The sequence below is a fragment of the Lathyrus oleraceus genome, chromosome 6 (assembly GCF_024323335.1).
Source record: "Lathyrus oleraceus cultivar Zhongwan6 chromosome 6, CAAS_Psat_ZW6_1.0, whole genome shotgun sequence".
NCBI lineage: Eukaryota > Viridiplantae > Streptophyta > Magnoliopsida > Fabales > Fabaceae > Lathyrus > Lathyrus oleraceus.
This window is the reverse complement of record NC_066584.1, coordinates 74,478,899-74,550,987: the sequence shown is the minus strand read 5'-3', so window position 1 is coordinate 74,550,987 and position 72,089 is coordinate 74,478,899. Positions and strand designations below refer to the sequence as shown.

Here is a 72,089-nt window from a genome sequence, read left to right as displayed (position 1 = left end):
CACAGGGACTTATAACTGGTTCCTCAATGGGTAATCAAACAAATCACACAGGTATGAAATAATGGACATGCTACAAGGAGCAATGAATGATAGTAAATGCACTTAAGGTAAGCAAGCAATCATGTACAAATGAGTAATAAATCACAAATAATCAGATAGCACACTCTATAACCAAACAAGGAGGCTCAATCAAAGGGTTTGACTATGAAAGTCCACTGTAATAGGTAAGTGTCGCTCTTAACCTGGCCATTGAGGGGCTCAGGTGAAGCAAATGAAAGGATATGAGGGGTGTGCCTCATTGCTTCTATCTCAGGTCCGAGAGAGCATGTAAATATAAGAATGTGGGGGAGTTCAGAAAGATGGAACTCTTTCCCCAATTGGACTCGATAGATCTTGGGTTTGGATCTCAATGCTACAACCATGTAATGGGAGCAAGGAGAAGACACACGGAATAGTGGGAGATAGGCTATTTATCTCTACCTTCCACCAATTGCCTCAAATGAGGACTTTTCCTGCTTGGGACAAACATAAACATACACAATCAATGCCTCTTAAGGAGGACTTCAGACAATTTGCCCGGCCAAATAACGGGCCGGGTCTCCAGACTACATGAAGAAGAAGGTGCAATACCTCAATGCTAATTGCTATTTAAGCAAAGCAACACAAGTTCTTAAGAGAACTGAGCAACTAAAGGGTACCTGAAAACAATCCAATAAAATCAGCATCCCCTTCATAATCAGACAACAACATAAGAATCAATTAACAATATTCAATCATAATCAAACAATAATGTGCATAGCACAAAGCTCGACATGAACCAACATCCTACAAAACAGCCACATTAGTTTACAAGTCAAGTAAGATAAATCCCAAATGTGAAACAATTCCTTTAATCATTAACTCCTTAACCTGAAAAGCCAAAAACAACTTCAAATGTAAGTAATAAGACCACTAGGACTAGCCTAGGGTCCAAAAGAAGGAAAAATCCTAAAACAGCAACCAATTCATGATCAAAGTCAAGCTATTTCAACAACAAAGGGATCCCAATTGGTCCCATATCCAAAATATGTACACATTTCATTTTATGCAACATGTAAGGCAAAGGAAGCAAAGGTAAATCACATATGAGCAACCAGCAAGATCAAATTCAAATAAATGCCAAAATGGATCCAAAAATTCCACAAAAATTATATCCTACACAGAGGACATTCAACAAGCTACCTGTAAATTTTCATACAATTTGGATAAAAGGAGCTATAGGAATTAATTCAACATGTCTAAGCATGCAAAAACACGATCAAATGAAGTCAAAAAATATGCACCAACTTCAATTAAATGGTAAACAGTGATGGTAAATGGGAAATTAGTAGGACCAAAGCCAAATGATAGCTTAACATGTTAGGAACTACCCTATCAATTTTCATGGTCATTGGATAAGGTATGTGGATTTGGCAACATAGGGAACAATGTGACACAAGCTAGGTCCAAAAAAATATAGGCAGAAGGTAAAAATCCTAATCAATTAGGAAATGGATTGAAAAAATCCACAAAAATCACAGTGAATGCTAACATGTTAATGGTGTCTCATGCAAAAAATTAAGGCCATTGGCCAAGGGAAAGCATGGTAAAAAATTAGAGGAATTCAGCATATCAAACTATGTCACATTATTCCACACTCAAATTCAATAATCCATATCTAAAAACCCATAGGCCCAAAAATTATGAAACCTATGTCAAAAAATCCAGAAAAGAGTCAAGGATCAATATGTCAATTTTCAATTAATTTGGATTATGTATGATGATTTTAGAATTAAGATGGTGAATCATGTGAATTTAGCATACCTTAAGAACATCTCTATGGCAATTTACTTTTCTACCAAGCACTATTTTTAATTTTGATTTTATAAAATAGTAGAGAAAAAAAGAAGATTAACAAAAAAATCCTGAATTTATTTGGATTACTATTGGTCATGATATGATTTTTGGAAGATTTTAATATTTATTTCAATATTTATTTGGATTAATTGGATGATTTAATTAATTAATTTGCAAGAATGGCAAACATGTAATAAGCGAAACTGAAGCCAAAACGCGGAGCACCAACTAATTGACGTGGCAGGCTACGATTGGTTCTGGCAATTGAAAACAAGAAAATGCAAGGCAATCGTGAGAAGCAGGATCTAAGCGTGCATTTTTCCAGAAAAATGAAGTTCATCATCTTCGTCGTGTGTTCTTCGCTGGGAATCTAGGTTTTGAGCAAATGTCCATGGAAATGCATGAATAATATACCGGTCGAACCGGTTCTTCATCACGATCACAAATACGCAAACAATTTCGTCTATAGATTAACATTCAGGGCGAATTGATGGAAAAAGCAAATGACGACGAAACTTAAATCATGAATTTCTCAACCATCTCTTAATGGAATCACAAACTACAAGCTGATACGCACTCTACATTAGATGCTCTACACAATCCCTAACTCAATCGAGGCTAACGCGAGTATGAAATCCAACCTTTCTTGATTGTGCCGTGCGGAATTTGCGCGATTTTGAGCTCGATTTGCAGAAACAGATGAAGAATACTGTTGTAGAAGGTAAATGATGATGCCAATCCAGCTCCAGCACAATTGAATTGAGCGATTTCTCAAGCTGCCATGGGAATGCCTTCTTGCAACAGTTGAGGATTGGCTGCGATTTTGATTCCAATCTTGATCAACAGCAACTTGATTTCACCTGCAAGTCAAGAATCCACAGAAAATTTCCACAAAAGTTTTGTAGATCTTGATGAATTTTGAGCAAAAAAGTGTTAGAGCAAAAAATGAGAGGGAGAAGAAAATTCGTTTTTTCTGTTATGCTGTGGAAAGTGATTGCAGAAAGTGTGTTTGTGAAATTGTGATTAGCTTGAAATTCTGTTATAGATTAACATTATATATGGAATACTTAATCCAACTCTAATCCTAATTAATCAAAAATGAGATTAGTGTAAAATGGCTTATGTGTGAATTTGGCCCTTATGCCCTTCCTCCAAACCAGTCCATATCAGTCCAATTTTTTGATTCAAGCAAGTCCAAAATATCATATATGATGTGTAGAAACAAGTCCCCTCTCCATTGACCATGTACTTTGCAAATTCACCATGTCATGGTAATGCCATGCAATTTCAAGTCCATTTCAAAAGCTAGATATCAAACCATGAGGCCTAGCCATGTTGTGAATATTCCAACAATTTTCAAATACCATTTATGAAGTGTTGCAACAATCCCCACTCAAAAATCCCAATTATTTCACAAGTTGGACGATTTTGCCCCTGGTTCATTTAACAGTCCAGTTGAAATTTGACCTTTTGCATTGAGCACTTTTGGAAAAATCCAATTATGCACCATGAAAGTACATATTAAATGGAGTTTGTGCATATAAAGAACTTGCAATTTGGACAATCCATGTGGTAGTTATGCCCTCCTGATTACGGGTCTTTTTTGAAATTCACTGAGCCATATCTTGCAAACCATACATGAGAATTTCAAGTTCTTGGACTTTTTGGAATGGTGAGAACAAGATCTTCAACTTTCATGTTGGACACATTTTTATTTGAAGCTTGTATGATGAAGTTATTTTGAGGAGCAAAACTTTCCACTTTGGGCAGGTGAAATTACAAGTCATTTCCATTTTAGGAAACTCTTTGTCTGACTTCAAATCCTTCAACCTTGACCTTTGAAATATCAAATGAGGCTTGTATGGACATGAATGAGGTCTTTCTAACCATCTCACACCCTCCAATCCCCGATTAAATGCACAGTTGACCACAGTTGACTTTTGTTGACTTTGGATGACTGGGCCATGTTCTGATGAATTCCAAGCCCTTTTTACTTGAGATCTTGATTCCAAATGATACCATAAGTTATATGAACTCTTTATGAATGATCATGGTGTCCAAATTCTTCAAGAATGGTTACTACCTGTTGCTCAAGGCCTGATTTGACTGCTTTGACTTAGCTAGCTTCAGCTGCAAGCAACATGGTTAGATGACAATATTTTTGTACTTTTGGTTAGTAAACATATGAAAAGCAATGATATACAAATGCAATACATGCTTGGTGATCAAGAACCACACTCACAAGGTAACCCACCCACTAGGAGGGAAGCTAGGGTATGCAATGATCCTTGAGGCCATGATATGAGATGTTATGGGCCATGAGGGATCTTAGGGCCAAAATTGGGGTCTTACAGATGCCCCTATTTAAGGTCATTCTATCCGGAGAAATGAAGTTTAGAAATCTTCATCTCGACGCGGTAGAATGGGCTTAAATAATAGTAATGAGACAAATTTTGGTCCCTAAGAGACCTCATGATGCAGATGTATGCATGCAAAAGACAAATTCTGTGGAGAATATATGGTTCACACAGAAGAAAAGACGATCCGTCGGAGTAACACACTCACCAGGAACAGAGATTCTAGTAAGACTCGTATTGGGCTCAACTAGGGGATAGTAAGGAAAAAGAATGCGTGAGCAGGACACGACTTTGATTAGGGAAAACAAAACTGACACAGCGTGACTAAGACACGTCTCCGAGTGGGGATAACAGACATCGGACTGGAGAGCTTGCTGAGGAAGCAAAGGACTCACACCGGGGGAATAAAGAATTCCAGAGGAAAATAAATCCATTGGAAAGACAGAAGCTGACTCCAATTATCCATAAAGGATACTTCGGATAAAAATCCGGACTCGGACCAGGAAAAGATTCACATAGAACCTCCCTGCCGGGCAAATGCATATATTGGGGGAAACGCCCATATAGCAAAGGGTAAAACTCACCAAGGAAAACTCCGCGGGGGAATGTCTAACAAAGAGACTCTCCTGGGAAAGCAACAAGAAGGTGGTGTTACCGGTATAAGGGTAACAAATTCAGGAAGAATGAATATCTAAGACCGGTATAAGGGTGAGAGATATCAATCAACCAACATCTGAGAAAGACCTACAAAGGGTATAATACTCAGGAAAATCCGACTCCACAGGGGACCAAGGTCATAATAGGGAGTAGAAAGGAAGGAACACCAGGGATACCGAAGTATATAATAGGTGACCGACCAAAAACGTGAATTGGTATATGTGCCAAGACACTCATCATCCGAAAGGAGGGCTTGAAAAAGCAAAATCGACTTACAGGATGGACATTCGAATCCACAACGGGAAAACGAACCTTACTCAACTGGGGACACAAACCCAAAGAGTGCATGAGATACAATATCCATTACCGGCAGACCGTGGATAAGAATACTCGCATGAGATATATTATCTATTACCATCAGAACGTAGATAATAAACTCGCATGGTAAGAAACACCAGAGATACCGAAGTATATAATAGGTGATCTACCGAAAAAGTGAATTGGTATATATGCCAAAACACACATCCGAAACACAACTGGTTAAAGGATGAAATATTCGATTCTACAAAGAATCCAAATCTTGCTCAGTTGGGGAAAATCAACAAAGGATTCCAACTAGAGAGCGCATGAGACATATTATTCATTACCGGCAGACCGTGAATAATATACTCGAAAGGACAAGACACCAGAGATACCGAAGTATATAATAGGTGACTAACCAAAAAGAGAGACAATCGTTACCAAGCATCCGGGTAAACGAAAGACAACTCAAAGGGATAAATTGCAAGCATCCGGCAATCATCCAACAACAAAGAATATTCGATCCCGCAAAGGGAAATAACGAATCTTACTCGACCAGGGAGACACAAAAGGCTTCAACTGAAGAGTACATGAGATATATTATCCATTACCGTCAGAACGTGGATAGTATACTCGCATGGAAGATTATCCACAACCGGGTTGTAGGTTGTTTATAGGATAAAAATCCGAAAAGAAAGGCATCGGGATACCAAATTAGGTATATAATGATGACCAGTCAAAGGGAGCAACAGACATTACCAACAAGAGGGTAAATGAAAGACTCACTGGGGATAAATTGCAAGCATCCGACAATTATCCACACAAGCTGGGAATACATTGATAAACAATCAATGATCCGGGGAACAAATCACTAGCAAACGGTGAAAAGACCCACTGGCGACTTCAAAAAGGATAACATTGCAAGCATCCGGCAATGATCCAGAAGACTGCTGGGAATACAAGTGCTTACTCAAGAGCAACTACCCAAAACAGGGAGGAATATCAACATTGAATATTGAATGAAGATAACCACAAAGGAAAGATTAGGGTTTACATCTACCGAATACGGGGCAGAAGACCAAAATCTGGCTGAGAAGACAAGAGGTTTAACAATACCGACTACTGGGTAAGAAACCAAAGACTCAGCTGAGGATAAAATTGCTAGCAATCGGCAATTATCCACACGTATCATAAGATACCACTCCGCTGGGGAGAAAAAATCACAGCGACCTGGGATTTACAACTACCGAATACGGGGTAGCAGACCACAAACTCCACTGGGGATACAAATCACCACCGGGAACAGAACTCTGTTAGGGGTAAAACCACAACAACAGAAGATCCACCATCAGCCAGACCGAACCACAAAGGTTATCGCTGCTAGGGGAAAAGAGATAGGATTTACGACTACCGGTATGAGGGCAGTAGCCATACTCTGGTGGGAATAACCACAAATTAGGGTTTACATCTACCGAATACGGGGTAGAAAACCAAAACTCTGCGTGGGGATAGAATAAATCACGAATCCGCACGAGAAACCGAAAATGAGGTTTATAACAGACCGCAAACTCTGTTGGAGAGCAGGGAATTAGGATTTACGACTACCGACTATCAGGTAGAAAACCAACAACTCTGGCTGGGGACTAAAAGGTATATAACCACAAGTTCTGCCAAGAAGCCAGGAGAATAGGACTTACAACTACCGGTATAAGGGTAGAGGCCAAAATCGACTCTTGCGGAGGAACGAAAGGTATATAACCACAAATTCCGCCAAGAGGACAAGGAACAATAGGACTTACAACTACCGGTATAAGGGTAGAGGCCCGAAACTCCGCTGGGGAACAACCCACTGGGAAGCACAAGATATTTGACAAAACGCCAATTCGGGAATATTCCGAAAAGACAGACTGAATCAAGACACGTCCTAATGAGGATATAACTCAAATAGGAACCTCCATCCCAATATATGTGTTGGGAGGAAACGGAAGAAACCGTCATCCACGAGGGTATATCTCAGTGGGGAACTGCAGAAGGACAGACAGACATTTTCTGCTTATGGGGCTGACTCTATATGGAGAGATTTATAACACCCGACCTCTGCTTAGGGAGATCTATAAAGATCTATATCACCATAGCAGGGAACAACAAACAAAGGATATATGGCAAAAATGCAACATGAATATCTGAATGTTTTATGAATATGCATGAATATGCGTGATTTATGTTTGATGAATGCTGACAAAACAGACATTTCTAACACAACAGGTCCGGGAATCAAACGTCCGGTATTACACTTCCAGGGGAAAACCAAATGGAAAGCCAATTCTGCTGGAGATCTACATGCTATAAAGCAAAGATCTGCGGGTACTGCTGGGAAGCAGCGGATCGGAGATATCAGTGGGATACCAAATCTCTGAGCAATGGATCAGCGATCGCCCCAACTGGGGCACAAAAAGTCACAACAGGCAAAGAGCCACAAAGACAAATCTGTTGGGGAACAAGAAAAAATCTCAAAGTCCTGCAGGGGATCCTAGCAAACACTGCTATGGAAACGGATCCAACATAACTCCATTGGGGAGCAACCCACTGAGGGAGCAAAGGTCACCTGGATAGAGTTTGGCTGCACAAGCAACTCTACTGGGGATATCATCAACTACTCTCTTGGGGAACAACCCACTGAGGAAGGAAAGCACCAAACAAATAGATTCTGCAACAAACCACTCTACTCGGGGCGAACACACATCTGTCGGATCACATCAGTAAACTCTGCAATAAAAGCCGCTCTACTGAGGATCAAAAAGTAATCAGAAAATCAATACAATCTCTGGATAACGGAGTTATCAACCGACCACACCGGGGATTGAAGGAGGTTCAACAGGCAATACTGCCACAACAACCGCTCTGCAGACAAATGCTGGAGAAAGTGGATGAAAATACTGGGATATCAACCCAATCAACCACGGAGTAGGAAAATAAATCCTGCTCTGCTGAGAATAACAACCATTCTGATAGAGAGAAAGTAAACAACTCCACTGACGACTTTGCCGGGGAAAAGGTAAAGTACCGGGCATCAAACCACTGACTTACCGAGTCTTCCAAAAGGAAAGCAACCGTGCTGAGAAAACAGATAAATCCGCTGGCAACTGCGCTGGGGAGAGTGACAACAACTCTGCTCGCGACTTCGATGGGGATGTCAATAACAGCTCTACTGTGCCAAGGAGACAAATAAAGTCTAGGGATAGCGATCCACTGGAGAAAGTGACGAGGCACTAAGGTGGCAAACCATCAACTGCCGAATCTTCCACAAGGAAAGCATCCATGCCGGGGGAAAACTGCGGCTGGAGAAAACTGAGTCTTCAACAATACTCTGCTTAGGGAACAACCCCACCAACAACTCGACTTGCAATTATGCTGGCAACTCACTTGGGGAGAAATACGGGATACGGGGATATCAACCCACTAACCACAAACATTCTGAACGACTGAGCAACCAAGTTGGGGAAAGACCACTGCTGGAGAACAGACCGAGTCTTCAATACACCACTCTGCTTCGGGGAGTCAAAATCCACAGAAGCTCTGCTTAGGGAACAACCCTAACAATCAAATCTCTGCTTGGGGAACAACCCCAACGACCGAATCTGGAGAAGAAGGATACAAACCAACCCAGGAGTATGAACAAATGTCTTACCTGTTGGAAACCATGCCACCCTTGGGAGAGCACTGAGACATTCTTTAAGTATCCTTTTATCATCGTGAATGTTCACTTTGTTTAAAACAATAATCTTTGAAAAATTTTGTTTTTAAAACAATGATATTTTATCAGTTAAAACATGCAAAACATTTGTTGAATTGAAACAAATAAGAGTGCAAATAATTGGATAAAAGCTCAAATTGATTTGATGGAATGGTAGCCTGCAAATGGCAAGACTCCATGGATCTGTACAAATTTGAAATCAGTGATATATATTGGAAGAGGGCTACATTGAACATAATGATCCTTTCTCTGCCAATTTGCATCTCGATGTATTCGAAGCTTCAGTTGACGACGAATCGAGAATCCTCTGACGAAAATGACAGCTGGTGGAATAGAAAGTCTTGTCAGGATGCAGTTACTTTGCCAAATCCCTAATTTTTGCCTAGATTGCCCCAGGGTGAGGTACTCAATCTAGCGGGATGCAAATATGCTTTTTTATCAAGTCTCTAACTTTTGCCTGGATTACCCTTGCGGGTTTTCCACCGAGACGCTTATTTCTGCCTAAGTCGCCCTTTCGGGTTTTCAACTTAGCGAATCCTTCTGTTTTTCATTTGCATTTACTTTTTTTTTTCTAGGCAAAGTATCTCTTGACTGCATCTGAATTCACAGGACGAGTGAAATCCTCCCCATCCATCGTTGTAAGCATCAAAGCTCCGCCTGAAAAGGCTCTCTTAACAACATATGGACCCTCGTAGTTTGGAGTCCACTCGCCCCTGGAATCGGGCACGAAAGACAAGACTTTCTTGAGCACAAGGTCACCTTCTCGGAACACATGAGGCTTGACCTTCTTATCGAATGCTTTCTTCATTCTCTGCTGGTATAACTGACCATGGCACATGGCAGTTAATCGCTTCTCTTCAATCAAATTCAGCTGGTCATAACGACTCGGAATCCATTCAGCATCAGTCAACTAGGGACTTTGAGGGTATTAGGCTTCTTTTATTCTTTTTTCTATAAAAATTTTTTTTCCTAATTTTTGCTTTTACTTTGATTTTTCACCCTCTTCTCTTTTTTTTTTTTTACATTTGTAATGCCTCAGTTTGACTATTTTGCTGATTCTCATGATACAGCTGAATGAGCTTCTTTTCGTGCTCAAGAAAACGGGTAATCTCGTCAGGAATCCCCTTCAACATCATCTTCCTCTGCTTCGAATACAAGGAATTCAAGATTGGGAGATGGCGTTGGATCATTATGTTCAATGGGTTTAGAAATCCCTGCATAATGATTTTGGATAATGAAAAGCTTTTGAATTTAAACAAGCAAATCATTTATGCAGATGGAAAAGCTGTTTTATTGTTTTTCATGGTTTTTTGTGATCACTGATTTCATGCAAAAAGCAAAAAGTGAAAACAAATGGAAAAACAAATGTTTAACAATGCATTAATTGAATGAAAACATCATCGTATTAAATGCTGCCAATAATGTCATCACTTCTCCTTTTGGCATGGGAGAAGGGTTTTGAACAAAGCGAACAATTACTCTGATCTTTGGATAACTGTAGGAACATCTACAGCGACCCAATTGTGGCAGACACCACCAGAAATGACGAAATTGTTCAAGTCTCTGCATCCTCTTCCAAGATAGCAACAGCTTCCTCTTCAGGTTGATCGGCATTGATGAATCCTCCACTTGTGAACAAGACCTTGCTCATTATATGCCCCAGAACAGTAGCCAATGCCAGCCCGAGAATTGGTTAACCAGGAATAAATCCATCAACATCACTTAGTCTGGAAAATTCCTCCTTGAGTTCACAATTCTCTTGCTCAGGATGATCCATCAATCTCGAAGAATTGGCTCTGGTATAATACCGGCAAAGTGCGTCTTCAAAATAAATGAAGATCGCAGGGTCAGACCACAGGACGGGAGACCGGAACAAAACACCCGCTTATGCAAATGATGCATGAAGTGTTTATGCATATGCTTGTTTTTATTTCAAAGGAACTCGAAGGTTTTATTTGCAAACTTTGAAATTTTAACATTTTGATCATATATGAGAATATCTCATCAGATACATCAGGTGAAAAAATTTTCCCGGTTTTTTCATGTTTGAAAATTTTTGCAAATAAACTCCTTTGAGTTCCTTGAAAATTTTCTTTTTTTATCTGATGATATGAATGCGGATGAATGCGTGAATGCATGAATGCAACAATCACACTCAAGGATCAAGCAAAGCACACCAAACAAAGGTCATGGGAAAGCTCATTGTATCCCTAATATCAATCATCCATTTTGGTGGATTTAGGTTTTCACCTTATCGACACCCAAGTTCCATTGATATTAACGGTACATGAACCGGCTCAAACATCCTTAATATCAACCAGCCGCTTTGGTGGATTTAGGTTTTACACCTGATCCGGGATCCATTGATATTAACGATGTTTGAACGACTCAACCACGAATCACGGATTTGCTGAGAGTCACGAGCATGGAGTCTTGGTTAAGAACCACCCAAAGGGAGTGTACTAGGGTTTAAACCTGCCAGCCATGTTCTACCAGAGGTTCCCATAATCATCGTCCCATCTCTCGGATATTATTGGAGGAACGAATACTCGTATTCCAAAAATATTCTCAAGAGAGACTCTTATGAGTGTAGTATCGCGTGACAATCGCATCAGAACTTACATCTGAACGACCTCCGCACTACGTCCTAAAAATAGGCCAAGATGGGTTTGGTAAACTAAGGTCCTTGGCTTCTAAGGCACATGATTGAAAGAATAATGCCTAACCACAAATAACTTGTGTGACATTATTAATCCAACATGACCTCCACCAAGTGAATGGACTCGCAAGTCAACTGGCTAAGGACTACTCCACACCAGTCAACAAGCATCTGAAATCTTGAGAACATAGTGTCAACGGTTTCATCATCTTCCATTCTTAATGTTTGTTACTTCTGGATTAAGGTCAAAACCTTTGTCTCCTTTACTTGAGCCTTCCCCTCATGAGTCATTCTCAAGGAATCAAAAATAGACTTAGTAGAATCTCGGTTAGTTATATTATCATACTCAGTATAAAATAGTACTACCTCCGTTCCTATTTGTAAGAGACAAACATAAGAAATCACACAAACCAAGGAATATTTTTTTTAATTAATTTTTCTGAAAAATAAACTTGTACTTCCAAAAATACCCCTAAGTTAAACATTTAGTAGTATTAATGTTATAATTAAGCCAAATGTTGATATAATAAAAATTGGTCAGCATTTATTCTATCCAAAAATAATTACAACAAAAAAATTGGCTTTCCACATTCTCATCGTGAAAAATTAGATGCAAATTAAATTTCCCTCTATTTTTTTATACATCTTCCCACCAAATTTTAAAAACCAAAATAATCTTCCCACCAATTTTGGTAGTATATTTGTCTTTTTTATATAAAGATGTAGCGGTGTATTCGTTACTATATGATCTATTGATTAAATCATAAGCAATGTATACAATGAATATAGAGTCGCCACCGCACTTTTATTTATCCTAAGGACTGGTTAAAAAGCGAACAAAAACCTAAGAAGTTTTACACGTAGAAAACCAATAAAAAGATCAGAGATCGGGGTAAGGGGTAAATTACGCAAAGGGAAGGTGTTAGGCACCCAATGCGTCCTAGGTACTCCTAGGGAGCCCTTTTCACACTTTGTTGTTTGAAAATTATTATTTGTCATGACATAAGTATTGTGCAAACATGAGTGGGATGGTGAGAAAAGAATGTACATGTTAATTATTTTTGTGTTCGAACGGATGAACCCGTTGCCTACGTACCTTCCATCAAAGGTAAGGATCAAAACGCCGTAGTTCGGCTAAAAACTTCCAAAAGTTAGTGGATTCAATTTTAAAACACAAGCTCAAAGGTCTTACGTTACCCACGGGAGAAAACTCAACCTTAAGAAACAACAAGTCCACCATGTGAGAAAAGCTTCAACTTGCTAGAGAGGGGTTAACCCTATAATAAGCAAGGAAGACTTACAATTCATCTACTAAGGACAAAGAGGTGAGATTAATATCAACCAACTAGGGTAAATCAAACCTATAGCTAATGTATGAAAACTTAACAAACATGGACAAAGCCACAAAATCACTTGAATGGGTGAAGTTATTTGGATTATTTACAAAAAGGTCAAAGTATGATTAAAGTCAATTCAAAATGAAGTATTTACAAAAATGAAGTTTGGAAAATCATGGACTTAAGGTCCAAGTTTCTAATTTGGAAAGAAGGTGAGAATGTTTGCACAACACTTATTTCAAGTTTTTAAAACACGTGCGAAAAGGTAGGACACAATGAGGTGAATGGAATGGTGTGGATGTAAAACCTCTTAGGAGGGTCCGCCTCTTGAAATCATATAGAAGATGATTCAAGTGGGTCCTTAGGAATAGGCTACAGATGAGCAATAAGATGAACATGGTAACAGATGAAAGTAAATAAAAGCGGATACTGGATGCCACTCAATGGTCTTATACCTGTCTCCTAAAACAAGTAAGGATATCAGAAGCCACTCTATGGACTTATACTAATCTCCATCAGAATAAAACAAAAGCACAAAACAGGGAAGTCAACTGCCAATCTATCTGGACTTATGTTAACCTCCACAGTATGATCCTAGGAATACAAATGCCACGTCACAGGGACTTACAATGAATCCTCACATACAACAAATAAATGCACTAGGCAATGGGTATGAGTGACCAATGAGGTCTTACACTCTACCCCTTCCATGTCATGGGAACAGATGCCAACTCACAGGGACTTATAACTGGTTCCTCAATGGGTAATCAAACAAATCACACAGGTATGAAATAATGGACATGCTACAAGGAGCAATGAATGATAGTAAATGCACTTAAGGTAAGCAAGCAATCATGTACAAATGAGTAATAAATCACAAATAATCAGATAGCACACTCTATAACCAAACAAGGAGGCTCAATCAAAGGGTTTGACTATGAAAGTCCACTGTAATAGGTAAGTGTCGCTCTTAACCTGGCCATTGAGGGGCTCAGGTGAAGCAGATGAAAGGATATGAGGGGTGTGCCTCATTGCTTCTATCTCAGGTCCGAGAGAGCATGTAAATATAAGAATGTGGGGGAGTTCAGAAAGATGGAACTCTTTCCCCAATTGGACTCGATAGATCTTGGGTTTGGATCTCAATGCTACAACCATGTAATGGGAGCAAGGAGAAGACACACGGAATAGTGGGAGATAGGCTATTTATCTCTACCTTCCACCAATTGCCTCAAATGAGGACTTTTCCTGCTTGGGACAAACATAAACATACACAATCAATGCCTCTTAAGGAGGACTTCAGACAATTTGCCCGGCCAAATAACGGGCCGGGTCTCCAGACTACATGAAGAAGAAGGTGCAATACCTCAATGCTAATTGCTATTTAAGCAAAGCAACACAAGTTCTTAAGAGAACTGAGCAACTAAAGGGTACCTGAAAACAATCCAATAAAATCAGCATCCCCTTCATAATCAGACAACAACATAAGAATCAATTAACAATATTCAATCATAATCAAACAATAATGTGCATAGCACAAAGCTCGACATGAACCAACATCCTACAAAACAGCCACATTAGTTTACAAGTCAAGTAAGATAAATCCCAAATGTGAAACAATTCCTTTAATCATTAACTCCTTAACCTGAAAAGCCAAAAACAACTTCAAATGTAAGTAATAAGACCACTAGGACTAGCCTAGGGTCCAAAAGAAGGAAAAATCCTAAAACAGCAACCAATTCATGATCAAAGTCAAGCTATTTCAACAACAAAGGGATCCCAATTGGTCCCATATCCAAAATATGTACACATTTCATTTTATGCAACATGTAAGGCAAAGGAAGCAAAGGTAAATCACATATGAGCAACCAGCAAGATCAAATTCAAATAAATGCCAAAATGGATCCAAAAATTCCACAAAAATTATATCCTACATAGAGGACATTCAACAAGCTACCTGTAAATTTTCATACAATTTGGATAAAAGGAGCTATAGGAATTAATTCAACATGTCTAAGCATGCAAAAACACGATCAAATGAAGTCAAAAAATATGCACCAACTTCAATTAAATGGTAAACAGTGATGGTAAATGGGAAATTAGTAGGACCAAAGCCAAATGATAGCTTAACATGTTAGGAACTACCCTATCAATTTTCATGGTCATTGGATAAGGTATGTGGATTTGGCAACATAGGGAACAATGTGACACAAGCTAGGTCCAAAAAAATATAGGCAGAAGGTAAAAATCCTAATCAATTAGGAAATGGATTGAAAAAATCCACAAAAATCACAGTGAATGCTAACATGTTAATGGTGTCTCATGCAAAAAATTAAGGCCATTGGCCAAGGGAAAGCATGGTAAAAAATTAGAGGAATTCAGCATATCAAACTATGTCACATTATTCCACACTCAAATTCAATAATCCATATCTAAAAACCCATAGGCCCAAAAATTATGAAACCTATGTCAAAAAATCCAGAAAAGAGTCAAGGATCAATATGTCAATTTTCAATTAATTTGGATTATGTATGATGATTTTAGAATTAAGATGGTGAATCATGTGAATTTAGCATACCTTAAGAACATCTCTATGGCAATTTACTTTTCTACCAAGCACTATTTTTAATTTTGATTTTATAAAATAGTAGAGAAAAAAAGAAGATTAACAAAAAAATCCTGAATTTATTTGGATTACTATTGGTCATGATATGATTTTTGGAAGATTTTAATATTTATTTCAATATTTATTTGGATTAATTGGATGATTTAATTAATTAATTTGCAAGAATGGCAAACATGTAATAAGCGAAACTGAAGCCAAAACGCGGAGCACCAACTAATTGACGTGGCAGGCTACGATTGGTTCTGGCAATTGAAAACAAGAAAATGCAAGGCAATCGTGAGAAGCAGGATCTAAGCGTGCATTTTTCCAGAAAAATGAAGTTCATCATCTTCGTCGTGTGTTCTTCGCTGGGAATCTAGGTTTTGAGCAAATGTCCATGGAAATGCATGAATAATATACCGGTCGAACCGGTTCTTCATCACGATCACGAATACGCAAACAATTTCGTCTATAGATTAATATTCAGGGCGAATCGATGGAAAAAGCAAATGACGACGAAACTTAAATCATGAATTTCTCAACCATCTCTTAATGGAATCACAAACTACAAGCTGATACGCACTCTACATTAGATGCTCTACACAATCCCTAACTCAATCGAGGCTAACGCGAGTATGAAATCCAACCTTTCTTGATTGTGCCGTGCGGAATTTGCGCGATTTTGAGCTCGATTTGCAGAAACAGATGAAGAATACTGTTGTAGAAGGTAAATGATGATGCCAATCCAGCTCCAGCACAATTGAATTGAGCGATTTCTCAAGCTGCCATGGGAATGCCTTCTTGCAACAGTTGAGGATTGGCTGCGATTTTGATTCCAATCTTGATCAACAGCAACTTGATTTCACCTGCAAGTCAAGAATCCACAGAAAATTTCCACAAAAGTTTTGTAGATCTTGATGAATTTTGAGCAAAAAAGTGTTAGAGCAAAAAATGAGAGGGAGAAGAAAATTCGTTTTTTCTGTTATGCTGTGGAAAGTGATTGCAGAAAGTATGTTTGTGAAATTGTGATTAGCTTGAAATTCTGTTATAGATTAACATTATATATGGAATACTTAATCCAACTCTAATCCTAATTAATCAAAAATGAGATTAGTGTAAAATGGCTTATGTGTGAATTTGGCCCTTATGCCCTTCCTCCAAACCAGTCCATATCAGTCCAATTTTTTGATTCAAGCAAGTCCAAAATATCATATATGATGTGTAGAAACAAGTCCCCTCTCCATTGACCATGTACTTTGCAAATTCACCATGTCATGGTAATGCCATGCAATTTCAAGTCCATTTCAAAAGCTAGATATCAAACCATGAGGCCTAGCCATGTTGTGAATATTCCAACAATTTTCAAATACCATTTATGAAGTGTTGCAACAATCCCCACTCAAAAATTCCAATTATTTCACAAGTTGGACGATTTTGCCCCTGGTTCATTTAACAGTCCAGTTGAAATTTGACCTTTTGCATTGAGCACTTTTGGAAAAATCCAATTATGCACCATGAAAGTACATATTAAATGGAGTTTGTGCATATAAAGAACTTGCAATTTGGACAATCCATGTGGTAGTTATGCCCTCCTGATTACGGGTCTTTTTTGAAATTCACTGAGCCATATCTTGCAAACCATACATGAGAATTTCAAGTTCTTGGACTTTTTGGAATGGTGAGAACAAGATCTTCAACTTTCATGTTGGACTCATTTTTATTTGAAGCTTGTATGATGAAGTTATTTTGAGGAGCAAAACTTTCCACTTTGGGCAGGTGAAATTACAAGTCATTTCCATTTTAGGAAACTCTTTGTCTGACTTCAAATCCTTCAACCTTGACCTTTGAAATATCAAATGAGGCTTGTATGGACATGAATGAGGTCTTTCTAACCATCTCACACCCTCCAATCCCCGATTAAATGCACAGTTGACCACAGTTGACTTTTGTTGACTTTGGATGACTGGGCCATGTTCTGATGAATTCCAAGCCCTTTTTACTTGAGATCTTGATTCCAAATGATACCATAAGTTATATGAACTCTTTATGAATGATCATGGTGTCCAAATTCTTCAAGAATGGTTACTACCTGTTGCTCAAGGCCTGATTTGACTGCTTTGACTTAGCTAGCTTCAGCTGCAAGCAACATGGTTAGATGACAATATTTTTGTACTTTTGGTTAGTAAACATATGAAAAGCAATGATATACAAATGCAATACATGCTTGGTGATCAAGAACCACACTCACAAGGTAACCCACCCACTAGGAGGGAAGCTAGGGTATGCAATGATCCTTGAGGCCATGATATGAGATGTTATGGGCCATGAGGGATCTTAGGGCCAAAATTGGGGTCTTACAAAAGAGAGTTCATACTCATGGTTTTCTTTGAAATATGAGTAAGATACTCGTAGTAGTTCCCTCCTTTATAACCAGTGGGAATTTTTTTCCCTCCAAATCATTAATATCAATGGAAACTGAATAGGTTTGGCTTTAGATACCCATTATGTGTATGGGGAATATACATAGCATGTTCTTTTCAAAACATTAATGCCCAATGAATAATAAATATTGCATTTTGTTTACTAAGGGTATAAATGAGATTTCTCAATTAATAAAATTTAATTTTATAATGTGTCTCTTATAAAAAGGACCAAAAGAAAGTTACAATTTGTCTCTTACAAATAGGAACGGAGGTAGTATTAAGCAATATCGTTCTAGCCTTATGATGATTTTTGAAATACTTCCTTTGTTGATTTGTCATAGCATTTCTTGCAATATTATTTCCTTCAAAATTAACTGAGTGAACGTATCCATCGACTACAAGATCCTATAAATAAACATAATAGCCAAGAAAGAAAATTCCAATTCTATCTTTCCAGTAATCAAATTTATCACCTTCAAAGATTGGTGGTTTAGCACTGTAGTGATCTCTCTCATTGTTGTTAGCAGCGACCATTATTTCTCACACAAACTGGATCGGTAATGAACACGGTGAAGTGTTGATAAAAACTTTATCACAATCAGAACCAGAGCTCTGATGCCAATTAAAGGTGTGAAAAACGCAAGAAATGGGGGTATGAATTGGGTTTTAAAAACAAAAGTTTTTTACCAACTCAACACAAATACTAAAAACAAAGAGACAAAGACACAAGTATTTTTATCTTGGTTCGCTTGAAACTCAAAGCTACTCCAGTCCACCTGCCAAGTTGATTTTTCCTTATACACAAGGACTTAATCCACTATAATCAACTGATTACAATAATCACAAAGGATAATCTTCTTTGTCTTCTCAAGGATCTGACTATGCCCTAGTCTCCTTAAGGAATCACAAACAACAAGTTTGAATCAAATGTTTTGTGTTTACAAGTTACTTCTACACAAGCAAATTTTACACAAATGTAAAACAAAGACTTAAAGCTAAACTATGTACAAAAATGATAGTTTTTCACGAAGAAACAAACTTGTCAAATATTGTAGTGTGTCTCAACTTTTTCTTCAAGTCTCCAAGTCCCACTTATATAGCAATAGAAAAGAGATCGTTGGATGGAAAATGGGGATACCAATAGAGCGGTTGTCCACTGTTGGATTGGTGAAAGGAGTGATACATAGTACCGTCCTTCGCTCATAATATCAGTAATAGGTATGATTTATAGTACTGCCATTTGCCCACGATTTTAGGTAGTGGGAGGAATATTTGATTTGTACCATGTACTATTTGATCATGTATTCACTTTGAACTTATCTTCAAAGTCATTGGCTTCTGATGAATAGAGGATGAAGCATGAAATGAAGAAACATACATATGGACTCAAAAACTTCATAATCTTTAGTCAGAACCTTGACAACATCAGTAGACTGTCTTGCGATCTTCAGTATCTTCAGAATCTTTAGACTCTTCAGTCAGAACCTTGATAGTCCTCAACGGCTGGCTTGAGATCTTCAAAATCTTCATCTAAGTAACAAAACTTTAGAAGCTTGCCATTCTTCAGAAGCTTGATGATTAGAGTCAAATCCAGAAGCAAAAATGGAGAGAACGTTGCAGCAGCAACATAGCGTCTCTTCAGAAACTTCTCAGGAGTGAATCAGCACAGAAGCAGAAAGATCATTGCAGTAGCAAATTGACATCCTTTAGAACTTCTCATGATTAGCGTAGAAGCGTAATTTGGAACACAATGTTTAGAAACTGATGATGTATCACGTCATAAACTCAGAACCATAACTGGTTGTTAAAGCTACACAATAACAAATCATTAGGGTACCAAAATTGTCTCACACAAATACAATATTGTTATCATCAAAACTCAAGGTATAGATGTAGAACCAAATCTTGTTCTAACAAATATGTTACCATAAACTTCCTTAATGATCTGATCAAATTTTGCTTGCCCAAAATGGCCCTTGCATTCTTTCATGTATCCTAGAGTTTCCTTCTCTCTCGGGCATTAAGAGAATTGATATATTCCTCGAATCATCACACTCGAGTATTATAACCATGATAAAAGAATTGAGTAAGAATATGTAAGGCAAAGAAGTAATACCTAAGATTCTTGCTTGAAAAGTGACTGGAAGAAGGCGCAAAAACCTTGACAACAATCTTGAAGAAAAGGGAACAAGGTTAGAGAATGATGAGGAAAGAAACAGATAAATTTGGGTTTTTATGGAAATAAATTTAAAATGGTAAGAAAACCTTATCGAAGTAGAGTCATGATGACGATTGGCTTCCCCACAAAAGTTATCATGGCAGAGAGAGAGAGAGAGAGAGAGAGAGAGAGAGAGAGAGAGAGAGAGAGAGAGAGAGAGAGAGAGAGATGACAAGATGATCATCATCATTAGTCTTAAAAAACCACTTTCACACGTTAACGAATCACAAGGTGATTATTGGATTGAACCAAACTGGATGCAAGTGTGACCTATTCAAGGAGAAATAATTCCATGACTCTCTGTCTGAACACTTCATCCCATTGAGCCTCTTGATCAGGGGCTTATGTATATATCGAAATTCTCAGAGTCGAGTTATAAGTCATTAGGGCCGAGCATGGAAAGTCAGTATGTCGGGTACTTACAGATAGTAACGAGTATTGAGTTGCTACATATTAGACAAGTAGGAGCCCATGTTGTATGGTTATTAGAGACATGTTTTTGGACGATGTGTATAATCGACATAGCGAATATAAGGTAATTCCATGGTTGCATGGGAGTTGCAGAAAGTGATAAAGAGGATCTTACATGATAATAATGAGAATGGAGGACGTTATGATCATCATTTAATCATGAAACTTGAGGAGTAACATTGAAGTCTCATTATGTTTGTGGTCTCACCTGATTCTCTTCAGGGAGATTATCCAAAAGTGTTTATCATGAACAAAAGGTATTCAATTACAATTCATAATATATATATATATATATATATATATATATATATATATATATATATATATATATATATATATATATATATATATATATATATATATATATATATATATATATATATATATATATATATATATATATATATATATATATATATATATATATATATATATATACACGACCAAAAAATTATTCATATTTTCATGTTTAAAGTTTTTAAGCATTCATGCATCAATATCACTCAAGCCACAATTTCTCAAAGTCAAAGAACCATAATTTCAAAATAGTGTAATCGATTATACTATATATGCAATCAATTACATCACCATTCGTCCAGACTTTTTTGAACGTTTCCAAAGGTGGTAATCGATTACACCAATCATGTAACCGATTACACCCTGTAAAAAATTTGAAAATTTTGAACCAGTATCGTTTAAACTATTACAAATCTTCATGGAAAATGTCTTAAACTTATGCATTTATTCATAGAGGTTTCATAGGATGTCTTTAAGATAAAATACATCAGTTTTACCTCTTTCATTCAAATTTAAATATAATTCAATTTTTTTAAGTGATTCATTCATCCAAAACCTTGAAATTTTTCTGCATAAATTGTCATATCTTTGCAAAACGTTTCTGAGCAAGTAAGATTATTATATTTAAATTGTACATTAAAAGAGAATATCAAACTTTATCTTGGAATTCATCAAGATTCAAATACTTAAGATTATTCAAAAAACATGTTGTAACTTAATCACCAAGGTGTTGGTGATAAGTTGTTTGTTGAAAAGGATTCTTTGAATTGGTGTAATTCAAAGTCCACCATAGTGTTTGGTGTTAATGGAAAATGCCCTTTGGTCCTGGGAGATTCAAAGTCCATCATAGGTTTGGTGTTTATGTTAAAAGATTGTAAGAGAGGTCTTGGTGTGAGACTTGTACAAAGATCTAACATTGTGGAAAGTCCTTCAAGGTGTGAATGGACTAGATGTACCCTTGGTTGATGAGGGGAACTAGTATAAGCCGCTTGTGTTATTTATATTTTTTCACTTTAATTGTCGGAACTTTATATAGCTAAGAATATATCATTTTCATATCCATAGAAAATTAAGAAAATAGCGCAAAAACGAGGAAAAAATGGGCAACCCAAATTCACCCCCCCCCCCCCCCCCAAAATCTTAGGTCACATCTCATAGTTACTTCCTCTTCTCCGGACCCACTAAAATAATCGACCATTATTGAGGGTCACTAACCACAAGTCTAGCATCCTTAACCACTGCTTCAGTATTCATAACAGATTGAGTATCCACCACTTCGACATCCATCCATCATACTTAATCGCATTGGTCGACTCCACCAAGGTCACGCCTCTCCAAACCAGGTGGTCATCCTTAGAATGTTCGTAGGGCATGATCCAAGACACTACATCCCACCTGCCCCAAAACTCCAAGTGGGTATTCACATTTGCGTCGTTGGGTTCACGGCTATCGGTTCTCAGGAAAAGTTGAATGAAGTCGCTAACACATTCCCTCATCTGTTTGATAACTTGTATCTCTTCCTTAGTTAAAATGAGAGGGGCATGTGAACTTTATTATGATATCCCACTTTGTCGTTATTTGATAAAAGGGCTTCGAAAGAGTCAATGTGGAAGCTCTATCACCAAGGGAATTCCCATATACCTTTTTTGAATCATAATCGTCAGATAAGAGTATAACTTACTGGCCCACATGATCATGAATAGAAGGAGGACAATAGGAATCAAAGGATTCCCTCATTCCTACAGTAGGAGAAGTATCGCTCTCATAGTCATTCACTAAGTCAACAATATTATCACACATTTTGACTAGAAAATAAGAAATGCAGAAGATAAAGCTTGAGTTGAGGAGGATACCTGGTTATGTGAGATGGATGAATCAAACTAAGAGAAGAAAGGTAGAGATTCTGATCAAAGAACTACAATCATTGTGGTTAATCCTCTCAGAAAGGAATACACAAAGGTGTTTGTTAATTAAGTGAATGCGAATGAGCTTAAAAACCAAGGGTAGTGAATTTTGTTTTCAGCGTTCAATCCCTCCCTATTTATAGGGAAGGATGATGGAAAAATCCAGATTTGCGAAGGAAAAAGGTGTGGAATCAACTGGTATATTTCACCCTGGGAATACACGCAAACTGAAGTGCATTCAAGTGCAATCTTAGTTGCATCATGCCTTACTTTGTTGTGTTAGCATACATGTTAAAAGAAAATAGTGAAATGTTTCAATGATAAAGGTATTTAATGCACTTGTTTCCCACTAAGTTTTCAACCGACTCCAAGCGTTCTAGTTCTAACTCACATCGGACAACATCCTTGGAGGCCGATCAAAAATCACTAAAGGTTATCCCTGCTCCTTCAGTGTCCGACAAAGTCTTGGGGACAATTGTTTTGGGTCGGTCAAATGCCCAAATAGCTGAGATGTAATTCACCTCAAATCCACTCCACTTAACCCAAGATATAAAATCAATTCACATAGAAAACAAGGTACATTCTCTAATATCTATTTTTCACTACACACATCTTGAATCTTAAACTAACTTGGACGTTGGAGTACTAACATTCCAGATTCACCCCGTGTTGCCGTATTGAATATCAGCATCATTTATTCAAAATATTTCATTCACCAACTACATCCAATTCTGATTCCAGGACTGAACAAATTCAATACTATTCTTGAACCCACTTAATTGCACTCATTTTAATCATTATTAAATAGAACTTAAATTAAATAATATATTTTAAAATAATAATAACACATCTACAAAATTTAAATCTAAACCAATCACATTTTCTCCAATTAAACTATTTATAATAAATTTAGATTTATGAATAGTTAAATTTACAGCGAATAATCACATTTTTCATTTAAAAAATACACATTTTGAAATTTTAATAGAATCTAAATTTACCATAAATCAAAATATTCACCTAATTATTACTTAATAAATTTACAATAATCAAGATATTTTCTAAGCAGAAGATCACAACAAATAAAGTAAATATGATTTATAGTATATTCAGATTGAAGATTGAATCTGACTAAACTTTTCTTTTAAATAGATAAGATCAAGTTTCTTTGATCTTAAAAGTTATATTTTGATGATGCATGTAACATTTAACATAAAATTTTAAGAAATAAATTTATATGACAAATAGTAAGTGCGTTGGTTCAAACTCACAAAATTATAAACTAGTATTCATTTTATTGTGGCACATCCAATGCATTTTAAACACATTAATTCATTAACACAAATTTTTGAACTCACAGTCATTTGGCCGAAACATATCCAAATAATTTTAAACCTAGAAATATCACAACCAATAAGGTAAATGTGATCTATAGTCTATGTTAGATAGAGTTAACACAAACTTTTTTTAAATTAGATAAGACCAACTTTTATTTAAATCATTTAATAATAATTAATCAAAAATTTAAAAAATATGTGTCTTAGTTGTAATCCTCTAAACCAATTTATGAATGTGTTACAAAAAATTATATATAAATGACTATTTAACCTAATATTACAAATCTTAAAATTTACATCTGAATGACGTATATAGCACACTTTAAACGCGTTAATTTAACCTTATAAATTTTTAAATTTACACTAATGACGTATACAACAGATAATAAGCGCGTTGGTTCAATTCACATCTAAAATTCACATGTATTATGATATATCTAACACATTTCAAACACGCTACTTCAATGATACAAACTTTTACATTCACGTTAAACACGTTAATTCAATGACACAAACTTTTGATTCACGTTTATTTTTCAAAGACATAAACAATTGATTTTTAATGTAAAAAATCAAATGTATCTAACATATTTTAAGCGAGTTAATTAACATCACAAATTTCTAGACTCAAAATAATGATGTATACAACAGAAACGAAACGCGTTTGTTCCAACTCACACAATTTCAAACTCGCATGTATTATGATATATGTAACATACTTCAAACGCGTTAACTTAATGACACAAACTTTTGAATTCACGTTAAACACGTTAACTTTATCACACAAACCTTTGAACTCACGCCAAACACATTAATTTAATGACACAAACTTTTGAATTCACGCTAAACATGTTAACTCAATAACATAAACTTCTAAATTCACGTTTAGAATGACACAAACTTTTAAATTCACGTTTATCTATTTATTTGATTTTATCGGTAAAAAATCAAATGTACAGTAAATTTTGTTTAAAACAAACATTTTGACCTTTCAATAAAATCTTAATGTGATCAAACTTTACCATAAATCTAGAAATTCACTAAATCATTACTTAACCAATTTACTATTTACTATGATCTAGATACTATAGAACATAGAAAAACCATAACTAATAAGGTAAATCCAAAACAAACTAAAAAGAAAAAAAATCAGAAACACACAGTAAAGAATTAAATCAATAAGTAAAAGTAGTAAAAGTGAAGCTGAAATGGGTAGGTCTAAGAAAATAGTAATTAAAGCTGAAATAAGGGAAGAAAAAAGAATAACAAAGGTCTTCCTGTGGGTCCCACCTTCAAATCTGTGACAGAGACAGCAGTTTCATTTCTCAAGCTCTTTTCCTCATGCCTCTTGTTGTGTTTTTTTCTTATTTAAACTCCTAACTCATCTTTTTTTCTTCCTCTCTCTCATCTCTCTCTTTCTCTCACTAGAGTAGCTACAAATATAAAATATTTTCTTTTTAGTTGTGGCTTAGGACTTTAATTTATATATGTTTTTTTAGTCTAAAGTTGAAACCTTTGTATTCTTCTATGTGATGGTTGTGTGAATTCTCTCAAGAAAACAAACCAAAGTCATCTCTTTCCCACCTTCAATCTCAAACTCATGGAAACATCAACACCAACAACCAAAATCTAGGGTTTCACAACATCAACTTCATCAAGGTCTGTCTGTACTATGATGTTTTTTTTTGGGTTTTTTTTTTTTAATTTCAAAAGGAAAATTGAGTCTTTTTTGTTTTTAATCTCTTTGGTCTTTTTTTATGTAATGTTGGTAGAAAGCATTATTAATTGATTCTATTCGCTGGGTCTTGTTTTTTTTTTCAAAAAGATTAAATCTTTATCATCTCAGTAACTGAAATTTTGAAACTTTAACTAAAAATCCTAGTTTTACGGTTCATTGTCCGGTGAAAATGGGATTTTTATCATCTGGGTGTTTTTATCTGCCACATGAGAATCAATGTCTGGTATATTTAAGGATAAATGAGATGATTTTTTCTGTTCTGGTGTGTGTTTAGTTTGATTTTGAGACTTAGTTTTTTGTTTGTGAATTTTTGTTAGAGAGAGAAGCTATAATGGAGGAAGTTGAACAAGCTAGTAGAACAGCTGTTGAAAGCTGTCATAGAGTTCTGAGTATGTTATCTCAACCAAGAGATCAAGTTCATCATAAGAATTTAATGGTGGAAACTGGTGAAGCTGTGAATAGGTTCAAGAAAGTTGTGTCTTTGCTTCATAATGGAATGGGTCATGCAAGAGTTAGGAAGTTTAGGAATCCGAAACAAGTTCCTTTTCCTCAAAATGTTTTCTTAGACAATCCCGTTTGCAAGAAACCGAACAATCATCGCACCAAAAAAGTTCACTTTGGTCAAACTACTTATCCTGAGAATTCGGTTCAGGAACTCGGATTGACCGTGAGAAATCCAAATCCAAATCCAAATCCAAATCCAAACACTTCTTTGGAATTGAGCTCTAATGGGAAGAGTCCTCTTCCCCTTGCTCAACAAGCTGCGTCGACTCACTATCCGTTCTTTCAGCATCAGCAGCAACAGAGGTTAATGATGCAGCAGCAACAGCACCAGCAGCAGCAGCAAATGAAGCATCAAGCGGAAATGATGTTTCGACGGAACAACATTAACAGCGTAAACCTTAATTTTGACAACACTACTAGTGGCACGCTGACAATGTCGTCTACTAGGTCTTTCATTTCGTCGTTGAGCATAGACGCAAGTGTTGCTAACTTGGATGGAAGTTCCTTCCATTTAGTGGGAGCTCCAATCTCTTCGGATCAGAATTCACAGCAGCACAAGAGAAAATGTTCTGCTAGAGGCGATGAGGGAAATCTGAAATGTGGCAGCAGTTCGAAATGCCATTGCTCAAAGAAGAGGTTATTCCCATGATGGCTACATTAATTGTAAATTTATGCTACTTTATAGTTTTAAGAAGCTCTTATAGTATGACATTAATAACTTTACGTGTTATTCACAGGAAGCATAGAGTGAAGAGATCAATCAAGGTGCCTGCTATCAGCAACAAACTTGCCGATATCCCTCCTGATGATTACTCGTGGAGGAAGTACGGGCAGAAGCCGATCAAGGGCTCTCCTCACCCTAGGTATATTCAAGTTCAACCTTTGCTTTTAGACATTTGATTTTATAATGTTATCTTCTTCTGTGGGATATTAAAGTTTGTTAACATGATCATGATGTACTAAGCCTGTTGGGATTTCGATAATTCTTGTGTGTGTATGTTGATTGGAGTTTGCTAAGAAATTCTCGGTTGAGTCATTCAGATTGCTCTTGAAAAATTTTATATGGTGTCAAGTGCCGACTAGTATTTTTTCATTTCGTTGTATAGATCATATTTGAAATTAATTTGGCGTTTTGATATTTTTAGTGTAAACTCAGTCTTAATGTTACCAACTGTCAAAATTTTGCTCGATTACTTTCCCATTATTGCGTATAAGATGAAGGTGAAATGTGAAATGTGAACTTAAATTTTTTTGCAAAAACGGATTGTAATGTTTTCTTTGGTTTGTTTAGGGGATATTACAAGTGCAGCAGCATGAGAGGATGCCCGGCTAGGAAGCATGTCGAGAGGTGTTTGGAAGAGCCGACTATGCTAATTGTTACCTATGAAGGTGAGCATAATCATCCCAAGGTACCAACACAATCTGCAAATGCATGAACTACTACATGGAGAGGCTTATCATTCAATTTGTCAAAACCTCTATGTGATTGATTTGGCTTGAGATGTTTCTGTACATATTTCAAGTGATGAAAGCAGGGTTGCAGATTTTGGCTTTTGGATAGCTTGGTTGAGGGGTCGTTTATTAGAGGGGGTGTCGATGAAGTTTATCGGTTAAGTGCATTGAGTATGTAAAATTGAGTAGTTTTAATTCGGAAAAACTATTTTTATTTTTCTTAAGTATGTTATATACATTTCATGGTTCTTTCAATTAATGGAAATCTGTCTTTGGAGAATGGTTTGCCTCTTGAATTTTTGTTTTTTGAATTGAGATTCTGGTGAATGTTTACAACAATTGATTATAATTAACATTGTTAGTATAATCTAATTGAGATATACATGTTATGGTTATCTTTTGCTGTTATAACAGCTAGACATATAACCTTATATGTCAGAATCATTGTGATACGGCACTTTCCTTGCAAGTTTTCTTTTGTTGAGGTTTGTAACTGCAGTGTGACTATGTGTAACAATTTGCGTGTTTGGAAAGTGAAGTGTGATTATGTGTGACAATTCGCGTGTTTGGAAAGCGAAGTGTGACTATGCACATATTTGGAATATCTTATTTTGTGTGACATGTGGTGCCTAGTCGCGCGCGTGACATTAGAATGAGTTTGTCGAAATCAGTGGTATAATATGATTATTGAAACTCGGTGTGATACTGCATATCTCTTCCTTTTGTACAGTTGTGTAACTGCAGCGGAATTTGTACGACTATTGCAAGTTTGCAACCTGACTATTTGCGTGTTTGAAAAGTGAAGTGTGACTATTTGTGCGTTTGAAAAGCGAAGTGTGACTATGTGTGACAGCTTGCGTGTTTCTTCTTTAGAGTTGTGTAACCACAACGCGACTATTCGCGTGTTCGAAAAGTGAAGTGTGACTATTAATGGCAAGTTGTTTCTTTTTCAGAGTTGTGTAACCGCAACGTGACTATTCGCGCGTGTTTGAAACGCGGAGTGTGCCTATGAATGACAACTTACGTGTTTCTTTTTTAGAATTGTGACTATCTGTGACAGCATGTTTCTTTTCTAGAGTTGTGTAACCACAACGCTACTATTCGCGTGTGTTTCTTTTCTAGAGTTGTGTAACCACAACGCGACTATTCGCGTGTTTGAAAAGCGAAGTGTGACTATTAAAGACAACTTTTTTAAAGTTGCGTAATCTCAACGCGACTATTTACGTGTTTGAAAAGCAAAGTGTGACTATGAATGACAACTTGCATATTTGCGTGTTTCTTTTTTAGAGTTGTGTATTTGAAAAGCGAAGTGTGACTATGAATGCCAACTTGCGTGTTTGAATGGCGTTAGTGTGATTATGCCCTAGCATGCATGTAGTGCGAAGTCACATTTAATAACCGTATATAAGATATTGTCGTGGTACCAACCACGACATACAAATGAAATATATGATTAATAATTCATCGGGTGCACGATGGCTTCCGATAATTATTATGGAGCGCAACAAATATGTAATCGATCAGAACTTCATAATATATCATACTAATAACAACAGGTTTTATAAATAATTGAGTTATTTTCAAACTATTTAAAGTTTATAGTTGATTCTGTGTAACAAACACTGCATTTACATAATTACTTGTATGCAAGTTGAAGCTAGCTTTGGACAATCTAGCATCTTCTGAATCAAAGACAAAAGGTAATAATTATAAAGTAGGACCTTTCTTCATTTGCCTTAGCTACATTGCTTAGCTTCCCTTAATAGAAGAAATGTTCTATTGGCTATTCAAAGTTTCTCAACAGAACATGTGAGTTGCAAGGGGACCAATATGGGCATTCATGCTCGATCATAGTTTCATTGGGTCCAATACCATTTGGTATCAACATTGTTGGAGAATAAATTCTATCTTTTGACCCCAAATTCTTGCAAATCATTGATATTTAGTAATCACTTGCTTCAAAAGAATTGAGAGATGAAAACTATATTTGGACTATTGACTATATTCTATAATATAATCAGATGACTTAGACTCCGAATATTTATTACGGTTAGAACAGGTCTCAAGACTTTAAAGTATGTTTGCGTAATCACTAAAAAAGTTTTTACATATGTAAAAGAAGTTCTTGCATCTGCGCATAATTTCTCGCGTGTAGAGTAATATATAAGAAAATAGATAATTAATAAGAAAAAGATAAATCAATGAGATTTATTGAATGCAATATTCAAAATATCATGATGAAGAATCAAATAGTTAAGTCTCAATAATGATTTCAAGGATTACACTTTAGACTGTAATGCAAAACTATGAAGATATTGATTGTATATAAAAATATGAAAGACTTAGTATTATCCACGTGTCTTCAACTAACATACGCATGAGTGAAGTTTTGGATATGCTGACCTGCCCAATTTTGGATATGTTTTAGTAATAAAAACTAAGGAAACATCCAAAATCAATAATGTGTTTAATTCTAATATTAATCATTGAGGGGAGACTTTTGTTTCTAATAATAATGTTGATATTGGCAAAGTTTATAACCTTTGATGGAACAAATACTACGTATGGATCCACTATCATTATCAGTGGTTAGACTAAAAGTGTATTGAATTGGTCAAATAAGAAACCACCACTTAACACGCATTAAGGATTTTAATTCATTACATAATGATACAAGATACCAAAAAAGAAATTAGTGATGGTTTCTTGGCCATTTGGCTTTATGTTTTAAATAATGTGATGTCTTTAGTTTTTCAATTGGTGCTTTTTAAATTAGGGAATGGTTTATCCGGAAGTGTACTTTATAAAAATTTAAAAATGTCCTTTTAATTTTAAAAATATATTTTTTAGACAGATTATGAGTTTCATTAAAATATGTTTTAATTGAGTCTTATTTTATATTTTTTCTAAAATTTAGTTTGGAGATGCATCTTCGGATCCATCATATAATATATTTTTATTTTAACAACTCAATGACAAATCTAAAAGTGCATTTTTGAATTTGTGAAACGGAAATTTAAAAATATATCATCTTTGTATGTCAGCTACATTTTCGGAAGTGCATTTACATATTCTTCAAACGTGATTTTTAATAAAAACTAAACACTACATGCTCTTCTTCCTTGTAATCAAACACCATTTTCTCTCAAAATCCTTACAAAAAATCATTTCATTCTCAATCAAGTTTTTCACTCTAAAACTTCATTCTTATGTTTAATCACATTAAAATGAGGAAAAGAAGTTGGAGTTTAAGGTAAAGATCATTAATTTCATTCCTCATTGTTCATATTAATCTGATTTCTAAGATGAAAAACTTACGCTGCGTCCGAAAATGCATTTCTGAATCTAGATAAATTCCTACGGAAGTGCATATCCAAAATAGTTCAATGTTCATTTCATCTTATTTTTGAATATTTTATGTTATTGTTTGCCTTAAATATGGTGCACCCTAGTGTTTTTCCCAAACCTATTGTGTCCATGCATGTCAAATTTGTTGATTTCAAGGAGATAGGTATTGGCAACCAATTTACAAATGGACAGGAGTTTGAGTTTCGTGATCATATGCTTCAATGGATTTGCATTTAGACATCCAAATTGGGGTTTGGTGTAGTAATTGGAAGGTCCGACAATGATTTAAATAGAAAGCTTGCATTTGTGACAATGAGATACAAAAGAAGTGGAAAATATATAACTCCTCTCCGGAATGTGAGTTTCCCTTTAAGTTGTGTGGTTATCTTTTGGAAAATAACAAATAGGGATTTAATTTGATTTGTAGTTTACATAACCATGGCATGTGTGACAAGTTATTGGGTCATCCCATTGTGTGACTATTTAATATTAATTTCTTGTGTCGAAGTAGGTTACTCGATAGAGGCAAGGAAATGTCAAAATATTTATGTGGAATGTCGAAATATTTATGTGGAATGTCGAAGCATGTTGCTCGACAAAGATTTTGACTTAGGTTTATTTTGTAATTTTAGTTGAATTAGGTTAGTTGGAGTTTTGCTTAGTGAGTAAGCAAACTCAACCTATAAATAGGGAGTAACCCTTATTGTTGAATATAAGAGAGAAGCAGTTGCATATTTGAATAAAGCTTAAGTTTGAAGTGCAGAGAGAAACTTTGCATAAATATTCATCCTTTTTCCCTTCTCTCCAAAATCCTAATTCCCTTTCTTCCCTAACTCATCTATTTGTTTCCTCTTTCATTGTCAAATTCTTCATAGGTTTTGGTGAATTTCTAACATCTGGTATCTATAAAACTGCCAGGTCAATTTCTGGGAAACAAAACACGATTGCGATGAATCATCTGAATGGACATTTTCCGGTGAGTCTCCCAATTTTGAAGAATCAAGATTATGAGAATTGGTGCAAGCAGATAAAGGTTGTTTTTTCATATCAAGACCTTTGGGATCTTGTGAAGGAGGGAGTGACGCGGCTTGCAGAAAAGACGACGGGTGAAAAAAAAGTTGCACACAAAGAATTGAAGAAGAAATATTATAAAGTTATCCTTTTAATTCATCAATGTGTTGACCTAGATAATTTCGAAAAACAGGGTGATGTTGAATCAGCAAAGGAAGCATGGGAAATTCTGGAGAAATCATTTGGAGGCGCATAAAAGGTGAGGTTATAAACTCAAAAAAAAAACGTATGAATTGCTTCAGATGGAAAAAAGTGAAAGCATAACTGGTTTTTTCACTACGATTACGAAACTGGTGAATCAAATCAAGGTATATGGTTGATATCGAGATCAGTTATTGCAAAGATCTTGAGGTCATTGGCTCCACAGTTCGACCACGTGGTAGTAGCCATAAAAGAGTTGAAAGATTTGTCAACATTGATAAAGGAAGAGCTTCAAAGGACGCTTGAATCTCATGAACAAAGAATGGTTGAAAGAGTTGCAAGTAAGTCGAATAGTGATGTGGCTTTGCGGGCACAATCAGCAAGAGAACAGAAAGGCGAAGGGAAGTGGTTCCAAAATAAACATAGAGAAGGCTACAACAATTCGACTGGTAAAGGAAACCAGCAAGAAGGAAATGTGTCGAACCATAGAAGACTCTCATATCAAACTAACCAAAGAGGTGGTGATGTTGGTAGAAGAAAAGGAGGTGGTCGAAAACCTGACAAAAGTCACATTCAGTGTTTCAATTTTTAGAAGTATGATCACTACTCCAGTGATTGTCTTGAAAAATAAAATAATCAAGATAATGATGCAAAGTTTGCACAACATGAAGAAGAAGAAACTGTATTGTTGGTCACAACAAGAGATGAAGAAAGATTCAAGGATCAATGGTACTTGGACTCAGGATGCTCATAACACATGACTGGTAGGAAAAATTGGTTTGTCAACATAAAACACTCAATTAAGAACATGGTGAAATTTGCAAAAGATAATACTCTAGCCGTTGAAGGTATTGGCGATGTTCTAATTACGAGGAAAGATGAGAAAAGGTCAGTAACTTCTAATGTATTGTATATACCATGCATGAAAAGTAATTTGCTCAGCCTAGGACAATTGGTCAAAAAGAATTACAAAGTGTCGATCAAAGACAAGATGATGAAAGCTTTCAACTCAACTAGAAGGTTAATCTTAAAAGATCTTATGTCACAAAATAGAACCTTCAAGATTGAACTTAATGTGATGGAGTACAAGTGTCTTGCAACTGCAACTAGCAAGGATGAATGGATGTGAAATTATAGACTTGGTCATCTCAATTTCAAAGACATCAGAGATCTGAAAATAAGAAATATGGTTTTAGGGTTACCAGAAATCGACATTCCAAATGAAGTGTGTGAGGAGTGTGTGCAGACAAAGCAGCATGAGAACAGCTTCAGCAAGGATGCATGAAGCAGGTCGAAGGTAATTCTTGAAATTATATACTCTGATGTATGTGGTCCTATCCAGGTGGATTCGATTGGAGGTAACAGATACTTTGCCACATTCATAGATGATTTCAGTCGAAAATTGTGGATTTACCTTATGAAGAAGAAAAGTGAAGTGATTGAGGTATTTGCCTAGTTTAAATTTATGGTCGAAAGACAAAGTGGTCAAAATCTCAAGATTCTGAAGATTAACGGTGGTGGAGAATATGTATCGAAAGACTTCGATACATTATGTGATAAAGAATGTATTATGCATGAGGTGGTTCCACACTACACTCCACAACAAAATGGAACTGTTGAAAGGAAGAATAGAGACATCATGAATATGGTGAGAAGTATGTTAAAAGATAAGCATTTACCCAAAGAATTGTGGGGAGAAGCTGTGTCGAATGCAACATACATCTTGAACAGATGTCCGACGAAGAAGCTAGAAGGAATCGCGTTAGAAGAATGTTGTCCTAGTGTCAAGCCTAGCTTGAGTCATCTGAAGGTATTTGGATCTATAACACATAGACATGTGTCATATCAGTTAAGAAAAAAACTTGATGATAAGTTTAGTCAAATGATTCTAATATGATAGCATTCAACTGGAGGTTACAAGTTGTTCGATCCAATGAACAGGCAAGTATGGATTAGCAGGGACGTGGTCATCTATAAGCTTAAGGAATGGGATTGAAATGAAAATGTAAAGAAATAATCAATGAGAATCTTATGTGAAGAACCAGCAAGTGAAGTCGAAAGAGAAGTTCGACATGAAGAAGTCAAAGGTCAAGCAAACACAAGTAGACCTCAAAGAACAAGACATATGCCTGCAAGGTTGTAAGAATGTGTGATTACATTAGATGATGTGGTTGATGATGAAGGTAGGCTGGTATACTATGCTTTCTATGTAGATGTCGAACCAGTCAATGCAGCTGAAGCGTTGAAGGATTCGAAGTGGAAGAAAGCAATGAATGAGGAACTGGAATCCATCGAAGTTGTTAGATGCCCAAAAGTGCTTATTTGAGCTATCATATGTGGGCATCTTTCACTCTTATTCCTTGCTAATGTGGTCAAAACCACATTCATTTTACATAGAATGCATCACATTGATAAGCAAGCTTGGTGCCTTTGATTTGTGTGTTATTGTGCAGGAAAAGGCATGAACTAATTGAAAATGAAGACACAAGAAAATTGGCAAAGGAACCAAGTTCACAAGCATTCTATCTGCCAGCTCGCTAGGCGAGGATGTGGCGAAGCAAAACCTTCGCTAGGCGAGCTCCTGGCGAAAGGCTCCAGTAAATTGGTTAATTAATTCGCTAGGCGAACTGAAGGCGAAGTGGCAGCGAATTCAGTCTGCTTTGGTGAAAAGAGCAGCCAGCACTAGCTCGCTAGGCGAGGCTCTAGCGAGTCCCCAGCGAGCATTCCAGTAGCAAAACCTCTCAACCTCGCTGGGGCGAAGGTTGAAGCGAGTTCTTCGCTAGGCGAAGGTCTGTTCGCTAGGCGAACATGACAGTTCCACAGGCCCAGTTTTCTCTGGGCGCAGGGGCATTTTGTGCCCATTTTTGGCCTTCGCTAGGCGAGCCATTCTGCTCGCCTAGCGAACGTGACAGTTCTGCACTTGTCTATAAGTAGCAGGTGCCACTTTTTGAGCCCATACCACTTTTTACCAACTTTTCCATTTTTTGTACTTTCTCTTAGATATTTTACAGCATTGTTTTGGAGGGATTTTTGGATGCCCTAATTTCATTTTCTCTTCATCTAGCAACCATCTTCCACAAAAAGAAGGTGGATTCCCATCCAACTTCGATCATTCGACTTGGATGTTGATCAACCCTCTTTTCTTACTTGCCGACCAAGCTACCATGAAAATGAGTAGCTAAGTCTCCATTTGTCAAGGTTAGATGTAGGTGATTTCCAAGCTTTGTGTGTAAATGTAAGGATCCTCATTTGTAAACTCTTTAACGGTAAATATATGATGAAAACTTTGTTTCTATTTAAAACTCTTTGTGTTGGTATTTGATCGAGAGATGTTTACCGATTCTTGACCTAGGTTTTCATCCAAACTTGTTTGTTAGCTAGAGATAGTAACGAATGATTTTGTTCACCATAAGGTTGAACCAAAAAGTTGTCATTTTGATAAATTGTGTTCGAGAGAAACAATGGATCAAAATGACAAAACTCACAATGGGTGTTCGAGAGAAACGCATTGAGAGGACTTTGTGAAATTATTTATCATCTAAAGGAGTTTATAAGATTGTTGACCGTGCAAAAACATGCAAAGCAAATGTGATCATTGAAACCTAACTTTGACAATATTTCTCATATTAATCAAAACATAACTTTTACCGCAATTAATTACTTTGTATGCAAGATAAATTGATTAAAACCAAAACCCTAGTGTTACATTAAGTTAAGATTAATTCAACCATTGAACGGCAGTGATATCTTACAATCTCTGTGGATACGATAACAAAACCCGACACTTAAAAACTGTCTCAACAAAATGGCGCCGTTGCCGGGGATTGTAAATTGATATTGCGAGCATCGCATTGGTTGTTTAAGTTTTAGCTTGTGAATTTTTGACTTGTGCTTGTAATTCGTTTGGTTTAGTGTGCAGCTTACGTTTTATGCGAAGGAAAATCCCTGTGGACGAACTTCTTTTTGATCCGGAGATCGAGAGAACCGCAAGGAGGCTCAATAGCAAAACAAGACGTAGGAGGCAACAGGCTAGGCAACGCCAAGAGCAAGGAGAAAGTTCTTCAACCACAAATCCACACCCATTCGTACCAAACATGGAGCCACAGCCACCACCACCGATCTCTACTCCATGTATCAACAGTCCAAGGAACACCGCTCAGTTTGCCAACCAAACTGGAAGGCAAGCTGAGATGAAGACGGGAACTCTGAATTTATTGTATGGGAGTCCATTCACCGGAATGGACCATGAAGACCCATTTGCTTTTCTCACAAAATTCTATGAGATAGCATTGGCTGCCGGAGTGGATCAGGCTCAGGAGCTTCCGTTGTTCAGACGTTTATTTCCTCACGCTTTGCTCGGTAAAGCAAAGGATTGGTATCTCGATCAAACACCTGCCGTAATGACAAATTGGAATGTGTTAGAGGAGAAATTCATTGAAAGATTTTTCTCTCATAACCGATTCATGGAATCAAAGACGGCCATCTCGGTGTTTTCTCAAGGAACCAGTGAATCGTTGAATGAAGCGTGGGAGAGATTCAAGTCCATGCTAAGGAAATGTAAAGGGCATGGATTTGATGAATTAACTCAAATCCATATCTTCAGAAATGGACTTCAACCAAACTGTAAGACGTTGTTGGATGCCACCTCGGGTGGCTCGTTGATGTCAAAGAGTGCCGAAGAAGCCACCAACATTATCAACCGTATGGCTTTGAATGATCTTCAAAGTCAAAGTCGTGGAAGTTCTTTGAAGAAGGCGGGAGTGCTTGAGTTAGGGACGAATGATGCCATACTTGCCCAAAACAAGCTCATCTCACAACAAGTGGAACTTTTAACGCAACAAATCAAAGAGTTAAGAGAACCGTCAAAAGCTAAACAAATAGCTTGTTGTGAACTTTGTAAAGGTGAACATGACACCGGATTTTGTCCACCTCCCGGTTTTGACGAAGTAAATTACATGGCCAATCAACGGGACTATCAACCAAGACAACAACAACCTTATCAACCGCACCCTCAACAACAACAACAACAACAACAATTCCAAGGGAACCAAGGGTTCCAACCTAGAAGCAACTATTATCATAACCAAGGTTATGGAGGTGGTTCTTCTAGCCGTCAAAATCCTCCCCAAAATCCGTATCAATCTCAACAACCGCCGGTAGTCAATTCTAAATTGGAAGAGACATTGACGCAATTCATGCAAATGTCAATGGCCAATCAAAAGAGTAATGACGCGGCCATAAAAAATCTTGAAACTCAAGTTGGGCAACTTGCCAAGCAACTAGCTGAACAACAAACCGGTCCTTCTTTCTCGGCCAATACGCAAACAAATCCTAAGGAGCATTGTAAGGCGATTGTGACGAGAAGTGGAAGGGAGTTGGGTAGTGAAAATGAAAAAAGAGTTGAGAGTGAACAAAGAGAGAAAGAGAAGGAGATTGAGGAGGAAATAGTGGAAGAAAATGTTGATGGTGAAGTAGGAGTGTGGAGTGATGAGGAAGTAGTTGAAAAGAATAAAAATAATGGTGAAGTTGAAAAAGAAAAAGGTGTGGAGATTGAGGAAAATAAAAGTGATGAGGTAATAAGGGAGGTAGTGAAGAAGCCTAGATGGAAAAGTTCTAGAGTTGCAAAGGGAAAGGAGGTAGTGAGCGCTACTCCAATCCAAAATCTTCCTTATCCTCATGCCCCGTCCAAAAGGGAGAATGAACGGCATTACGCCCGGTTCATGGGTATCTTTAAACAATTGCAAATCAACATTCCGTTTGCCGAAGCCTTGGAGCAAATGCCCAAGTATGCCAAATTCATGAAGGACATACTTACAAAAAAACGGAGGCACACGGAACCTGAGACAATCTTGCTTGATGCACGATGTAGTGCCATCATTCAAAAAACCCTCCCAAGGAAGGAATCCGATCCGGGACGAGTTGTTTTACCAATAACCATCGGAGACACCTACATGGGTAATGGCTTGATTGACTTGGGATCTAACATCAATTTAATTCCCCTGTCCATTATCAAAAGATTGGGAAATGTTGATATCAAACCTGCGAAGATGACTTTGCAACTCGCTGATAAATCTACCACTGCACCATATGGAGTGGCTCAAGACATGTTAGTCAAAGTTGATAAATTCTTCTTCCCGGTTGATTTTATTATTATTGATATGGAAGAGGATGATGATGCTCCGCTCATCTTGGGCCGACCATTCATGAAAACCGCGCGCATGATGATAGACGTAGACAACGGTTTGATGAAGGTAAGGGTCCAAAATGAAGAGGTAGCCTTCCATCTGTTTGAAGCCAAAAAGCATCTCAATGATAAACATGATTCTTTCCGAATTGATGCCACAGACGAGAAACTTGTGGAAGTCGCAAACCAGGTTCATGTTTCGAATCCTTCCGAAAGATTTCTTATCGGGGTATACAAAGGTTCAACCAAAAATAAAGGAAAAGACATGAAAGCATTGTTGCACGAATTAGAAGCTTGTGGAGAACTTGTCTATCATAAAGAGACAAGGGAAGGCGGGGATATGACTAGTATAGTGGAGGAGCCAAAACTAGAGCCACATTTGAAATATGTGTACCTTGATGATAACTGTGCTAAACCCGTGATCATTAGCAACAATTTGTCCCCAAACGAAGAGAATCAATTGATGCGGGTGCTAAAAAAGAAGGAGGTTGTCAAATTAGTGGAGGCCGGGATGAATTGTTCTATAGCCGACGGTGAATGGGTGAGCGTTGTGCAAATAGTTCCGAAAAAGGGTGGTATTAGATTTTATCAAAGGTTCATCAAGAACCTCTTGAAGACAACAAGGCCCTTGAGGAGGTTGCTCAACAAAAGGGATCCCGGAGGCTCAAACAACAAAGTAGAGCGCGGAAGCTGCACAATTCCGTATGATGCTCCTCGGTGAGCATCGCACCGTCGAGCTTAGCCGACGTTAAACAAGCGCTAGTTGGGAGGCACTCCAACATTGTAAGTATTTACTGTTTTATGTTTTATGTTGTATTGAGTACACTGTGCTAAACCCATGCTGGATGACTTGCAAGTGCTGCATTTGCCAATGCACTTGTTGTCATGCTCGCTTGCATCTCGCTAGGCGAGGCAGTAGCGAGCATGCTCGCTAGCTGCTCGCTAGGCGAGGCAGCAGCGAGCGCTGCAGTACTGTTTACTATTTAAATCTCAGCAGGGCCATTTTGCCCCAAACCTTCAAAAAAAAAATTCTGAACGGCTCTGCTGAGGAATTTGTGCTAGGCTTCTCAAACTCTCTCATTTGCATCTTTATCACCAACACTTGCTCGAGCATTGTTGGCGCGTGAGCAGTTTATGCTTAACGCTAATTGGCCTGTGGACAGGCCAGTCTATGGTGAGGGGGTGGGCGCTGACGCTGATGATGATGCTGATGTTGATGATGAGGCTACCGGTTCTGAGGCCGGTAGCGAAGAGGAGTCCTGAGCCCTTTGTGGGTTAAGTTTTTGTGTGTTTTCAGTTTTTATGTTATTTTTATTTGTATCTTCGGATTTTGTATTTTGACCATGGTGTTGTACTATTGGGGTGTTTTGTCCCCCACAAACAAATTTATATTTCAGTAATGTTATCTATTTTTTGTTTTTAATTTTGTGTGTTTAATAAATTTTTGGTTGAATGAGTGGCAAACCCTTCTAGATTGGTTGCTCCTCAAGAAGTACCCAATGAAGGTGCATCCGAGCTTGGATGGCAATGATAAGAATAACAAGTGAATGAAGCTAAGGTACATGGTTACCGTCGGCTAGAATTTTAGAATGCATTAGGAACTTTACTCTTTTTGGTAAATAGAATATTGTCTTTTTGCAACATAATTGAATGAATGTTTCATCTAGAACTTAGAACCATATATTGTGAGGAAACCTCCATTGTACACTTAAATGCTGGAGTCTAATAAGTTTTGTTGATTCATTTGATTCATTATTTGTCTGTTATTATTGTGAAATTGTGGAAGCAATTAGAAATGATCAAGGCACTTGTTTTCTTTCGAGCACAACTACATCCAAAAACAACTTACCTGTGAGCAGAGAGAGTATTTGTTAACCCCTTTGAGCCTGAACAGTTGAATCTCGGCTTGAAAAAAGCGGGATCTCAAAAATCTTTTTTTTACAACCCGGAAAATCGTGTCTATTGTTCTTTTGCCGTAAGAAGTTAAGAGCATTCACTTAGGTTGTGGAAGAAATAAGTTGGGGAGAACGAAAAAGAATCGGTAAATTCCACAACTCTTGAAAAAGAAAAGAAAAACCGAGCAAGCATAGAAAAATATATGTATAGAAAATGTAGAAAATAAACATCTGTTTTGTATATTTGATGTGAAAGAAAAGAACAAAAATAGAAAATGAATGCTTGCTTGGAAGAAAAATAGTGAAAAATAAAAATTGAGTTGTGGAATATGTGTTGTGAAGGTTACAAATAAGAAACAAAGGAAACAAAGTCGAGTAGTGTGAATATTACTGTGAATGTCTCTTTTGCATCGGCACTTTCGTTTCAATGGCCTTAGAAATGACCCTTGTTTGTTAACCCGACCAAGCTTCAACCGAAAAGCCCTTAGTGATCTTTTTGTTTCCACAGTACAACTTATAATTGTTAGACATTGTATGAATCTGTTTGATTTCTTCATTATTTGTTAGAGAGTGAGATTATTCCCGCGGTTGCAAACGCGTTAAATCTTCAATCCTTATTCGAAGAGGAGAGATAGGGTGATTCATTCAGAATAGTATTGTTGCAGATAGATAAATATTTTGCATTGCTATTTAAGTTTTAGTTCTTATGTATTATTTTATTCAAAACCGTTGGAAACGTGTATTTGCGGATTTCGCTTGTGTTTGAGCCGTTTATCCAACTTCGGAGAAACCGTTTTCTTAAAAGCAAATCCTCTTGTTCTTCAAAGAGGCATACTTTGCTTGAGGACAAGCAAGAATCTAGTTGGGGAGAGTTGTTAGATGCCCAAAAGTGCTTATTTGAGCTATCATATGTGGGCATCTTTCACTCTTATTCCTTGCTAATGTGGTCAAAACCACATTCATTTTACATAGAATGCATCACATTGATAAGCAAGCTTGGTGCCTTTGATTTGTGTGTTATTGTGCAGGAAAAGGCATGAACTAATTGAAAATGAAGACACAAGAAAATTGGCAAAGGAACCAAGTTCACAAGCATTCTATCTGCCAGCTCGCTAGGCGAGGATGTGGCGAAGCAAAACCTTCGCTAGGCGAGCTCCTGGCGAAAGGCTCCAGTAAATTGGTTAATTAATTCGCTAGGCGAACTGAAGGCGAAGTGGCAGCGAATTCAGTCTGCTTTGGTGAAAAGAGCAGCCAGCACTAGCTCGCTAGGCGAGGCTCTAGCGAGTCCCCAGCGAGCATTCCAGTAGCAAAACCTCTCAACCTCGCTGGGGCGAAGGTTGAAGCGAGTTCTTCGCTAGGCGAAGGTCTGTTCGCTAGGCGAACATGACAGTTCCACAGGCCCAGTTTTCTCTGGGCGCAGGGGCATTTTGTGCCCATTTTTGGCCTTCGCTAGGCGAGCCATTCTGCTCGCCTAGCGAACGTGACAGTTCTGCACTTGTCTATAAGTAGCAGGTGCCACTTTTTGAGCCCATACCACTTTTTACCAACTTTTCCATTTTTTGTACTTTCTCTTAGATATTTTACAGCATTGTTTTGGAGGGATTTTTGGATGCCCTAATTTCATTTTCTCTTCATCTAGCAACCATCTTCCACAAAAAGAAGGTGGATTCCCATCCAACTTCGATCATTCGACTTGGATGTTGATCAACCCTCTTTTCTTACTTGCCGACCAAGCTACCATGAAAATGAGTAGCTAAGTCTCCATTTGTCAAGGTTAGATGTAGGTGATTGCTAGCTTTGTGTGTAAATGTAAGGATCCTCATATGTAAACTCTTTAACGGTAAATATATGATGAAAACTTTGTTTCTATTTAAAACTCTTTGTGTTGGTATTTGATCGAGAGATGTTTACCGATTCTTGACCTAGGTTTTCATCCAAACTTGTTTGTTAGCTAGAGATAGTAACGAATGATTTTGTTCACCATAAGGTTGAACCAAAAAGTTGTCATTTTGATAAATTGTGTTCGAGAGAAACAATGGATCAAAATGACAAAACTCACAATGGGTGTTCGAGAGAAACGCATTGAGAGGACTTTGTGAAATTATTTATCATCTAAAGGAGTTTATAAGATTGTTGACCGTGCAAAAACATGCAAAGCAAATGTGATCATTGAAACCTAACTTTGACAATATTTCTCATATTAATCAAAACATAACTTTTACCGCAATTAATTACTTTGTATGCAAGATAAATTGATTAAAACCAAAACCCTAGTGTTACATTAAGTTAAGATTAATTCAACCATTGAACGGCAGTGATATCTTACAATCTCTGTGGATACGATAACAAAACCCGACACTTAAAAACTGTCTCAACAGAAGTCAACAACACTTGGTCACTTTTCGAATTGCCTCAAGGCAAGAAGGAAATCGATGTGAAGTGGGGTATACAAGGTGAATTTTATTCCAAAGGAGAAGTAACTCGACACAAGGCAATACTTGTGGTGAAAGGATTTCATCATAAACAAGAAATCGACTTCGACGAAGTTTTTGCACCTGTTGCTAGGATCAAAACAGTCAGGTAGGTTGTTGGTCTAGAAAACATGAACAAATGCACATATGTCTGATGGATGTGAAATGTGAATTCTTGAATGGCCCCTTAGACGAAGAAGTTTATGTTGCACAACCAGTTGAATTTGTGGAACAAGGCAAAGAAAGCATGGTGTGTAGGTTGCATAAAGCCTTGTATGGACTTAAGCAAGCTCTAAGAGCTTGGAATAAGAAGATAGATGGATTTCTAAGGGAGAAGGAATTTGTGAAATGCACAACTAAGCATGGAGTATATGTAAGAAGAAGAAATAGTGAATTGTTTATACTATGTCTCTATGTCAATGACTTGTTGATAACAGTAAGTTTCAAGAAGGAGATCCAAAATTTCAAACATGACTTAAGTGGGGAGTTTGAAATGTCACACTTGGGAAATCTCTCATACTTCCTTGGTATAGAATTCTACAAAAGTAGTAGAGGCTTAATGATGCACCAAAGAATCTATGTGTGTGAAATACTCAAGAGATTTGAGATCCAAGATTGCAACCCAACTTCGACTCCAGTTGAGCCCAGAAAATTCAACCTGTAAATAGGAAGTAACCCCTATTGTTGAATAAAGGAGAGAATGAAGTTTCATATTTGAATAAAACTTCAGTTTGAAGTGCAGAGAGAAACTCTGCATAAATATTCATCCTTGTTCCCTTTTCTCCAAAATCCTAATTCCCTTTATTCCCCAATTCATCTATTCGTTTCCTCTTTCATTATCAATTGTGCAGTAGAATTCTCCATAGATTTTGGTGAATTTCCAACAATATCGCCTTATGCCGAAAGAGAAGGAAATTGTTTCAGACATGATAATGAATATGGTGTAGCCCAAAACCACATTTGCAACTTTGAAACGTAAAAGAGCTAGAAATATCTCAAATATCAAGCAAGTATACAATATTTGTGTTCTTAACAACAAGGCGTTAAGGGGGTAGAATTGAAATGCAACAACTGTTGAAACTTCTTGATGATAATAATTATGTATCTAGGTACTGAATGTGCGAGGATGGAGTAACTATTAGAGATATATTTTAGACACATCCTGATTCCATAAAGTTGTCCATTACGTTTCCTATTGTATCCATCATTGATTCAATGTATAATACCAACAACTATAGGCTTCCATTATTGGAAATCGATGGTGTTACTTCTACCGAGAAGACTTATTCTTTCGGGTTTGCATTTCTGAAGAGCAAATAGAAATATGCAGGACAACGTTGAAGGACAAAGAAGACATGTCGAAAGTCATTGTCTTTACATTAATGATGTCAAATATACACATTTCAAAGATTTCAATATATGTTTCAACTTCCAAAATATTTCTCCATTTTTTGTTCTAAAACAGACTCTATTTGTCAAATTGGTTTTATGTGAACAATGTTGGGTGGTTCCGAAAATATATTTCCGGATTCATACCAAATGTTTAAAAAAATACGATCAGGGGTTTATTCGGAAATGCATTTTCTGACTCACCATAAATTCACGCAACAAAATCACATTACACTATAATGAACATGAATTGGCATGTCGAATGTGTTTACTTCAACGACATGAAGCCTTCAATTGAATTTAAGGTCGCAAAGTACACCCCTCTTGTATGTCTAAAATTCATATTGGAGAATCTCTTACAATACTCAAAAAATTAAAGAATTGTGAAGCTCGAGTACCGCTCACCTCAATTGACAACGAATGATAGATTTAGTTCAGCAACTTTGAGGTGAAGACGAATGCAGATTTTAAGGGTTATGTGAAATACATTTAACCGTTATGAAGCAAAAGGTATGATCGAGATGGATGCGATGATTGTGAGATTGTTTGAATATATTATGAAGATGTTGAAATACTCATCTTGATGTTGAAATATATTGTCCGATTTATATTATCGATTATCTATGTAATATTTCATTTTTATGTATGTCATAATAATTATCAATGTTAATTTATCTTCGTTTCTGCATTTGTTTTATTTCTGCATTTGTTTTTGGTTCAGTAGGTTCCAAAAATGCACTTACGTAAGGCATACGCATATGCATTTTTGAATTAAATTTAATCATAGAATTGGGGCGTGGCTCAAAAACTACTTAATAGTGGGTGATTGGGATGCGTTCGGAGATGTATTTCTAGATTCTAAGGATAGTTTTAGTTTTTCACTGGGACAGGGATGCAATGCTTAAGATGCTTTAAACAATTCCCTTAAATTAAATAATTAGGCTCAATTCATTCATGAATTTTAATTGGATAATTTTCCATACACTTGCGGTGTTCACTAATCTTATAGAAACTCAAAAATGTCTTGTGTTGTTTGCATATTGAAATTCGGACACATCAGTTATAAAACAAATCTCTTCATGAGAAAGACACCCCGTCCAAGTTAAAAATGTGTTCGAAATTTGAAATTCAAACAAACCCCTAGAACAATATTTCTTCTATTTGTTTATGTGTTTTGAACATCGGGGTGAATTTGAATTTCAAAATATTGTCATGCCATGGACAAAATTGTACACTTTTGTCTGGGTCTTTATTTCAGAATAATTGGGTGATACGAATTTCAAAATTCAGATAAATCCCTAAATAATATTATGAACCCTTTTATAGTGGTTAGGAAGAAATTTTATATCATTTGACAATGATACATTATTCACACAAAAAATCAAAAACATAAGCTATACATAACTAAGATCAAATTTTCATAACTCATTCAAAAATCATACATCAGTTATTCATAAAATATAACTATCTATATGAATTTTTAAATTGTTTAAAAAATACAACTACTATTGTGTATATCTAACACTCTTGTTCCTCCTCTACTGATTAGTTTTCTATAAAAAAAATCTAGTTATGGTTTCTCTCCCAATAGCAACAATACAAGTGTTTTACTAGAACTTTCCTCTTACTATGGTCTCTCTCAATAGCAATAATACGAGTTTCATCCTAAAACCTCTCTCTCTCTCTCTCTCTCTCTCTCTCTCTCTCTCTCTCTCTCTCTCTCTCTCTTCTCTCTCGCTCTCTCTCTCTCTCTCTCTCTATCTCTCTCTCTCTCTCTCTCTCTCTCTCTCTCTCTCTCTCTCTCTCTCTCTCTCTCTCTTCTCTCTCTCTCTCCTCTCTCTCTCTCTTCTTCTCTCTCTCTCTCTCTCGTCTCTCTCTCTCTCTCTCTCTCTCTCTCTCCTCTCTCTCTCTCTCTCTCTCTCTCTCTCTCTCTCTCTCTCCTAATGTCTTCCTAAAACTCTCCTCTAATTATGGCATCTCTCTTCCAATAGTAACAATACGGCATCTAGTATTTTCTTTATCTTATATTTATGGGGTAGTTGAATATTGTTTTATATATTTTTTTTAAATAACCATATTTTTAAATAAAATATCAAACTAAAAATGTTTCAAACAAACAAAAATTCAAAGATAAGAGGAGTAGACATGCATGTTGGTGCATGCATTCATTTGTTGTACACAAGCGTTATGCATGTTGACGCATGCTTATTGGATGCGTCATTGCATGTGGCTCATGCATGCATCCTCTAGGAACATGTGCCACGTGCAGTGGCTACTGCATTGTTTAGGGTTTTCTATATATACCAAGTCATCCCATCATTTTTCACCGAATTTCATCTCCTCTTCGTCATTTTTCACTTATCTTCTAAGTTTCTCCTTCAATTTTTCTTGAAAATGTCCTTATATGTCACCAAATATACACAAGAGAAATGCCGATTTAATTTATTCAGTAGTAAAACCTCTTATGAAGATCTGACTTTTGAACACGAAGACGTTCGAGTATCTTAATATAAGCTTGATCTGTTGGTTAGATGGAGACATTTCAGACGGTGAAAAAATCATAAGAATTCAAAGACTTGTTATGTTGTACAACGACAATGGAGAAAGTCATTTCTGGGACTCAGTTAAAACTGATAATTGTAATTGTATAGATATGTTGTTTAGTTGTTTAAATTGTTGTAACTGAATGTTGTGATATTTACGAAATGAACGTTGTTCTCAATATCAAATAAAAAAATAAAATTGTTACATATAAAATTATCTTGTGTTTGCTTGCTTCAACATTGGAACAATTTGTATAATTGTGTCCGGATTGACGGCATGAACTATATAATCTCACCATTTCGCTCGTCGTATCCATTTCGGTTCGAATACGCGTGTTGTTAGGACGATCATTTTTCTTTCTTCGCGTGTTTTCATTGTGTCAAATTCTCTCTTGATATGTAGGGCATTAATCTTCCTTTATTACCACCTAAAAGTCATTGATGTACACATTGCATAAGTTTATAACTTTGTAAACGGAGGATAGTGAGTTGGAAGGATCATGTCGAGCTTTTGAACATGTTGTTATGACATGAAAGTAGGGCATACAAAAGACTTGAAACTTTCTGCAATCGCATCAACCTCTTTCCACATGCATTCGCACATCCAATAAGCAATGGTGGGTGGTACTCATTCTGGTCATATCTATAAACAAAAATAACTATTTTTGTAGTGATTAGAAAAGTTAATTGAATGTATTTTATTTTTTTAATTTCGTACAAACCAGAAAATGACTATTTTAAGAGTGTAAGAGAATGAATATTGGTAGTAAATTTTTGCCGTTCTTCCACACTCTTTTAAGAAACAGTGCATAAAACAATTGATATTTACTTTATTTTGTCATGCTTTAGATTGGAACCGTGCTTTAAGTTTTACTATGTAAGAACATTCCTACACTTATAATTTGTACAAAACTGAATCCCTTTATTTTAGTCCTTCGTAACATCTTTTTTCTTGATTAGTGACCATGCCATAAATCAAAAACAAGTATACTTCAACTCAAAGCCCATCAGAACACTGGAGTACGTGTCAAAATAATGGAACAGTACTAAATGAGAAACTAAAACTGAAAATAAAAAACCTAAAAGTGAGTATTAAAAACAAGTTCTCGATAAATTTAAACTGTTCAGGTGACCCTTAAATATAGTTCAGGTTAATTTTCTAAATGAACAGAACCATGTCATCCATAACTTTCTCTCATAAACTGAGACTCTTATTAGTACCTCTTAAACAAACAAACGAAAAAAGCAAATGTGTAAAACTTTTATGCATAAAACACATTACCTCTCCACATTGATAACAATATAACCAAGTCTTCAAAGTAAAATCATTTAGTCAGTTTGTCTTGGTAGAACCAAAGATACTAATATTGATAACACATTACCTCTTCACATTAATAATACAACCGAGTCTTTCAAGTAAAATCATTTAGTCAGCTTGTCTTAGAACCAAAGATACCTTAAATTCTAGAAAAATAAAGCCAAATTGAGGAGTCCTCTGAATCAAATAATTCAAGGAGAAAAAAAGATAATAAGTTGCAAGGATAACGTTGTTGTGCGTTGGTTATAAGCATGACACAGCTTTTTACAAGGGAATGAGTCAATGGGCGATGGCATTTTATAAGAGGGGAGAACATTAGGATTTTTCGAAGCTCCAAGATGAGGGTTGTCAGAAATTAGACTAAACCTGTTAGTAGTATTATGAGGACACTTCACACCATTATAAAAAACAAATAACATACTGCATTGTATAATCAGTATACAGTGCAAAATATCATACTAGCTATAATCCATATTGAAATCAAGGAGAAATAGAAAGTTTAAAAAGTTCAATAACAAATATATTAAATCCAAAACTTCAGTTGTGTCCTAAATGTCAAAAAAACAATGTCAAGTAGAAATAAAATATTTAAATAGTTGCAGTAGAACAAGATAAAGTTTCCATTGACATATGGATAGGGGTTTCTGTGATGATCTTCACTTGAGAGGAATAAACCTGGAGGAGTGAGTAGCACCAATACCAGGCCTACCATGCTTAACAGGCTTGTATGAGATTGAAAACTCGGCTAGATAATGGCCAATCATTTCAGGTTTAATTTCAACTTGATTGAAAGTCTTTCCATTGTAGACACCAATAATGCTACCAATCATCTCAGGCACAATGATCATGTTGCGGAGGTGAGTTCTTACAGGTTCAGGCTTCTCACCAGCAGGGGCCTCACGTTTCTGCCACAATATAGAATCATACATACCATTATTAAAAAAACAAACAAGTGAAACAAATCAACTTTAATACAATACTGTTAGAGCATGCTCATAAGTTTAATGAGAAATTAGTAATCAAATATCAGTGCTCAGAAAGATATTGAGGAAAATGTTTAAATATTCCAAATGAAAAGATATCGAGGAAGAAAAGTGCTCAGAAAAGTAACGAATGGGTATGATAGTTATCCTCATTATTAATCAGATTAACGAGATTATTTCACTTAATCATCATAGCACCTATAAGAACTGATAATACCCTTCACATCTTTGAGGTTTGAATTGTGGTTCAAATCAAATCAAATCATTCATTCCATAAATAAACAAATTCCCAGTTGTTAAACCACTGGGTAACACTACTATTGCTTCTACATATCCTCATCAACTAAAAAAATAGAACTAATCATCTAATTGAAATCTATAATCAACAAGAATTAACAAACTGGAATAATAGATACATAAATAAATAGAAAACTTACAGCCTTGCGGAGCTTCTTGATCAGTGCCATAGGCTTGCGGGTCAAACCACGTTGAAACCTGGAATGCAGATATTTTTAATTGTAATGGATCAAAATGAGATGTTGTTTACATATAAAACAAAAAAGAGAATGAAATTTTGAATAGTAATTTTGAAACTAGTCCTAAATAATAATAGTAGCAGTATGAACTACTGTATAAACAATTATAAAATACATCAAAAATAAATCTTCCATAAGATAGATCTCAAACCTTTACCGTAGTAATTCTATAGAACAAGATGATTATAAAAAGTATAAACACGTTCAACTGTCAACCCATAAAGTTAAAAATCTAACATTATTGACAAATAACCTAAAATGGTGCTCAGAAAATAATGAATGGATATGGAAATTATCCTCATAGTAAATCAGATTAACGAGATTATTTCATATAATCATCACAGCGCCTTCTAGCTACCTCAAAATTTCACTCCAACAATCACAATACAGAGGCAAAACAAATTCGGATTCACTACAATACCTTCTACGGGCACGAGCGGAGAAGAGCTTGACGAGCTCATCGGTGGACATATCCAAGAGAGCATCGAGATCAACACCTCTGAAACTAAACTTCTTAAACGTTCTCTTCTTTGGCACTCCTTGTGCGGCAACCTCGGGTTCAACATCTGCCTGAAAAATCAACCAAACGAATCATTCAACAATGCGAAAATCGTAGAAATAACCGAAGATTGAGAAGAGAAAGAGTTCAGATTTTCACCATGGCTGCAACAATTTTTCAGAGGAACTGTGCTAGGGTTCTTCTTGCAGCTGCTACTCACGGATCTCTCTCTGCTAGGGTTCTTTTAATTCCTACTCAGACGGTGACGTTTTTATATCAATAGCAAGTTGGGTTATTGAAAACTTTGGGCTCATGGCCTAATGGACCATATTACTTTACCTACTCTTCTCGAGAATTTAACCTAACACCCTTACTTTAATATTTGTCACCACACATTTTAACTTCTCTCATATTTGTCTTGAAAGACATAACTAAATTTTAAAAAATTTAGTAGGTGATATCTTCTCGACAAGTATATTGATAATATCTTAATAATAAAAAAATCGATAAGTATATTGATAATATCGTAATAATAAAAAAAATTAAATTTATAGAGATTGTTATTTAATCAGATAATATTGTGCAATGTGTAGAGAATACTAAATTGGAAAATTTTGAATTTTAATTGCGAAAAAAAAATAACATGTGCCGACAATAATACGAAAGTGATCAGGTTGTGTATAGAATCTCATATTTCTCTATTGTTGATATTTGATGTAGTGCATGAATGATATTGTCTCTGTAATCCCATGGTGAATTAACAAAATTGTTATACCCAATCTCTTGGTGTATAGTTCACTAATCTATACTCGGATTTTTCTATCCCAAATCCACCAGCGTAAGTAAGATTAGGAAATGCAATAGAACATTAATTCTTAATCCACTACTCGTATTTTTCTATCCCTAGTCCACCACCATAAGCGCGACAATTGCCTTAGGTCCAACACATAGACTAATGATCAATATTTCATATGTGTCCAAATTCAAATTAAAAGAGTATCTCATATAAAAAGCATTAAGAACACGGTGTAATTGAATAGAATTATAAATCAAATTATTCATGCAATATCAAATCAAACATATGCACTAACATTATCCAAATAGTTTCATCAAACACGACCTAACCTAAAGAGAATTAGTTACCCATTGTGCAAATTACAAGACCAATAACAAATAAGAAGGTTGCATAAGAAATCCCTTGAAGAATTGACCGTCAATGACTTCAAATGCTCTCCAAACATGTCATCCGGTGTTGTAAACTCTTCCTTCACGTGTACAAATTCAGAACCCTTGAAAAAATACCAACTGTATTCTTTTAAAGTCTTCAGAATAGATCAGAACGTATTAGAAAAAGCCCAAAAAAAGGGTTATCCCGCGTGTGATATTTTGCAACGCGCGTGCGATGCTACGTGATATTGCGCGTAATTATTCTAGTTGTTGCATGCTTTTGCTCCCATTTTCACCTAATTTTCACTAAGTCTTTATTTCTTCACACTTAGTCATTTTTTCCTCTTTCTTTGGCATTTATTCTTCATTTCTTATCCTCTTTAACTTGTTTTGATTTGTTTCTTCGACCGTAAACATGCAATGACAAAGTGTCATCACAACCCCAAACTTGAATCATTGTTTGTTCTCAAGTAACTTATTTGCACTGCTAATTGCAAACAGAAAGCAAGTTGCACAATAACAATTGAACATCACCATATAACTTTTTCTTTGTCTGGCCATCGTTCTAGCTTCTAACTTCCATTCGAAAAATTCATAAAACATCCTTAAACTTTGACAAGTACTTAACATGTCTCTCATCTCACCTTGACTCACTCAATGGATAAGGTAGTTTCTAAATCAACATGCAAAATAGTTTATATTGAGTTTGATCATGTTCTAACATCATTCGTCAAATCAATCAAAACACACATATTTGAGGGCTTTTTCGGTTGTATCTTGGCTTATGTTTGGGTAGGATATTTTGGGGAAAGTAAGTTTAAACCTTTGGAATTAGGTGTCTAGTTCTCCTTATATTATCATACCCTTTTGTTCTTTTTTTATGGTACTAGAGATATAACTATTGTGGTTCTTATTATTCACTTTGCTTAATTATATTTTTTTGAAGAAGTTCTTTTGTCCACTTCTTATTTTCTCAAAATTTTGAACTTTTGATCATTTTTCTCTAGCACCCCAACCCCAAACCTAAAACTTTGCTCACTTCCAAGAGCAACCCCAACTTAATATTTTCCATACCACTTAAGAACTATAATTCTACCTAACTCCAAAGAGAGGGTGGAAAACAAGTCATACGGCTAAGAATTAAGGCTAGGTCATCAAAGGAAAGGCTAAGCTCAAAGTGGTTAGCAATGGATGTACCTATTACTACAAGGTGGTTAAAAAGGCTAAAAGTTAAAAGCAAACAACGACCTCATTGTGTGTCAATCAAACCATACAAATTTAGTGGAAAATAGTTCAAACCTGATAAAGCAATAAAGCATGAATACACTTAATAAAAAAGGAATAGTAAACAATGGAATTTCTTTGGCTCAAACCTTACTAGTTGAGGTATCTGAAGGTTGAGTACAAGTCCCTTGATTATTTTTTTATCCTTTAACTTCAAGTTTTGAGTTACTTTCTTGATGATCAAGTTTACTTTTGGTTTATTTGTTCAATGTTATAATTCCAAATTTTGTAAATCTGAAAGAAACAACAGCTACAAACTTGTTCATTAAAAACAACATTACTGAATAATACATTGGGGAAGAGTATTTATAGTTGATATTACTCTTTTTTAGGTGTACATTTAAAAAAAAAGAAAATATTCTAAGAAATAAAAGCAAACTACGTGTATTTTCATATGTTATCATTGTGGAAAAGATCATGCACGTCATTCATTGTGATGTTGAAGTCGTTATTTTGTCTAGTCCATTCTGCTCGCATATGGTCTTTCCTCTTGCTTAATCTTGATTGGTGAAGTAATTCTCCATCTCTCTGGTAGTTGCAAAGCGTGCTCTTGAACTCTAAGCAGGCATATGGTATTCTTACTAGTTGTAGAAGTCTCGAAATACATGAGCTAATCTCGGAGGTTCAGCATACAAAGTGGGTGAAACTTTTGTTATCTACCTTGTAACCCCCACTGCATGAGCTTCCATTCTTCTTTGAAACTCTGAAGCATGTTGACCTTGCATTTGCTCTAGTTGGTGCTTGCATTTGCGGTTGGTAGAATCCTTCGTCATTTCCTGCTGGATTATCCTCTAGATCATGATGAGCAACTTCTGCAGGATTCATGTGTTGCAGCCTCCTTATAGCTGAAGCGTTGAGAGGTGCTTTTGGACTTATTATCTCATCGTCGAGGTAAACGGGCACTCCGACTCTACTACACAATTCATTAATAACACAAAAATACCCACAATGTCATTATGAAATGTTATCCATGTATTTGATATTTTCATAAATTAAACGACACAAATTAATAGGTTCCCCCTCAAAAGAGTTAAAAGTCCTGAACACCGCTTCACAATAAGTTGTGATTGGTTAGATGCAGCTTCTAAAGACTGCACAAAAATATGAGGCCCAAGCCCTCGAAATTTGGCGAAATTAAGTGGTTTCGAGTCGCAACGCTAAGCCACGCTCAACCACCCATCTGGCCTATAAAAAGTTTCAATCATCTCTTGGGCCATTTCATCGTTTATTACCTTGTTCTCATTTCTATAGTCCCTAAAAGCACATATAAAAGCAGTTGAAGATTAAAAATAGAGTTAGTATACTAGGGGAATAATCAACATACTTACCTAGTACATAAGAAATGCAGGTACCCACTTTGCTAAATGTCGTGTTTGCATAAAATTCTAGGAATATGTTTTTATTTGCTTCTCGAATTAAATTGTTGAAACTTACCCAATGCCTTTGTTGCATCATCTCCACCACCTCTTCAAAACCTTATATATCTTCGCATGTGAATGCTCTCTCCCTCACAATATGGTAATCAACCAACTTGAGGTGCTTTTCTGCATTAGCCTCATAAATAAAATTGATATTAAAGAAGGTTAGGGAATTAGGAGCGGAGCCAGTTCTTGAAGATAAACCTCTTGTCATTCTTCCTCTTTTTAAAGCCACATGTACCTGCAATAACACACAAAATAACACTGCATAGAGAAAAAGAATTACACAGAGAGTATGCTTAGATGAGTTTTTATGAAGAGGAAAAAGAAGAAAAAGAGTTGTGAGGAAAGAGATTTCAAAAATCTCAATTTATAGGCCACATATTTGTTTCTATCATACGCATTATACATTCATCGTGCGTGCGATGGTAACGTCTGTCAACAACGTTTATACTGCGTACATTATGCTTCTATCGCGTGCGATAATGATGGTATTCAAATTCCCCCAAACGACTCTATCGTATGTGTTATACAAATATCGTGTGCGTGATGAAGCCCCATCATTCGTGTGATAGCTTGCGTGATTATTCCAGGGAGCTTCAATATTTTCCTCATCTTTTCTTCTTTGTTGTTTTCTTTTCTTCTTTTCTTTCACCTACTTTATATTCTGGCAACATAACACGTAAATTGTAAACGTTTAAAAAACAAAATTAAACTTATAAATATAAAGACTTATTGATGGGTTGCCTCCCACCTAACGCTTCTTTTCTGTCATTAGTTTGATGGCCCATGTCTGAGGTACGTAAGACACAATGGATACCCTCACATCGGTCAATTCACTTTCCTTCTTCCCTTTGTCATCCTTGTTAGCTTTTTATTCCAGTTGGTAGCATATCTCTTGGTCATCCATATATGGTGTCCATTCATACGCATTAAACACCATTTATTCCTTGTTGAACTTCAAGACAAGTTCACCAATTTCCACATCTATTAAAGCCTTATTGGTTACCAAGAATGGGCGTCCGAGAATAGATGACCCTCCGAAATCTCCCTTCATGTTAATCATCACAAAATCTACAGGAAAAACTAAACCATTGACATGTTGGTGTAAGCCCTAGAGGCCAATACATTTTGGTACTTGTATCGAATAATAAAAGGCATTCTCTTTATTATGGTTGATTAATAAAGTCCCTGGAATAGATAGTCCGTTTAATATATTAAGTGTGACTTAATCATGAGAACACATTAAATATAAGGACAATATTCCTAAAGTATCCGTAGTCGAGCTTTAATGTGAAGTGGGATAACATTAAAGCATTAAGACTATTATGTTTGTAGACTGATGATCACATCTCATGGATCATGGATAAAGAGTTATCAAGTCTTAAACATAGGTATGAATATTAGGAGTAATATTTATACCGGATTGACCCGCTATGAGAATACTATATAGAAAGTTATGCAAGGTGTCATAAGTTATTCTCATGGTGATAATAGTGTATTCCACTCTTCGACCTGAAACCACTATGGATCCTAGATGTAGAGTCGAGTGCTTTATTGCTGATCCAACGTTGTCCGTAACTGGATAACCATAAAGATAGTTGATGGGTACTCCACAAAGCATGCTGAGGGACATGAGTGACCTAGATGGAATTTGCCCATCCTGCATAACAGGATAAATGTCTATGGGCCCAATATTGAACTGGACAAGGATGACACGGTCTATGCCTTGTGTTCAATATAGACATAAGGGCAAAAGGGTAATTATACACATAAGTATTATCACAGAAGGAATTGTCAGATCACATGACATTTTCGTGTCTTGGGTAGCAGTGATGTGTTGCTAGATACCGCTCACTGTTTATTATGTTAAATGTGTGATTTAATATAATTGCCAACGTCACGAAAACCTACAGGGTCACACACAAAGGACGGATTGATGAGAGATAGAGTAACTAAGGAATACCGTAAGGTACGGTGCCCTTAAGTGAGTTATAGAGCATCGTAAGGTACGATGTACTTGAGTAGAATACGAAATATGGTAAGGTACCATGAGCTTAAGTGATTTTGGGCATATTATAAGATATGGGCCAAAATACACTTAAGTGGGCTTTTAGCTTGAAGCCCACACAAGTGGTTCTATAAATAGAACCCTTGTGCAGAAGCAAAAATTTGCGGTTGCATTCTTTTCGTTTTCACTCTCTCTCTCTCTCTCTCTCTCACTCAAAGCCTTCACTCGTACCAGCTAGCACTGAGATTGAAGGAACCCGTTCGTGTGGACTGAGTAGAGACGTTGTCATCGTTCAACGTTCGTGATCGCTCCGTGGATCTGCATCAAAGGTTTTGATTGTCACAAGAGATCTGCACCAAAGGTTTCAGTCGTCACAAGAGGTAAATATTCTATCACTGATCATGACCATTCGTAAGGATCTCTAAAGGAGAAAATTTTAATTTCCGCTGCGTTTTGGACCGCAATTCTCCTTCAGTGGTATCAGAGCCACTTACGAAACCATGACTCGGATAGCTGTTTACTTTCTGTATTAATATGATTAAAAGACAAAATGAATCAATTAATTAATCGGGTAATTAAATTTGGCATCATGAGTGTACGAGTTGGATGATTGATGTTGACTATGCTTCGGAATCCGACATTAGTATGGTGAAGCAGCGATACATCGATCGTCCATAGGTTACGCAATTGAGACCGATCAACTTATATATGATATAAGTAATCCTAATGCAAAGTACGGTATATGTGATATACTGTTTCTGTTTCATTCATTCGAACACTAAATGATTGTTTTCCTTTGAGCGATCAATGGTCATTTTCTTCGGAATCCGACATTAGTATGGTGAAGCAATGACATGTTGATCAATCATACTGAATCAACAATCGAGGTGTGTTTGACGGTCTGAAATTGGCGCATTAGGGTTGGTGACGGCGCAAGGGTTGTGCCGTCAAGGAGTTCTGAATTTAGGGCTTTTTGGAAGAGGTCTGTAGACTGTTTCAAAGTCCTATTAGTTTGGCCGCGTGAAGTTCGTGTGACGAGCGTAACAGGCATAACAAACTGGATGCGTGACGGTCGTAACACGCCCATGACGGTCGTCACACTCACATTGCCTGTGACGGTCGTCACACGCCTGTGACGGTCGTCACACTCCCAGAGTCAAAATTTTGGGGTTCCTGTTTTGTGACTACGCAAGGGTTGTGTTCATGCAAAACAATGTCCATTTCAAAAGAATTGTTCATTAAAATTTTGGACAAGGGCGCTGCCCCTCCAACCCCGCAAGGGCGCTGCCCCTTGACCCCGTCCGCTGATCGGTCAGCGGAACCCCCGGCTAACTCTGCGTAGTATGATCGGTCGCCGAAATTTAATTTGGTTTTAATTAATTAAAGGAATTAAAATTTAATAATAACAATGTGTTTATTATTATTGCCTTGTGGTGATCAGTTATGGCCTTAGTTGTCCTTTATTTTGTTTTGGGTTTTTAAATACGACCTGCGTGTCGTGCCTCTCCTTTTGATCTCTTAATGTAACTTCTTTTCTCATCTCAAACCCTCGTATGTAAAACGAGTTTCTTCTGGAATGTAATGTTATGAATAAAGAGAAGAAGACAATGTTATGAAGAAAGAGAAGATTTCAATATCAAAAGAGGACAATCTTGAAGATCTTGCTTGGAGAAGCTTAGAGAAGAATTCAATATTAAAGGAGGAAAACCTTGAAGATCTTGCTTGGAGAAGCTTAGATCGTTGTAGGTTAGCTTAGGTTCTCTCATTGGCTTGGGAGAACAATTGCGCTAGGGGCCATAACTGTTTCATTTTGTTTGTATATATGTTGATGCATGTGAATGTATGTTGATGCATGTGAGAGACGATTTATATGATAAACAAGCCGGTGAGATCGTAACAATTGCAATTCCCTCAAACTAAAATATTAAGTTTATGCTTTCCAAGTTTTAGCACTCATCAAGACTAGTATCGGATAATGTAGGTTTCGCCAAAGCGAGGTGCATGTTCTATATTAGTAAGGTGCGATGGGATAATTGTAATATCCAACTGCTAAAACAATGGGTCAAACTTAACTAAACAAATTATGATGATATTATATATGTTTGCTTTCCAAGTTTTAGCACTCATCAAGACTAGTATCGGATAATGTAGGTTTCGCCAAAGCGAGGTGCATGTTCTATATTAGTAAGGTGCGATGGGATAATTGTAATATCCAACTGCTAAGACAATGGGTCAAACTTAATTATAATAATATCATATATGTTTTAGAAGCAAGAGTTGGGAATAATCCATATGATGGATTGGAATAAGGAGTTATTCACCCAACTGAAATTTTCGAGAGTTGTATGAGATACAACTGGAAGGAGTTCCTACCTAAATAACCTAGTTTTGTGTAATCCGTCTACGCGGACTTAGAACGAAGTGAAATATGGATCTTGACCCACTAGAAAATCTTCCAACGGGATTTTCCGAATCAAATGATGAGGGTCATTTGTTTTGAGTAAAATAGTGGGAGCATATTTGATTAAAGGCCTAATTAAATATGTCAATGATACTTATATTTTCTTAATCCTTATGTAGATAACCATGACAGCAAACACCTCTAACAACATCTTGCGATCAATCCTTGACAAGGAAAAATTGTCTGGGACAAATTTTCTGGATTGGCACCGAAACCTGAGGATTGTCCTCAAACATGATAAAAAGCTGTATGTCTTGGAGACACCTGTTCCTGAAGAGGAACCTCCTAGTTCTGCACCTAAGGCAGAAAGAGATGCTTATAAGAAGCATGTCGATGATGCCAATGAAACTGCTTGTCTCATGCTGGCTACCATGAACTCAGAATTGCAAAAGCAACATGAGAACGTGTCAGCGTTCGATATGATCGAACACCTGAAGCTGCTCTATCAAGAGCAAGCAAGGCATGAGAGGTTTGAAGTTTCGAAAGCCCTTTTTCAAAGCAAGTTAGCTGAGGGAGCCCCTGTAAGTCCCCATGTGCTCAAGATGATTGGGTATGTGGAAAACCTTGAAAGGTTGGGTTTTCCCCTCGGAAAGGAACTTGCGACTGATTTGATCTTGTAATCGTTGCCAGATAGATTCAGTCAATTTGTCCTAAATTTCAATATGAATGATATGGATAAATCTCTTCCTGGACTGCTAGGCATGTTAAGAACAGCTGAACAGAATCTGAAGACAAAAGGGAAGTCCATTCTGATGATCAGAAATGGAAAGAGACAGAACAAAAGGCCCACCAAGCAGGGTGATAAAGGGAAAGGCAAGGAAGTTGCCAAACCCAGACCCACTGTTGCTGCTTTGAAGCCTACTGGAGGCATAGCAAAGGCAGACACCTGCTTCCATTGCGGTAAGACCGGACACTGGAAGAGAAACTGCCCAAAGTACCTGGAAGATACGAAGAATGGAGTAGAGACTTCAACTTCAGGTATTTTTGTTATTGAAATAAATTTATCTACTTCTGCATCATGGATATTAGATACTGGATGCGGTTCTCACATTTGTACAAATGTGCAGGGGCTAAAAAGAAGTAGAGATTTGGCAAAAGGTGAAGTTGACCTACGAGTTGGCAATGGAGCAAAGGTTGCTGCTTTAGCCGTAGGAACTTATGTATTAACTTTACCTAGTGGTTTAATAATTCAGTTAGAGAACTGTTATTATGTACCTGCAATTAGCAGGAATATTATTTCCATTTCTTGTTTGGACAAGTTTGGTTTTTCATTTATAATAAAGAACAATTGTTGCTCAATTTATTTGAATGATATATTCTATGCTACTGCACAAATGAGCAATGGACTGTATGTCCTTGATCTCGAAATGCCTATTAATAACATTAATACTAAAAGGGTGAAACCTAACGAGTTAAAACCAACTAGGTAAGAATATTAAAGCTCTTCGATCAGATCGAGGTGGTGAATATTTAAGCCTAGAGTTTGATGACTATCTGAAAGAGTGTGGGATCCTATCCCAACTCACTCCTCTTGGAACACCCCAATGGAATGGTGTATCTGAGAGAAGAAATCGAACCCTGTTAGACATGGTCCGATCCATGATGAGTCACGCCGATCTTCCAAACTCCTTTTGGGGATATTGACAGCAGCTTACACACTTTAACTGTGTTCCATCCAAAAAGGTTGAGAAGACACCATATGAGATATGGAGTGGTAAGAAACCACATATGTCTTACATAAAGATTTGGGGTTGCGAGGTTTATGTGAAACGACAAATTTCAACTAAGCTTGAGCCCAAATCTGACAAATGCTTATTTGTGGGGTATCCTAAAGAAACAAGAGGGTATTACTTCTACGATCCTTCTGAGGGCAAAGTGTTTGTCGCTTGAACTGGAGTTTTCCTAGAAAATAATTTTATTTCCAAAGGAACCAGTGGGAGGAAAGTAGAGCTTGAAGAAATTCAAGAATCACAAAGCATCGACACACTTATGGAGGAATTGGAGCAGGAAACACAAGTAGTTGTGTAAGAGCAACCTGCTCAAGTAGAACAAGACCAGCGTAGGTCAGGCAGGATGCGTCACCTACCTGAGATATATGGATCAAGGTGATGTATTACTCATGGATCAAGATGAGCCTGTGACCTACTCATGGAATCTTCGTTTTGATGAAACAGTAAAACAATATGGATTGATCAAGAACGAAGATGAGCCTTGTGTCTACAAGAAGGTTAGTGGGAGCATGATTGTTTTCCTGGTATTATATGTAGATGACATATTACTCATTGGAAACGATATCCCCACCCTACAACAAGTAAAGTCTTGGTTGGGGAAATGCTTTTCTATGAAGGACCTAGGTGAAGCAGCCTATATATTAGGAATCAGAATCTATAGAGATAGATCATAAAAACTGCTTGGCCTAAGTCAGAGTACATACATAGACAAAGTGTTGAGACGCTTTAATATGCATGATTCCAAGAAAAGATTCATACCTATGCAACATGGCCTGTGTCTATCAAGAACACAATCCCCTTTAACTAAGGAAGAAAGGGATCGCATGAATAAGATTCCATATGCATCTGCAATAGGATCTATTATGTATGCCATGTTATGTACTCGACCAGATGTCTCGTATGCTTTAAGTACAACGAGTAGGTACCAATATGATCCTGGTGATGCTCACTGGGTGGCTGTCAAGAATATCCTTAAGTGTTTAAGAAGGACTAAGGACTCATTCTTGATATATGGAGGTCAGGAAGAGTTGGCTATAATTGGATACACCGATGCTAGCTTCCAGACAGATAAGGATGACTTTAGATCGCAATCTGGTTATGTGTTTTGCTTAAACGGTGGCGCTGTGAGCTGGAAAAGTTCAAAGCAAGATACAGTTGCTGATTCTACAACCGAGGCCGAGTATATTGCTGCCTCAAATGCAGAAAAGGGAGTTGTTTGGATCAAAAGTTCATTAGTGAACTTGGCATAGTTCCTAGCATTGTGGATCCCATTGGTCTCTACTGTGATAACAATGGTGCTATCGCACAAGCCAAGGAGCCTAGATCTCACCAACGATCCAAACACATACTTAGGCGTTATCATCTCATTCGAGAGATAATAGATAAAGGAGATGTGAAAATATGCAGAGTACCTACACTTGACAATATTGCTGACCCACTGACAAAGCCTCTTGCGCAGCAGAAGCATGATGGCCATACTAGATCTATGGGTATTAAGGGTATGCCTGATTGGCTCTAGTGCTAGTGGGAGATTGTTGGTGTAAGCCCTAGAGGCCAATACATTTTGGTACTTGTATCGAATAATAAAAGGCATTCTCTTTATTATGGTTGATTAATAAAGTCCCTGGAATAGATAGTCCGTTTAATATATTAAGTGTGACTTAATCATGAGAACACATTAAACATAAGGACAATATTCCTAAAGTATCCGTAGTCGAGCTTTAATATGAAGTGGGATAACATTAAAGCATTAAGACTATTATGTTTGTAGACTGATGATCACATCTCATGGATCATGGATAAAGAGTTATCAAGTCTTAAACATAGGTATGAATATTAGGAGTAATATTTATACCGGATTGACCCGCTATGAGAATACTATATAGAAAGTTATGCAAGGTGTCATAAGTTATTCTCATGGTGATAATAGTGTATTCCACTCTTCGACCTGAAACCACTATGGATCCTAGATGTAAAGTCGAGTGCTTTATTGCTGATCCAACGTTGTCCGTAACTGGATAACCATAAAGACAGTTGATGGGTACTCCACAAAGCATGCTGAGGGACATGAGTGACCTAGATGGAATTTGCCCATCCTGCATAACAGGATAAATGTCTATGGGCCCAATATTGAACTGGACAAGGATGACACGGTCTATGCCTTGTGTTCAATATAGACATAAGGGCAAAAGGGTAATTATACACATAAGTATTATCACAGAAGGAATTGTCAGATCACATGACATTTTCGTGTCTTGGGTAGCAGTGATGTGTTGCTAGATACCGCTCACTGTTTATTATGTTAAATGCGTGATTTAATATAATTGCCAACGTCACGAAAACCTACAGGGTCACACACAAAGGACGGATTGATGAGAGATAGAGTAACTAAGGAATACCGTAAGGTACGGTGCCCTTAAGTGAGTTATAGAGCATCGTAAGGTACGATGTACTTGAGTAGAATACGAAATATGGTAAGGTACCATGAGCTTAAGTGATTTTGGGCATATTATAAGATATGGGCCAAAATACACTTAAGTGGGCTTTTAGCTTGAAGCCCACACAAGTGGTTCTATAAATAGAACCCTTGTGCAGAAGCAAAAATTTGCGGTTGCATTCTTTTCGTTTTCACTCTCTCTCTCTCTCTCACTCAAAGCCTTCACTCGTACCAGCTAGCACTGAGATTGAAGGAACCCGTTCGTGTGGACTGAGTAGAGACGTTGTCATCGTTCAACGTTCGTGATCGCTCCGTGGATCTGCATCAAAGGTTTTGATTGTCACAAGAGATCTGCACCAAAGGTTTCAGTCGTCACAAGAGGTAAATATTCTATCACTGATCATGACCATTCGTAAGGATCTCTAAAGGAGAAAATTTTAATTTCCGCTGCGTTTTGGACCGCAATTCTCCTTCATGACATGCACTAACATGTCTTGTAAGATACCAAACAGATGAGTAGTAGATGAACCAGTTAAAGTGAGAGTCATATTACTCGGTATGATCTCTCCCATTCAATTTTGTAACCATATTCAGTGGAATTACATTTATACTAGACCCTAAATCACATAACATGTGTGGGATGTTTACTCCACCAATAGTACACGAGATGTTAAACTTACCTGGATCCTTTAGTTTTGGTGGCAATGTTTGAGGCACTGTCGTCTCATATTTCTCCGTCATGTTTACATGTTTCTTGACCAACTTATGCTTCGTACCCTTTAGCAATGCCTTTGTAAATTTAGCAAATTTGGGCATTAGTTTTGAAACTTCATGAAACAAAATACTTACCTGAAGTGCAGTCAACAACTCTTTAAACTTTGCAAACAACCATGTTGTCATACCCTAAATTTTAACCTGGTTTTTTCACTCGCGTCAGCATAGCATAGTTTATCCATTTTTGTCGAGCATTTCATCAGTTAAGAAGCATTCATAAAGGTTTAATGAATAGTCAGGAGTTCTGGCATTTTATCTAGTCTATATGACATTCATTCAGTCATTTGTTGATTAAGAGGTCAAAAGCTTTGATTTCTCAATCTCAATGCATCGTTCATTCCATTGTGTCGCGTTTTTAGAGGTTTAAAGGGTGACAATCAAGAGTATTGTCATCATCTGAATCTTTGTATGGTTTTAATTGTGATTGAGAATAAGGAGTAAATGGTCCAAGAGCGATTCATTTGCATTTGATTGTTTATTCATGATTATTTAGTTAGTGAATCAGTGCATTCACCAGACGTTTGCATTTTTACTTGTCATATCATGCATTTTATTTCACATGACACTTAAAATGCCAATCAAAATATTTTTTTGGATCTACAAACATATCGGTTGAATTTTTTCTCAATTGTACGTCAAATTGGCGGGAGAAAAATTTCAAAGTTGAGCTTGTAGACGTTAGTTTTATTAATCTATGGTCCGCATAGTTTACCCTGGCATACTCATTTTATTTTTTTGACTACTTTTTCGTCGCATTTCAACCAACCTGTAGCGATAAATTCATGATCATCAAGCTAGGGATAAGCTAGAGATCAAATAACAAGAGTCGCCACCGCACTTTTATTGTTTCCAAGGGAAAAAGGAAAAAGTACAAACAAAACCCAAAAAGTGAAAAGTTTTCAAATCAAAACTAATAAAATGTCAGAGATTACAGGTAAGAGGGTTGGTTACACAGAGGGAAGGTGTTAGCACCCAAAGTGTCCTAGGTACTCCTAGGGAGCCCTTTTTCCATGTATATGTATTTGGTACAAAGTGATGTTTACAAACAAATAGAATGGGGGGATGAGAAAAGAATTCATTAATTATATTTTTGTGTTTGGCAAGACCTTCGGTCTTGTGCATACGTACCAACACAAAAATGAGGGATCAAAACCTCGTAGTTCGTGATACAAATTTCAAAGTGGATGCATTACTTTTAACAAAAATTAAGTTTGAAAGGCACAAAGGCCTAAAAATGGTTTGAATGAGTTAGTTCTTTTTGGCTTTTCGAAAGTTTAAGTCGAGTATAGTTAAGTTTATTTACAAGTTTGATTTAAGAAAAGAAGTTTGAAAATGCAATGGCATAAGGCCAAAGTTTCTATCTTTTTTACAAAGTGGTCAAAGTTTAGAACAAAATAAGTTCAATCAAAGAAGGTTTTGAAAAAGGAGGGAGATGTTTTGAAATTAAAGAAATAGGTAGAAGATGAAGAGACTAATCCTATGTACAAAATTAAAAGTTAAGAGTTGAAAAGATCTAACCAAATGGATAGCAATCCAATAGACAAGAATGTCAATAGAAACCCAGAATTCCCTTGGACTTTTAGAATTAAGCAACACACAAATGCACAATTATATTATATTGAAGAGCAAAACATCAAATAAATATGGCCACATCCAAGCTTATCCATTCCATGATCTTCTTCAAGGTAGCTCATGTAACAGATGAATTCCACAAGTCACAGGTTCAAAATAACAACTTCATAATGATCATGTTGCATATGAACTTAAAGAGATCTTGAATGATGTATCAGATGAAGTTTCAAATTGCAAGCACTTGGTTTCTCAATAAGTTGGCATTGGCCAAGTCCTTTAGCATAGGAATGTTGCCTAAGTTCTAAGTCCATTTGTCCAAGATCAAGCCAACAGTCCACACAAAAGTTTTTTAGGGTTTTTGTTGTTATTATGTACATTAATGGTCAAAGACCACACAAACAAGCAAAGCACAAACAAAATATATCACACAATATGGTCCAAGTGGATAAAGTGAAGATTGCATTAACATAAACAGTTAGAATGATATGAACAATGGCAAATGTATAAAAGCTAGAATTAAATGACATTAAAGTAAAGAGTTTGAAATTAAAAGTTAGTAGTTAGTAGGTTAGGAGTTAGTATTGTTTTATTTTTGTTTTTCATTCTTAGACATTCTTTGGAGAACATTCAACCCACTTATCACAAGCATGGATCCTTGAACCAAGACATCTTCCAAAGGAAGGAAAAAATACCAAGTTTCCACACAATACCATGAAAGAGGGGAGACTTACAATCTCACTAACCAGAATGCTATGCCTTTTATGTCACAAATTTAGCGCTATGTTAAGCAATCGTAATTGGACTTATATAGAAGTCACAACTATTTGAGGTCGGGCAATAGAATTTTGATGTTAATGCATGTTAGAGACATAGTATTATGAACTATGCTCATGGAACATACTACACACAAAAAGAATATGCAAAAGGTGTGGCATAATCTCATCCATACTCATGTTAATTTTTCAATCAACTAACTTTATGACTTTGAGATATCATAGGCCAAATGAGATGAATGCATAAAGAAGGAGAATGAGATGAAGTGGGAGGGGAATAGATGAAATCTCAAATTGATCAAAGGAGGACTTTTACCAAATTAATATCATTCATTCATTTTGGGAGATGGAATGTACATTCCACCAACCCCCTAAATCCAATGATATTAATTTGACAAAGTCAAATCAACCTTGACCAAGGCCCAACAACAAGAGTCAAACATAAACAAGTCATCACAATTGGCAAACAAAATTATTTGGCATTTATTCCAATTAAAAATACTAAAATAATGCATTTAAATTAAATATGATTTGTCAAATTCCTAAAACCTCATCAAAACACCAAATAAATGGCCATGAGATTTATCATAGGTCAAATAAGGTCAAAGGACCTTGGAGAAAAAATTTCAGATTTTTTAAAGACTTAAAAGTATTTTTAAACAATTAAAAAGAAATGAAAAATCAATTAAATCATGAAAAATATTAATAATGATCCAAAAAATAATTTTAATTCAGAATATGAAAGAGGAAAATATTTGAAATTTTTTGGTGAAACTCTCATATTTTTTTGATCAATATTAAAATTAATATGAATTAACGAAACTAAAGCAATTAAAATGAAATTCAAATAATCATAAAAAATGTGGACCACTTGATCTCCCTCATTAATTGAGGTGGCAGATCAAGTGGCCACCAGTACGCGTTCCATGGTGCGCCTGAGTCAAACGTCAACACGCTTGGTAATTAAAACGTACGCTCATGATTAAAACAAATTGAACTCATCTATTGGCTCAGGACTACGCCACATAATTGTCGGAGCAAAGCGTTGGTCGTCTTCTCAGGCGACCTTGGCCAGACTGGTCCATTCATCACCACATTATAAATGAAAAAGGATGGCATGATCTGAAAAGAAAAATGGTGTAGATCACGAATATCACCTCAATTTTAACTAACTCCTCACATATAGAAAGATATGAGGAGTTGAAATTTGAGGTATGTCAACTGAGTTGCTTCGATTTGACCTCTAAGCAACTCAATCTTCTTGCCTACATTGGTAGGACTTCAGACAACCAAAGAATCAAGAGAATTGAGCAGGATTGAAAGAGAATCGAAGAGATGAAATTTTCTGGAAAATACCTTCAATGCAGGTCCGGAATCAACTGTTCTTGCCTTGGCTCGTGCTTGATCTTACTCAAAATGCTTGCATGAGTAGAATGAAATGCACAAAAGGTCTTGGATCCCTGGAGTTTTGAATATCAAAGTTGGCACGAATGTCTTTAATTCTGATGCTAAAGGGCTCTATTTATAGCTGCAGCTCATGATATTTGCACCTTCAAATTCACTTTCCAAAATTGGCAAATGATGATGCATGGGTGCACGGGCGTGTACATGCCCATGAGATAATTGCTTAAGGTCCACAAATGAATGTTAGAGAGTCTGAAATCAACTTGGATTGCAAGGCAAGTGTGTGTGAAGATTTGAAGTTTGATCTTTGCCACATGATGATACCATGTGTCATACCCCAAAATTTGCCCATTAATATTTCAAGACATTTTTCAGGGCACTCCGACTCATTTTTATGACACTGATCTTAAAGGAACAAAGGCCCAGCTCACGAATGGCCCAATCTAGAAAATGGCCCAAACTGGCCTGTTCGCTACGCGTTCGCTACACGCTCGCCTAGCGAACGTTCGCTACACGTTCGCCTAGCGAACGCTCGCTACACGTTCGCCTAGCGAAGCTGACAGACAACAGAAAATTTCGGGCTTCATTCTGAGCCCATTAGGTCATGAAAAAGAGCATTATAAATACCAGCACTTCAGTAATGAAAAGGGGAGAACGAAAAAGGACGAAAGGAGAACCCTAGCAAGCAAACCCTCGGGCTCACAGACGGAAAACCCGGGAGGCTAACCCTGAGAATTCCGAGAAACCCTGAAGGAAAAGCCGGCGGCAGCAAGGTCACCTCCGCTCAATTCGATCCGGTCGGCCAATTCAAGGTTACAATTGCTATTACTACCTTATGTTCTTAATTTGCATATGGCATTATGATTAAATTTATGAAAATATCTTAAGTTTGTCATGTGAATTGTAGTGTGCACTTGAATACCTTAAATGATTAACCATATAATTGCTGTAATGAAAGCCATAAGGCATAAAATTGGTTGAAATTGTACTGATATCAAAACCAGAATCCGCAGTCGCTCGCTAGCACGTCGCTAAGCGAGCATGAAGCGAGTATTCGCTAAGCCTTCGCTAGGCGAGGCAGGCGCGAACTTGACAGTAGCCGACTTTTCTCTTCTGATTTTTCATTCATGTTTTATCATAGCCAGGCATTGTTCATCTGATCATATTACTGTTGTGATTTCTTTTGCGGTGTAATCCTCGATTGCACCCTGATTTGGTATTCTAACCCGTTTGCTGAATGTTGCAAAGGTTCACACACCCCAGGAAAAGATTGTTGTTTAGGTCTTCCACTTTATTTGTGGGATACCCTTGTGAAGAGCTGCCCTAAATTGCTTAATTAATTTTAATGTATTAATTTTAATGTATTATTTTTAATGTATTGATTTTAATGTGGAGATTCACCCTAATTACCTAATTAACTTTAAAACATGGCCTCTAAATATGTGATCTTGGACCTCTCTTTTGCCCTACGGTATTACGGTATAACGGTCATGTCCCGCGAATGTGGGGATATACTTAGCAATGGCCCTTCGATTAAATCATCATAAAATAAATCATGGTCCCTCGGATGTTGCCTTCGAATATATGATTTCGTCCCTCGATGACCCTTCGGTGTAGCCTACGGTTAAATGATGATCGTCCCTTCGAATGCTAAGGTATCCTTACAACTGTTGCCTTCAATGACCTATCGATGACCCTACGATGACCCTTAAACATCCAAAGGGTAAAATTACTTACTTCTCAATAGTAAGGACAGTTTTACTCTCATAAGGATAGGAAACGTTCATAACGACCTTAGGAAGGTATAACTCTCAATTGCTGGATCATAACCTAAAACATTTCCCACCCCTCACACTTTGCAAATCCTAGAAAATCACCACTTGGTATACATTCATACTAGAATCATTACCAAGTTACATTTTTCTAAACCGTTTTCAAAATCAAACGAGATAAATACTTTGTATACATTCGTACGAGAATCATTACAAAGTTAAACTCTCTTTTCGAAACATTTTTTTAAACAGTTCACGAACACTTTTCAGACAAAAATATAAGTGATCCATCAATTAAGAGCCCATGGATAACCATGGATACAAAGGGTGCTAATACCTTCCCTTTGTATAATGTACCTCCCGAACCCAAAATCTATTGAGGTCTTTCCTGTTCTTTTCCACCTTTCCTTATTGGATAAAAGAAAAGTCGGTGGCGACTCTTGCTATCCGCGACATTGCGATAAAAAGCAAAATACCCCAAGTCAGTTCACCGTATGACAGAACTGGCGACTCTGCTGGGGACACTTTAAAAAGAGAGGTTACCTTAAAAACAAGATCACTTATTCCAAATTGTCTGATTTACTTTTAAGGGATTGCTTGGGTATTTTTGAGTGAAAGATCCTACACCCGGATCTAGTGTACCTTAGGTAAGTAGCAATAGATCATCGCGACTATCCGGCGTATACTGGAATGGTTAAAATGATGGCTACGGTTAATGTGACACTTTGGATGTCCTGATGTTCCTCATGTTCACTTGAGGAAAAATTTGGCTTCCGCGTGGTGTCATTAAAGCATTAACCAGACCTTTAGAACCCTAATTGACTCATCCTGGCCATTAGAAAGTAGTGAGATAACTGACTTCGGTTCCGACTGGGGTTGGTTGAGACTCGATACTACACTCTTTGAGATTGGACTTTAGGGAAACTTTGGTCAACCACTTGGTGTTGCACTGAAGTGGACTTAAAGGAAGGTCAATGATTGGAGATCCTTCTAGAACCCGGTTACTATTCTAGGACAGGTTGAACCAACCAAACTTCAGTGGGGAGGGTACTTACCTATGGAACTCATGCAAGCCTTAAAACCTAGGAATGATGGTTGTGTGACTTGCTTGCGCTTGTTATTTATTTAACCTCATAACATCATAACATCATAACATCATGACATCATAACATTGTACTAACCATTTCAAGGACTTAGGGATCTAACTTTGCTCTGTTTTGTAAAGCTATGGCTCCCAGGAAGACCATCCGGATTAATCTTGTAGCAATCTCTCCTCAACTCAAGAACTTAGTGTCAGAACTTTCCGATCATGCCCAGTTCATCAAGAAACACGGTTCTCTCCTCAATTTGGTTACCACTGGTTTCAAAGAAGATATGATGAGAGTTTTATTCCAGTTCTTCGACCCTAAACATCATTGCTTCACATTCCCAGATTATCAGTTGGTACCTACACTGGAAGAATTCTCCAGACTGCTTGGGATACCTATCCTTGATCAAATACCTTTCAGTGGTTTAGAAAAGGTTCCGAAGGCTGAAGAAGTTGCCGCAGCTTTACACATGACGAAGTCCGACATTGAAGCTAATTGGGTAACAAGGAGTGGAGTTAAGGGTTTACTTGCCAAATTCCTGACAAATAAGGCCCGAGAATTCTTAAAAGTTATGAATGTTCGTGCTTTCGAAGACATCCTGGCATTGCTAATCTATGGCTTGGTGTTATTCCCTAATCCAGACCAATTCATAGACATGAATGCTATTAAGATATTTCTCACTCATAACCCTGTACCTACCTTGCTGGGAGGCATTTTGCATTCCCTCCACACTCGTACCATGAAGAAGCAAGGGACTCTCATGTGCTGCATACCTTTGTTGTCTAGGTGGTTTATTTCGCACCTTCCTCAATCAGTCTTGAAGAACGAGCAGAATTTGAAATGGTCTCAAAGGATAATGTCGCTCTCCCACCCAGACATCTGTTGGTGTCCTCAGTTCAAGGAAAATGTTACCATCATTGACCGTTGTGGCGAGTTCCCTAATGTACCACTCCTAGGAATAAGAGGAGGTATTACTTATAATCCTGCTTTAGCTCTGCGACAGTTTGGTTGTGCTCGAAGAGATGGTCCACATGAAATGATCATCGAAGGCATTGTGTTCGACTATGACAACGATTCCCAAGGCCTCCGTCAAAGATTTGTACGAGCTTGGGGCACGGTGAAGAGAGGTACGTTAGGACAGAAAAATTCTATTCCTATGGAACCTTATCTCAGATGGGTACGCGCCAGAGCTCGTGAACTTGTCATGCCATATCTTGCAATCGGACCACAGATTGTCGAACCCGAAGCTGAAGGAGGTGCTCCTCAGATCATTCCTTATCCAGATATGCCTACCAGTGTTGAGGAACTAAAGAGATCCTGGATCCAGTTGAGAGAAGAAAGGGATACTTTCGAGACTCAGTTCGTCGCAGAAAGGAAGAAAGTGTTAGAACTTACCAGTCAGCTTAATGAGGAACGAAGACTCAATGCGTATCTTCGCCCAAAAAGAAGCCGCCCCTGGGAGACTTGAGCTTTCATTGTATTTTTATTATTATTCCTTTTGTAATGAACATTGATCAAAGAAATTAGCAATAAACATTTCTCTCTTGTTGGTGATTTACGCAAAGTTAAATTCCAAAAGTCCTTGAAAACATTTCATGCATTGCATAACATAACATAACACTGCATAACAGGTATTCTACAAGTTCAATGTTCTCACGGTCTTCATTGCAAATAGAAAAATGGATCTCGAACAAATTGTCAAAGATCTCCAGACTCAGAATGCTCAATTCAAGGAGATGATGCTAAGCTTATCCAAGGGGCAGGATGAACTGAAGGCTCTTTTGCTCGAAAAGAAGAAAGACAAGAAAGCTGTGAGTTTCATTAACCCGGGAAGAAGGCGTAAAGGACAGGCCACAGGAGTCAAGTTTGGAATCCCGAATGGTCCAGAAGAGGGTGTCGCATCCTGCGAAAAATCAACCGGCGAGACTCGAAAAT

The 72,089-nt window shown here is 36.9% G+C and overlaps 2 protein-coding genes and 2 non-coding genes across 4 annotated transcripts; 1 reads left to right on the top strand and 3 right to left on the bottom strand.

Annotated features, from left to right (window-relative positions):
• The first annotated feature begins 25,574 nt into the window (after positions 1-25,574).
• On the top strand, positions 25,575-28,165 carry LOC127093220 (probable WRKY transcription factor 21). The gene is made up of 4 exons (XM_051032125.1): positions 25,575-25,850; positions 26,247-27,069; positions 27,171-27,296; positions 27,725-28,165. Exons 2-4 carry the CDS (start codon positions 26,261-26,263, stop codon positions 27,867-27,869), a joined length of 1,080 nt encoding a protein of 359 aa, XP_050888082.1. The 5' UTR covers positions 25,575-25,850; positions 26,247-26,260; the 3' UTR covers positions 27,870-28,165.
• A 20,578-nt stretch (positions 28,166-48,743) lies between these two features.
• On the bottom strand, positions 48,744-50,588 carry LOC127091143 (40S ribosomal protein S15-4). Its single transcript, XM_051029701.1, has 4 exons — positions 50,423-50,588; positions 50,186-50,334; positions 49,666-49,723; positions 48,744-49,150 (listed from the first exon to the last, which is right to left on the bottom strand). Exons 1-4 carry the CDS (start codon positions 50,423-50,425, stop codon positions 48,902-48,904), a joined length of 459 nt encoding a protein of 152 aa, XP_050885658.1. The 5' UTR covers positions 50,426-50,588; the 3' UTR covers positions 48,744-48,901.
• Positions 49,342-49,425, bottom strand: LOC127099504 (small nucleolar RNA U30). The gene has a single exon (XR_007793999.1). It is a non-coding gene; the product is annotated as a small nucleolar RNA U30 (small nucleolar RNA).
• LOC127099503 (small nucleolar RNA U30) lies at positions 50,028-50,110 on the bottom strand. The gene has a single exon (XR_007793998.1). It is a non-coding gene; the product is annotated as a small nucleolar RNA U30 (small nucleolar RNA).
• Positions 50,589-72,089: the final 21,501 nt, after the last annotated feature.

Coding starts and splice junctions, on each gene's coding strand:
- LOC127091143 (XM_051029701.1), bottom strand. Junction 49,724..50,185: donor TCCGCTCGTGCCCGTAGAAG/GTATTGTAGTGA, acceptor TCTGCATTCCAG/GTTTCAACGTGGTTTGACCC. Junction 49,151..49,665: donor TCAAGAAGCTCCGCAAGGCT/GTAAGTTTTCTA, acceptor ATATTGTGGCAG/AAACGTGAGGCCCCTGCTGG.
- LOC127093220 (XM_051032125.1), top strand. CDS start 26,261: ATGGAGGAAGTTGAACAAGCTAGTAGAACAGCTGTTGAAAGCTGTCAT. Junction 27,070..27,170: donor TGCCATTGCTCAAAGAAGAG/GTTATTCCCATG, acceptor TGTTATTCACAG/GAAGCATAGAGTGAAGAGAT. Junction 27,297..27,724: donor AAGGGCTCTCCTCACCCTAG/GTATATTCAAGT, acceptor TGGTTTGTTTAG/GGGATATTACAAGTGCAGCA.